This window comes from the organism of the source record quoted next, unplaced genomic scaffold (genome assembly GCF_019419815.1).
Source record: "Pyrus x bretschneideri cultivar Hongxiangsu unplaced genomic scaffold, Pyrus_bretschneideri_v1 Contig5, whole genome shotgun sequence".
In the NCBI taxonomy this organism is placed as follows: Eukaryota; Viridiplantae; Streptophyta; class Magnoliopsida; order Rosales; family Rosaceae; genus Pyrus; species Pyrus x bretschneideri.
In genome coordinates this window covers 5,124,228-5,196,316 of record NW_025999787.1, presented here as the reverse complement: position 1 = coordinate 5,196,316, position 72,089 = coordinate 5,124,228, and the positions used below count along the sequence as shown (strand labels likewise).

At 35.6% G+C, this 72,089-nt stretch overlaps 3 protein-coding genes and 1 long non-coding RNA gene across 4 annotated transcripts; 1 reads left to right on the top strand and 3 right to left on the bottom strand.

Moving 5' to 3' along the window:
- Positions 1-6,247: 6,247 nt before the first annotated feature.
- LOC103930622 (protein transport protein Sec61 subunit beta) lies at positions 6,248-6,809 on the bottom strand. The gene has a single exon (XM_009339981.3). The coding sequence runs from the start codon at positions 6,787-6,789 to the stop codon at positions 6,460-6,462; it is 330 nt and encodes a 109-aa protein (XP_009338256.1). The 5' UTR covers positions 6,790-6,809; the 3' UTR covers positions 6,248-6,459.
- Positions 6,810-8,623: 1,814 nt separating this feature from the next.
- On the bottom strand, positions 8,624-12,033 carry LOC125470350. The gene is made up of 2 exons (XM_048569309.1): positions 11,773-12,033; positions 8,624-9,016 (listed from the first exon to the last, which is right to left on the bottom strand). The coding sequence occupies exons 1-2, from the start codon at positions 12,031-12,033 to the stop codon at positions 8,624-8,626; spliced, it is 654 nt and encodes a 217-aa protein (XP_048425266.1).
- Positions 12,034-19,005: 6,972 nt separating this feature from the next.
- LOC125470302 lies at positions 19,006-20,465 on the top strand. Its single transcript, XR_007252578.1, has 3 exons — positions 19,006-19,202; positions 19,300-19,331; positions 19,422-20,465. It is a non-coding gene; the product is annotated as an uncharacterized LOC125470302 (long non-coding RNA).
- Positions 20,466-27,795: 7,330 nt separating this feature from the next.
- LOC103938728 (MLO-like protein 6) lies at positions 27,796-36,895 on the bottom strand. The gene is given in 16 exon segments (XM_009348763.3): positions 27,796-28,110; positions 28,113-28,359; positions 28,688-28,748; positions 28,849-28,916; positions 29,031-29,066; positions 29,431-29,604; positions 29,716-29,756; positions 30,062-30,111; positions 30,237-30,331; positions 30,556-30,630; positions 34,220-34,308; positions 34,496-34,556; positions 34,665-34,781; positions 35,903-36,159; positions 36,444-36,501; positions 36,627-36,895. Coding segments are annotated over 16 exon segments (1,743 nt in total). The 5' UTR covers positions 36,750-36,895; the 3' UTR covers positions 27,796-27,919.
- Positions 36,896-72,089: the final 35,194 nt, after the last annotated feature.

Sequence of the window (72,089 nt, the reverse complement as noted above, 5' to 3'; positions counted from 1 at the left end):
TGCCACACCACTAGCATTAAAAGCTAGTGTATCTCATTGCATTCAGATTTGGCACAAGAGGCTAGGGCACTTAAACACAAGGAGTTTGCTGCAACTCAGGGAGCAAGAAATGGTTCATGGGCTACCTCACTTGGAAAATTCCAAAAATGTCTGTGAAGGATGTATGCTTGGCAAGCAACATAGAGATGAGTTTCCAAGAGAATCTGCTTGGAGAGCTAAATTCCCACTTGAATTGATACATACTGATATCTGTGGTCCAATGCAAATTGCCTCAAATGCTGGAAACAAGTACTTCATTCTGTTCACTGATGATTGTACGAGAATGACATGGGTCTACTTTCTGAGGTACAAATCTGAGGCATTGGAGTATTTCAAAAGGTTCAAAGCAATGACAGAATTGCAGTGTGGGTACAAAATCAAGTATCTAAGAAGTGATAGAGGTGGTGAGTTCTTGTCTTCTGAATTCAGTGACTATTGCAATGTTTCTGGGATTCAAAGGCAACTAACTATGTCATACACACCACAACAGAATGGTGTGTCAGAAAGAAAGAATAGAACTGTGGTGGAGATGGCAAAAACTATGTTACATGAAAAGGGCATGCCATACCAGTTTTGGGCAGAAGCTGTGCACACTGCAGTGTATCTCCTCAACAGATGTCTCACTAAGGCTTTGGATAAAAAGACTCATTTTGAATCCTATAGTGGAAGAAAACCTAGAATTGCACACTTGAAGATTTTTGGGTCAGTATGCTATGTTCATGTTCCCATGAATTTAAGACACAAACTTGAGTGCAACAGTCACAAATGTGTGTTTGTGGGTTATGGAACCAGTGAGAAAGGATACAGATTATTTGATCCTATCACTAGCAAGATTATATTGTCTAGAGATGTAGTATTTGATGAGAGTGCTAGATGGGATTGGGATGACAGCTCTGGAAAACAGTCCAGTGTATCGATCACTACTGATATGGCAGAATCTGATCTAACTCAAGGGTCAAATGTTCAAGATGGAAGTGTATTCCCTGAGGTTATTTCTGATACTTCACTAGATGATTTGAATACTAATGCTGATGATCCAAGCTCAAACATTGATCTATCACAGAGCTATGATTCTACTCCAAAGAAATGGAGATCCTTAAATGAAGTCATTGCACAGTGTAATGTATGCATTATGGAACCCGAGAATTATGAAGAGGCTGCCCTAGATTTGTCTTGGATGAAAGCTATGCAAGCTGAGCTAGACATGATTGAGAGGAATAATACATGGATGCTGGTAGATAGACCATCTAGCAAACCTGTGATAGGTGTGAAGTAGGTATACAAAACAAAACTGAACCTTGATGGAAGCATTCAGAAAAACAAAGCTAGACTGGTTGCAAAAGGTTATTCACAGAAGCCAGGCATTGACTTTAATGAGACCTTTGCACTAGTTGCAAGGTTTGACACCATAAGGACTTTGATTGCACTTGCAGCTCAGAAAGAATGGCAACTATTCCAGTTAGATGTAAAATCTGCATTCCTTAATGGTGTACTCAAAGAGGAAGTTTATGTTGATCAGCCTCAAGGATTTGTCATACAAGGCAAGGATGATAAAGTGTATAAGTTAAGTAAGGCATTATATGGCCTTAAACAAGCTCCAAGAGCTTGGTATGATGAAATTGATTCTTACTTCACCAAGGCAGGTTTTAAAAGAAGTCCTAATGAAGCCACCTTATATACTAAGGTTGAAAAGTTAGGGATTCTCATAGTTTCTGTCTATGTTGATGATATTGTGTACACTGGAAGTAGTGACACAATGCTTGACAGATTTAAAAACGACATGATGCAGCATTATGAGATGACTGATTTGGGATTGCTATATCATTTTCTTGGTATGGGAATTGTTCAAACCAAGAAAAACATCTTCATACATCAGAAGAAATATGCAATGAAACTGCTGGAGAAATTTGGACTACAAGGTTGTAAGTCTGTGGGAACACCACTGGCAGCAAATGAAAGGTTATGCAAGAATGATGGGAGTGAAGCTGCAGATGAGTCTGAATACAAGAAATTGGTGGGAAGTCTTCTGTATCTTACTGCCACTAGACCAGATATAATGTTTGGTACTAGTCTCTTGGCAAGATTCATGCATGGTCCAACTAAGAAACATATGGGAACAGCAAGAAGAGTACTAAGATACATTCAAGGTACTATGGATTTTAGCATTGAATATGTAAAAGGAAAGTCAGCAGTTCTTATTGGATATTGTGACAGTGACTGGGCTGGGAGTATTGATGACATGAAAAGTACATTAGGGTATGCTTTCAATCTTGGCTCAGGTGTGTTCTCTTGGGCATCAGTTAAACAAAACACAGTGGCATTATCCACTGCAGAGCTGCTGAAGTAACATCTCAGGCCAAATGGTTAAGATTTGTGTTGGAAGACTTCGGGGAAGAACAAGTTGAACCTACTTTGCTAATGTGTGATAACACTTCAGCAATAGCTATTGCCAAGAATCCTGTGTTTCATCAGAAAACAAGACACATTAGCAGGAAATTTCATTTCATTAGAGATGCAATACAAGAGAATGAGATTGAACTTGTTTATTGCAAATCTGAAGAACAAATGGCAGATATCCTGACAAAGGCACTACCAAAGGAGAAGTTCAACTATTTCAGAGAAATGCTAGGAGTAAAGTCAGTTGCCAGCTTAGAGGAGAGTGTTGATGTTTAAGCCTTGTAGCTGCCTTGTGTTTGTTGTGTTCTGTTTCATTGTAATTCAAAGTCTCTTTTCTCTTTGAAATGTAAGGCTGAGATTAAATCAAAGCTAATAGGCTAAATGTATGTGTGTCTCATGGTATAACATCTCACTCATATGTGAGCATGTGAGATACACGTGAGTTTGTGTAATGGGAGAGGTAGTGCGCCTTCAAACGGCTATATCTTCCCCCACTCTATGTTTGTAGCTTCTTAATCATTTCAGTCATAGCTGAATGAAATCAGAGAATTCACAGAGCTCTTCATCTTCTTCGTATCTCCATTTTCGTTTTCGTTCTTGGTTGAAATCAAAATCTTATTGATTTCTTCTTGGTTTTGTGCTCTGCTGTTCCATAGAACTCTAACAGGGGCTTCATTGGGCACGTAGGGGTTACGGCTAAGAATTCGAGCAAAACATGTATAACAATCAGGACAAGGCAAGTTCAGGCCTCTACTGCGTTACAAGCTGATGTTATAACGATTTTGGAGGGTTGTCTCCTTGCCAAACTCTGGAATTTTCCTCGAATCACGATTGAATCTGATTGAAAATAGGTGGTTTATGTTTAAATAATGCCATCAACACTTGCAGCTGGGACATCTTCCCCATCCTTGGCTGTACCTTGAAGCTTGGGAGCTCCTTTCAAGCATGTTCATGGTCTTAGGTCCCAAGTTCGGAAAATGAAACGGCACACTTCGTTGCGATGCACCATGGAGCAAAGATGCGCTACTTAGTCTGGGTCGAAAGGCCCCCATCTTCGTTTGTAAGAATTTTGAACAAAGACTGCCTCCAATGCCCTCCTTTGTAAATGATGGTAGTGTAGGAAAGGAATTGAAGTCGGGACCTTCTATGGCAGCGTCACTATATTTTCCCTGCTCTTGCGGGTTTATGTTTCTATGTTGAACTTTGAAGTGTTTCTCAATCATTTTGCATCATTGGCTTTGCCTTATTTAATGAAATGCTTTTTTTTTCTTATAAAAAATAATTCTAACAATAATTTAAATTGTTAAATGCTCTGGTGTAGAGAGAGGGAGGTGAGTAGATTGGTCAAAAGTTTAAAATCAATAAAGAAAATGCAACATGGGTTGCGGCTAGGGATTTGATAGATAAAGTAGGTGGTGATGGGAGGTGGCGATGGACGAGGGAGAAGGTCGGCAGGGGAGGGGCGGCGAAGGTGGGCCTGAGGTATATAACCCGTTCTTTTTTAATTTCCTTGATTCCACTCTTGTTGAATTCTACTGGCCCATGACCAGATACAAGATTTGGGCCAAGAACAATCAAATCATAATAGCCCGACTCTCATGAAATCTTGATTTTTTTTTTTTTTTTCTTTTTGGAAACAGATGGCAAGTGATTTTTCCGCTCCCAGTTTCTTCTTCAACACTTAGAGATTTCTGTCTTTTGATTCTACTTGGAATTATTCAATCCGAGTTTAATAACAAACTTAGAGATTTTTCTTACAATAATTCTTGACAATCCACAAAAAATAAGATAAAGAAAAGTGCACGATGACTTTTAAAAAAAAAAAATCCGATAACAAGTCTTCATTTGTTTTTTGGCAAAAAATTTGGACTTTGATGCTCCACAGTTATAATTTTCCATTGGTAGTTAAGGTTGGTGGTTTGAAAAACCTTAGTGTCAAAGGGGTAAATGCGTCCGTCGTGAATAGGGTGGATATCTCGTATCCAAAAACTAGCGTCAAACTCGATTTTCTACAATGAACTATTTTTATCAATGGATTAGTTCGAATCAAACTTGAGATAATGGGTGCAATCCAAAAAGATATTCATCCGCTACCAAATTCTGAGGAGTCAGCATCCATTTTAAACGTAACATCATGCAAACAGGAAAGAGTAACAAACAAACAAACAATTGAAGAGCTTGTCTCTGCAACACAATTTCCCAACTTCCTCCACTTCCACATTAGTGAAGTAACCATCCAAACTCCTCACTGGAAAAGCTAGTGGAATAAAGATCTTACAACAAACAGATAGTTGCATAAAGATCGTACAGCTCTAGTGTTTTCTCAACTAGAGCTAATCTTATAGATAAATGCTAACACGTCCCCCCTCAAGTAGGAATCATTATGAATCGAACAAACAAGAATTGGAACACAAACAGGTCCTAATATGCGACTGATACAAACCGACAATATTAAACACAACCAAATAACAAAATGTTGACAACTAAACCATATGAGCCGAAGCTGTTTGTTTTTAAGCTTTTGAAACATCAGAAGGGAAGTACCATTGCTATATTCCATGGGCAAGTAATCCCTATTCAATAAATCGTAACAACCAACCGCGCTTTGCTTTCTACGATGGCAGAATGTAGATTTATGCCAAAAGTCTTGTAAATCAGTAATTAATCTTCCAATTCTCAACTATACGTGAGGTGAGTAGAGCTTAGCTAGCAAACCTTACATAGTCTGCCGCAGATCACAAAACCAACAGAGTTCACAGAACTAGCATAGCATAAAGCTCACCTCATTCTAAAATGAATTAAGAGAACTAGCAGAGCATTTAACGTCACGCTTAACAGAATTTTATCATATAATTAGAAGACATCTTGAAGATTTCTTACTTTTGTGTGGTAACAAGTATTCTATTTGCTCTGTACTCAGCCAGCAAGGTCTGTCTATTGAGATGACGAGGGGATTGACGAGTGTCAGACGGTGAACTCTGTGGATAAACTCTGCCCCAGTCAAAAATTTATGTTTCTGCATTCACTCCCATAACTATAGTAGTAGTCATCAAGAAATCAAATGATTCAAAGATATCAAGAGTAATGGGCACTCATTTTGTAAGAAGTTTAAGTTTATGAACACCCCGGCCCTCGTAAATAACGAACGTTATTCCTTCTAACTATAGTCCCCATCATTCGCAGGGAACAAGCCGACAAACAGTCAGTTATAATCAAGTTCCTTGCATTTGTTCATCATTCATCATATTCTGTATTTCCAATTATTAGATTTCACCCAAAAAGGACCAAGGGCATGGTTTTCTGAGCATACAACAATAGTCAATGTACAAACAATGACAAATGAAGTGCACATCCATTCCTACTTATCTAAGGAAGAAGCAATGATTAGTGGAGATCATACAACAGATACTGACTATCTTTCAGGATAATTTTCATTTAATGAACCAGCAACCAGCAAAGAATGCATGATTTATGCACAAAAGAGATGCAAACAAAAGGGAGATGCAACGATTTATATGATATTATCAACTCCGTCAAGAACAAAGCACAAAACAAGGAACATTTCAGCAAAAGAGGGCTTGTATGCAAATGATTAAACATCTTTCTCTAAAATCTCTATACCCTTTTTTCTTTGGATCCCCTTTTTTCCAACCAGTTCTTATTGGCAAAAGTCTACTTGTTTTCTCTCATCATGAATCTCCCAAGTTAGCACAATTCTGTTTTCCTTTTAATCTTTTAAATTTCTACAAATTCAAAACTATTGGATCCTCAAATTCTCAATCATTCAATGTAATTATGTAACACTTCAACATTAGAGAGCAAAATAACGAAGGGATAAATATTACTCGATTTTGATCCAAACACAATCCAAGAGTCAACAGATCCAAACTTTAAACAAAATTGAAACCCTAACAACATCAACTCTGCGAAAATTTACAGAGCAAAGCGAAAACAAAGCATTCGTGTCATTGAATTACCGATTAAGCTCCGAATCCGAACCCGATCCGAACCAGGACTCAGAACTCAAGCTCCGCCACCAGATCGGTGGAGGTACAGCTTGCCAAACACATGAAGAGCCGTGACGAAGCCTATGAAGCAGAGACTCATGACGAGGACAACAGTCGGGGTGATCTTCAAGCCAGGAGCGTCGTCCGTGTAGAACCTCAGCATGTTGTTTCCGGCACCTGATCCGCCTCCTCCTCCGCCGATGCTTCCGGAGCCGGTGGAGCCTCCCACACGACGGCGACGCATTCCAGCCGTCGCGGCGGCCGAGCCCCGCGGAGCCATGACGCCGGGGCGCGCAGTCGCAGAGGACGACGACGACGCTTGGGACTGAGATGAACCTCGAGCCATTGTTAGGACAACACGAAGAGGGCGTGAGTTACAACGAGAGAGAGAGAGAGAGAGAGAGCAACCGAGCAAATGAAGAAAATTTAGGGAGTGTAATTAATGTGGACGATACTTAATTATTATTTTTGTTTACTTCTTTATAGTTGGGTTAGACACGTCAAATTATAACATTTAAATTATAATGGATGGTTAAACGTGGTAACTTGAAGTTTTATATTAAATTTTGTATTCCTCTAAATAAATTATCAAATGTTATTTTCTTTTAATTATATAGAGTTTTAAATTGTTGTATTTATTATAAAAATTAATTGAAACAAAATTTTTATTGGTTGAAATATTAGTAAAATAAGAAACCTACCATTAAAATTAATAAGTTCTACGAAATTTTCAAATTCAGTCAATAAATAACACTTCGATTGGAAGAATAGAATTTAACATTAATTTTAAAGATGCTCTTGGTTAAATTGTGATGTCAAAAATAAATATGTACCGCCTAAGGAAGGCCAGTGAAGTTAATAAAACAGTTACAGTTGGATCAACAGAACCAGATCAAGTGCCAAAAAATGCTATTATTATTTGGATAAATTATATTTTACTCTTTTAGGTTTGGGTGCGATTACAATCTCATACAACATTTTTAAAATATTTCAATTTCATACATTTACTATTATTTTATTTCAATTTCATGCATCCGTTAAAAAATCTGTTAGTTAAACCGTTAAATAATGAATAATGACATGACAAATGTGGAGTCCTCATTAGTGTTGACGTGACTGTCAAACTTGTGCTACATGGACAAATAACTAATAAAAAACTAAAATTTAATTATGACATTAAAATATTAAAAGAATTGGAAGTATATATAAATAAAAAATATGGTTCATCTTCCCCAACGAACACCCATTTCTCCCATCACCACCCCCTTCCACCATGACTTCTGCACCTCTTTCTCTAACCAGAAATTCCTAACTCCCCATTTTTCGCATCCAATTTTGCGTTTCACCTCTTTCTATAATTGGGATTTGTAAAACTTAAGTACACTCAAGGTTTCACTTCAATTGCACTACCCCTTCAATGATGGGATGCATGTATTTATATTGCATTCCAGATTACATCAGGAAATTGAAATCCCTATTTACAAGGCTATTTGAAATTCAAAGATACAACAGAAAGATTAAACTTCGAATTACATGTAAAGAAATATTTGAAAGAGTCTTAAACTAAACCAACTTTTGTTGGATAACGCTTCGATTTGATCACAAACTCTTGAAGACCCACGCAGACTATGACTTGGTCTAACATTCCCCCGTAAGCTGACAGGCGGATAAACAATTGGAAGCTTGGAGACTAGGAGTTTGAATTGCGTAGAAGACAGTCGTTTAGTGAATAAGTCAACAATCTGATCTTGAGAACAAATATAATTCACCATTAACTGACCACGAACCACCTTCTCACGAACATAATGATAGTGAACTTCCAAATGTTTCGTTCTTGAATGAAACACAGGGTTTGAAGCTAGGGTAATGGACGATATATTGTCGCACCAAATTGTTGGACAGACAAGATGTAAGGCTGGTTTGGTATTGCTGTGCTTTGAAAAAAAAAAACCGTTTCTGCTGTGCTGTGAGAATAAGCTCATTTTTGCTACTTAACGTTTTTCAGCTTTTTTTCACCCAAAATTGTGAAAATAAGCTATTTTTAAGTTTACCAAACACCTTTTTGAGTTCAGCTTTTTTTTATACCCACTTTTTATAAAAACACCTCATTACCAAACCAGTACGTAAATGTAAGTCACGGAAAAGGAACCTTAGCCATAATAGTTCTATAGCTATGTAAGCTAGCTACCTGTACTCAGCTTCTGAACTGGAGCGAGACACAGTTTTTTGTTTCTTAGAGCTCCAGGACACAAGTTAGAGCCTAAGTAAATGCAGAAACCACCAGTGGAATGCCGAGTGTCAGGATTCCCAGCATAATCAGCATCTAAAAATGCCGTGAGATGTGCAGTACCAGGTTTATACAGAAGGCCATGCTTGTACGTGGCCTTAACATAATGAAGTATCCTTTTGACAGCTGTCCAATGTGTATTCTTTGGAAAGTGCATGAACTGACATACCTGATTCACAGCGTAAGAAAGATTGGGTCTCGTGATGGTAAGATACTGAAGTGCTCCAACAACACTTCGATACAAGTCGGGACTGTTATATGGCTCACCATCATACGCACTCAATTTCTGGGCGCAAAGAACTGGAGTTGAAATTGGTTTGGCATCCAAGAATTTGGTATCTTGCAACAAATCCTATGCATACTTAGCTTGACTTAAATGCATCTGATCATCCACATATTTTACCTCAACTCCTAGAAAATAATTAAGTGGACCCAAATCCTTCATGGAAAACAAAGTTCCCAACTTTTTAATTAAGCAAGCCATTTGTCGTGAACTATTTCCTGTCAACAAAATATCGTCCACATATATCAAAAGTATCAAGTAAATACATCTATGATTGTAAACAAATAAAATGTAATCACAAGTGGATGCTTGAAACCCTAATTGGAGCAAAAATTTTTGAAAATCGATGAAACCAAGCGTGATGAGCTTGTTTCAAGCCATATATACTCTTTTGCAATTTGCAAACATAGTTAGGGTACTACTTATCAACAAAACCTGTAGGTTGTCGCATATACACTTCCTCATTCAAAAATCCATGCAAGAACGCATTTTGTACATCCAATTGTTTGATGTGCCACTTTTTTGAAACTACAAGACTGAGAACAAGCTTATGGTGCTGTGCTTCACCACAGGAGTGAATGTTTCTGTATAATCAATACCAGGCTTCTGATGAAACCCATTTGCAACGAGTCTTGCCTTATGCCTTTCAACTGAGCCATCTACATGTTTTTTAATCTTGAATACCCATTTGTTAGGCAACAAGTTCATTCATGGATGATACGAAACAAGTTTTCAGGTACCACATTGCTGCAATACATTGAACTCTTGAACCATAGCATTCCTCCATTACTGTTGCTTGATGGCCTGACTAAAACAGGTTGGTTCAACTTGAGAATGATCAATGTTAACATGCAAAGCATATTTAGGATTACGTTTTTGAACGCCAAATAGTGAGCGAGTAGTCATTCTTTGTGGTTGCACTAGCTGTTGATTTGAGGAGGTAGCACCATGATTATCAACTAACATGGATTGGTGCATATGAGGAGATTGTACCACCTCTTGCTCATTTGAAAATGGGTTGGTAGGCCTAGAGTTTTGTAAAGGCATAATGGGTGGCGTGTCTAAAGGATTGGGTAAGGTAGTGGCTGCGAGTATGTGATTTGAATTAGGATTAGGAATATTGGATGTGATGTTATTTGGTTAAGTTAGGGACTCTAAAGGCTGACTAAGAGGTAACGGATTTGCCTGTGTTGATGGAGATAAAATTGGAAAAGTAAACAATAAGTCAGGGGAAGTAATACTACTTGTGTGTCCAACGCTCTCCAGGGAAGATGTGAGTTCCTTAAATGGAAAAGTATCCTCATCAAATAGGACATGGCGAGACAAATATATTCGTCTCGTGGACAAGTCCAAGCATTTGTACCCTTGATGAGTCAATGAGTAACCTAAAAACACACATGGTTTTGACTTTTGTTGGAATTTATTTTGCGCATAAGGCACTAATCAAGGATAACATTGACAACCAAACACTTTAAGATTTTCATATTTTGGAACTTTGTCAAACAATTTTTCATACGGTGAATTATGGGACAAAGCACGATTTGGCAACCTATTGATTAAATAAGTTGCTGTTAAACAAGCATCCACCCAATATTTATTTGGAATATATCATGAGAAAGCATGACAATACTAGTCTCAACAATGTGACGATGTTTTCTTTCTGCAATACCATTTTGTTTAGGGTGTTTTGGACACAAAAATCTTTGTGAAATGTAGTGAGTTGCATGATAATTTTGAAAGACATGACTTTTACACTCACCTCCTTCATCACATTGAAGAGTTTTGATTGAACTATTAAACATGTTTTTGACTTGTGCTTTAAACCTCACAAATATTTCAAATACTTCAAATTTATTTTTCATTGGAAAAATCCAAGAATATCTAGAATAATCATCCACAAACAACACATGATAACGAAAACCTTCAATTGAATTAATTGGAGAAAACCAAACATCAGAATGCAAAAGTTGCAAAGGAAATTGAGAAACAGACTCCGAAATACTGAAAGGTAATTTAGTACTCTTTCCTAAGGGACATGACTGACAATGCATTACATTGGAAGCACCAAAAATTGGTACTTCCTTATTTGAAATTAAAAACTTAACAATAGACGAGGCAGGATGACCAAGGCATGAATGCCATTTTTGAGCTGAGACTCAAATGCCTACACACACTGAAATAGGGTAATTAAACTGTCCACCGCCACCTAAAAATGGGTATAAGCCATTCTCACATCTCTTGTGGAAAAGAGTCTTTCGGGTCTTGAGGTCCTTCACAATGAAAAAATGAGGAAAAATAAGTATGCAACAGTGATTGTCTAGGGTAAATCTATGGGCATAAATAATATTTGTGGAGGCAGTGGGACATCTTAGGATATCTTTCAATTCAAATAAGCAAGATTTAGTTTGTAATTTATTTGAACCAGGATGCGAAATAGAAATTCCATAATCATTACCTACTCCACCAACATTCTCATTACCGTTATACTCCTTTGGATTAACCAAATTCTAAATGTATGGAGTGACATGTGCATTGACACCAGTATTGAGCAACCACTGCCCATTGTTTTGTCGGTTAAGAGTGATTGGAGATATAGCCATGGCAGTGAGTCTCTTGGCTGGGATCCTTCATTCATATGCATCATGCATTCTCTAGTAGCAATCTAGAGCAGGATGCCCTTATTTTCCACAAATTTGGCATGTAATCCTTTCTCCTACACTATTGAACTTTTCACCATTGCATGCAAAATTAGGTCTCACATTGTTGTTTTTATTATTGTTGTGGGGATTGAAAACTCGCTGGTTTCCAGTAGCACCACCACAACCAAACAGAAACATTCTTCGTCCATTTCCACGACGTTGTCCACCACGACCTCTTGCAGTGACAAACGCATTAACAGGAGCAGCCTCTATAAGTGGAGCAGTGTGCTCAGTTATTCTCCTCTCTATTGTCAGTAAGAGCACCTCAAGTGTAGGGTACATGATTGAAGTATCACGTGCCTGAGCAGCGTTGATTGTCATCTCATAAGTAGGCCCAAGATTGTTCAAGATAATCTAGACAACTTCATCATTATCCATAGGTTTGTCACCTAGGGCAAGGTTATTAGAAATAGCATTCACCTTATCAAGATAATCAGCAATCGACAAATCACCTTTTTTTTTGTTTGCATAAGTTCATTCCACAGAAACAAGATGAGATTCTGGGACGTAGAGGCATAACGTTGCTCGAGAACCTCCCAGGTAGCACGAGAGGTCATCTCGCTGGCCACAATCGAGAGCACAGACGGCGTGAGAGAGCCATTAATCCAGCTTAGTATCATTTGATCGTGTTGCACCCATGTTGTGTATGCATGATTGGTAGTTGCACTTCCAGAAAGCTGGTTGAGAGGGCAAACAATAGTTCCATCGACTCTTGAGAATAAGTAAAATTTGAGCCAACCATAAAGGATAGTTGGTCTAATCCAGCTTAATGTTCACAACAGTAGTTAAGGAAAAGAAGGGGTTCATAGTAGAATTTATGGGGTTGGAGTTGGTGGTTGGGGTTGCAGCACCGTTGCTAGAATTTGCCATGGAAATAAAAAATAAATAAAAAAAGGAACTGTGTCGTTAGACTACTAAGGCTCGTATACCATGTAAAACTTAAGTACACTCAAGGTTTCACTTCAATTGCATTACCCCTTCAATGATGGGCTGCATGTATTTATATTGCATTCTAGATTACATTAGAAAACTGAAATCCCTATTTACAAGGCTATTTGAAATTCAAAGATACAACAAAAAGATTAAACTTTGAATTACACGTAAAGAAATATTTGAAAAAGTCTTAAACTAAACTAACTTTTGTTGGATAACACTTTGACATGATCACAAACTTTTGAAGACGCGCGTAGACTATGACTTGGTCTAACAGGATTGAGCTGGAGTGAAACGCAACTCAATACTTTTACTTTTCCAACTACAGATGGATGTTGTCAAATCTAAAGTAGTTACAAGGACAGGTGGTTCAGACAATGATTTTTCAATGGACGATGCCAAAATTGGCAATGATGACGAGGAGCAAAGGGCGTGATGACCTTGAACGCGTTCGATTTGATTTCGTTCTCGGCCGAGCTGGACCTGTCAGGGTTGTTCGAGCCGTTGAGCAATAGACCGGTGGAAGATGGCGAGCAATTTATCAAAAAACTTACAGAGATAGAGAGAGAAGAGATTGGTTATTGGTGGAGGTGGGTAGATTTTTAGGGTTTATCTTTAATTATTGCGATAAATCCGAGGATTGACGAAGTTTGTAAATGCGGAGAAGCTAAAGGTAAGGCTATCTCCAACCGAAGGGCCCAAAGGGTTAGAGGATCGAAAATTGCCCGAAAACCCACTCCAACCAATGGCTAGGCTAGATAGCTCGTGGGCCCCACAGAATCTGAAAGGCCCAAATGACCAACTGGCTAGCCCAATCTAGCCAGCCCGCCCTGGGCTGAGCCATTGTGATTAATCCTGTCGGATATAACTGACAATAATAATACTTATTCCTATCGGATATAACCGACAGGAAAGGTTGCCAAAATTTGAAATTCAACGGCTAGTTACCATTGGATTCAAATGTTTTTTTTTTATTATTATTGGGCCAAATTTTTGTTTATGAAATTTAAAAATTGCTCTTTTTTTTTTTTTTTCTTCCTAAGCCATTCCTACGTCTTTTAAAATTTTATATTATACCTTGGTTTATGAAATTTAAAAATTCCCTTTTTTTTTTTTTTCAAGCGATACCTAAGCCATTCCTACATCATTTCTCACATAATTTTTACGATTTCATACTATCTCTCTTCATTCTATTTCAATTCTTCACATTATATGTTCTTACCTCTTGCAATAATCTTTCCGTCAATTTTTTCAATAACATTATATAACATTAAACAATATTAAACAACATTAAATAACATTAAATAACATAAAAATTATACAACATAAAAAAAAAAATATTTAACAACATGAAACTTAAACAACATTTTGAAAAACATTTAACAATATAAAACTTAAACTCCTACTCCATGCTATTTTTGGGCCAAAGATGTGCAACAAGATCTTGTTGTAGGTACTTGTTTATGGCACGGGAACGTATCATTCTATAGCCTCATGTACTCATTTATAGAGATACTACAAGTTCATGGATTGAAAGGCAAATTAGGCCCATCATATATTTTTGCAGAAGCCATCTTGACCTATTTAGATCCTCTTGGTCGTCATCAGACTCTCCATCTATATACCCATCTCGCTCATCCTCCACAATCATATTGTGTAATATGATGCAAGACATCATGATGGAGTCTAAATTTTCTCGACTCTACCCTCTTGCCGGTTCGCTGATGATCTTCCACCATACTTGTAGAATACTGAAAACTCTCTCAACATCTTTCTGGTATGCCGCTTGGTGTAAGGTAAACAAATTTTCAGCGTCATTCCTAGGGTTTGGAATTGCTTGGACAAGTGTCACCCACTTTGGGTAGATGCCATCTGCCAAGTAATACCCCATATTGTACTGATGACCGTTGATGTAGTAGTCAAGTTGAGGTGCTTTACCTTTTGTCAAGGTATTGAAGAGAGGTGAATGCCCAAGAACTGTAATGTCATTTTGGGATCTAGGGACTCCAAAGAAAGCAGGCCAGATTCATGTGTCATACGAGACAACCGCCTCTAACACAACAATTGGCTTTCTCGACCTTCCACAGAAGTCTCCTTGCCATTTGGTGGGGCAGTTCTTCTAATCTCAATGCATGCTGTCTAATGACCTTATCATGCCCGAAAACCCACGGTTTTTAGCTATGCGAAGGAGCCGATCTAGATCTTCTTGATTTGGCTCGCGAAGGTACTCATCTTTGTAAACCTGAACAATTATGACACAAAATTGTTGAAGAGTTTCAAGGCATGTAGACTTAAACATACCATGGGTTTTATTCATCGAATCAGTTAGGGAGCCATAGACCATCATTTGAAGTGCAACAATAACCTTTTGATGAGGTGAGAAACCAGGGCGGCCTGCTCTGTCTCATTTCTATCAAAAGTATGGATTGAACTGCTGGACATCGCTAAGTACACGCTCAAAGACATGACGCCTCATCCGGAAAGGATGTCTAAAATCCTCTTCTATGTATACCAGTTGGGGTTGAAGTAGTTGTTCATCAAATTGGTATGCATCATCGCTCTGTTTCGTGGTTTGTAAGAGCGACCAGCAACAGAGCCACCTCATTCAGGTTGTTGCGCAGTTGGCTGACACACCATGGCCATAGCCATGGCTGTTGCTATGTTTTGTTCGTTGCGCTATGCTTTATCTTCTTCATCAGACTCCTCATCTTCTCGTCTCATTTATGCCCATTTTTCTTCCAATTTGGAATTGGATGAGGACTCCCAATTAGAATCCGAAGAGGATCCAAAGTTGGAATTCATTGCAAACTTGAATTGAAAGAGATTGAATTGAAATAGATTGAATTTAAAGTTGTGTGAATTATAGCCCAATATCCACCCTATTTATAGCCCAAAAAAAAAAATCAAATCCAACGGCTAGCTGACGTTATTTAGCCATTGGATTTTAATTTAAGAAGTAGTTTTTAAATAATAAATTATGTTTGGCCCTATGGCCATTTGATCTTCGGTTAGAGACGGTTTTTTGTGATAGGGCTAAAATGAGATTTATGGCCCTTTGGCCCTCAGTTGGAGATGGAGGCAAATATGGCATTGTACTGTTCATTAAAATATTAATATCTTACAGGGGCCGGATGGCTAAAACGAGCCCTCTGGCTAACTTCAGTTAGAGATGGCCTAAGGAGGAAGAAGAATAGGGTCTGGATATGGAAGGGCAGAATGAGATTTATCAATTGAGGTCGAGGTTTGCAGATTGACAGATAATTTGGTGGTGATGGAAAAAGGGTGCTTGGGGTGGGAAGATGAACCATTTTTGTTTTTTTTTTTTAAATTAATTATTTTAATATTTTAATGTCCTAATTAAATTTTAATTTTTTTATTAGTTATTTGTCTACGTGACATAAGTTTGGCAGCTACGTCAACATTAATGAGGACCTCACATTTGTCATGTTATTACTTAACGTTTACTTAACAAAATTTTATACAGATATGAAATTGAAATGAAATAATAAAAAATGTATTAGATTAAAATATTTTTAAAATATTGTATACGGTTGCAATTACACTGAAACTTGAAAGATTAAAATGTAATTTATCCTTATTATTTTATTGAATATGGATTCAATTAAATTACGATCAGTGGAACCAAATAAAAGTATGTAGGAATGAGGTTTAATTAGTTTTTAAATTCGAACGCATGGTTTATAATTAAGAAAAAATTAAACAGATTTTGATCTGAGTTTTACACGATTATTTGTTGGGTTGGGCCGATGCCTTGTCAATCATGCCAATTTAATCCGTATTTGATTTATAGTCCAAGGTTAATTCGTGCTCAACAACACTTGTGCGAGAGGGGGTGTCAAGAGACGACACACTCACTACAAAGGTGTTCACTTAACTTGGCATGTTAGAAACCTTTTTACCTTTTTATGGATGGATTAAACTCTCAACTTTGAAGACTTCGTTCTCCCCTTTAAATTAAGCTATCCACGTGACTCTCAATCTATTCTGACCTCTTGATACGCAATATTTCACTTCCTTTTTTGTACGCACGAAGGACCTTTTGAATTAGAGTCATGATTGACAAAAACTAAATGTCGAACTCACGACAAATGTTTAACGTTCTCGGATTGGTGAGCGAGACGCTAAGACACCTCTACTTTCATCTCCCCTCTCACTGCAGAGTTACCCACGACTTCTTCCCCTTTCAGGCTCGTCCCCCATCACCCGATGGATGGTAGATGGATTTGGGTTGCACGCATGTGGGAGTTGAGGATCCTTTTGGATCCATCGTTTGACCAAATGTGTATGTTGGGCTTTCGCCCCTATCCTTGCCTATTGGTCTCTCCGAGTCTCTTTCCATCCTGGTGTTCTGGTGGCGGAGACTGGATAATATTTTGCTGGAGAGATGTAGGTTTTCTTTTGGTTTGGGTTTTTTATTTTTTTTATTTTTATTTTTTAATCTTTATGGGCCTGAGTTAGATTGTAATTATTGTTATTGAGCTTTGACTAATTAGGTGCTTCTGTATTTTCTTTGGGCTTATGTAATATTTTGTTTCTTGTAATGAAACTTCTCTGGACCAAAAAAGAACTTCAACTACCTTGGGACTGAGTACAGTAACAGGTAACTGCATAAAAAGAGCTTCAATGATGATTTTATCATAACCAAATCAATACTTAAACCGGAATATTACAAACTCTGTTAACAAAAACTTACTCATAGGACCCAATAATTATAGTTACACTACCACCAACGAAAAAGTTAAAACTATACAGACTTGTTCCTACAAAATTACAAGAACAAAAAGCCATCATATATTTTATATATATAACATATATATACCTATGAAGATCTGATTCAGTGATTCACTGCTTGATTTGCCGAAAAAAATACCCCTAAGTAAGCTATATATGCAGGTTGCCGGGACGAAAAAATGGACCGTGAGCGGCACGAAGACGCCGCCTGGTGCGCTCTTTCGGGTCCTTCGGTTCCTCCTCAGCGCCAACGTAGTGAAACACCGTGACCATCACAAGTACAACTCCCAAACACAAGACTGCATAGCACTGCCTGCCCAACCTTCCCAAAAGTCCCTCAGCTACCTCCATATTCCTAACTCAATATTTACTCTTTTTTTTTTTTTTTTTTAAACTCAAAAGTTCACTGGATGTAGCTTATATAAGGAGAGAGGAAAGAAACAAGGGGCAGAGAGGTGTGGAATAAGCAGCAGCTAGCCGCTGGAAACAATGAAAAACCAGGGGTTGTTTGGTTTAAAACGTTTTAAGGCAACTGTGACTGTCGTTTTGCGGCAGACTTTGTTTTGGATGTCACCACGACGGCAAAATTGGTGTCTTGGGGTGTGCACACAAACTGACACTAGGGTTATTGAGGATTAGCCTGTGCTAGTTTCCAAATGTAGTGGTCTTTGAGGTGGAATTCAGGCATTGGTATTGGTGGGATGTAATATTCAGCACGACAAACAAAAAAATATAAAACTACATATAATACTTTACTAATTAAAATAATTTCACTATAAATTTGATGAGATAACTACATAATCCGTCTACTACAATGTGATTGACTTATAAAATAACCTGGAGAAAAAGAGAGAGAGAGAAAAATAAAAAAAACTAATCCCTAGCGAACAATAAATCTTATACTTGATGAGCAAAAAATCATAATCCTTAGCCCATAAGGTTTTTTCCGTTTACCGACATATGATTATTTTACTTTCGTATCTTCGCACGCTTCTTTACTATGATGAATTTTTAAGCCAAACATGTTACAAATTAGGTAACGTGAATCACGTATGATCGTTTGACTTCTCACATAAGTCAACTTGCTCTAATATCATATTAACTTTTAGTATTTGATGTTGTTTTCTTACTAAGAAAAGCTGAAAGAATGAAGAACAAAAGTTTTATATTATTTGTGTAAAGAAAGTTGCGGTTCAATCCATTGCACAATTCACATAAAAAACAAGAGAGTTTTAACGAAAAATCCACGGTACTGTTTACTTTAACGAAAAATTATATTTTTACACTAAAAAGTCAAACCTGATACTATTCACTTTACCCTTTATTTTGTCCTTATCGTTAAAACTCAAAGTTTTCAAAACATTTTCGTTAGTTTTTGTAAAAAAACAATCTCTTACACTTTTGCACTAAATTATATATACTTAAACTCAGTTTCTTAACACTGTTCATTAACAGTGAAATATCGAAATTGCCCTTAAAAATTTTCTTTTTGTTAGTTATCTTTCCTGCTTTCCACAGTTAAAGGACGGTTGTGCCCTTCACTTCCACGCGTCTTTGATCGCGGCTTTTTGCTTTCTCTTTGTTTTTCAGTTCCTTTTGACTGCTTTTAATCGAATTTTTACCCCATTACGTTTGGTTCTCTTCTTTTCCCCGTCTGCTCTCTCTTCCTCTCTTTTCTAGATTTAGCTTTTTTCCCCTATTATCTGCTCTCTCTCTCTCTCTCTCTCTCTCTCTCTCTCAGATTTAGCTTTGTTCCCTATTTTGTATCTTTTGGCTGATTTTGTGGGTTAGTGCTGTGGATCTTGGTGAGTTATTTGGTTTTCTTGCCACATGGGATTTCTTTTTTTTTTTTTTTCGTGGTTTATGTGTGATTCTCTGATGTGTTTTGATTTTTTATTTCAGAAAAAGTTAAGGATACAATCAAACGTTTACTGGTGAGTTTCTATTTTTTTTATTGTGTGTGATTTAATTTTTTTTTAAGCTTTGGTTGTACTTTTCTGATCTACTTTGATTTTTAGTTGCAGCAAAAGTTGTTGCTCGAATTTCCAGTTTTTCTCTGCGGCTTTGCAAGCTCTTTATCATCAAGGTATATCATTTTTTCCTTTTTCTTGAATCTTTTGTCGGATGGAATCGTTTTTTGTTTTCTTTTTTCGGAGGGACCATGTTTTGTTTGCATATGAGTTTTTTGTGGTTTTTGTTTGGATATTTCAGTTTTGGCCATTTGCAAATAGTTTTTCTCAATAAATAATGAAAAATGGGTCTCTGCTGTGAGTGATTGAATAATATTTACATTGCAATTAATAAAGTTAGCATTAATTGTGGTAAAATCAATTGTAAATTATCCAAAATGACAATATGATTGGAAACGCTATGGCGACGACAACCAGCAATCTTTGATATTGTGAAGATAACAATTTTAGTCTTTTTGGATTGAAAGCCTAATTGAGAATGCCAAACTAATAAATTTATTGAAAAATTACAAGATCTTAAAAATATGCAGATTTGAAAATGTGTAAAATTGTATACATATTTTTTAAAAGAAAAGCAAAACAACAATTATATATTTTTTAAAATAGTTGTCGGCATCGAATTTGTTTATTTGCAGAGTAAGGAGAACGTGACCCGATTCGCTGTAAGCTTGCAGTAAACTTTTATATTTGTTCAGGGTTATGAGAATTCTTACAAAAAGAAAACAACTCAGATTATAATTTTCCGTTTAAAACTGTTTTTAAAGCAACTGATGGTAAGACAAACAAAATGTTAAAAAATGTGAGGTACACCCGGCATCACCTGCTCTGCTTTTATGGAAGAGGATCCTCTCCTGAGCTGAGGAGGAGGATCCTCTTGACCACGAAATCCAGGCTGTTCAATTTTAGTTCAACGGTTCTAAACAGGGAGGTCTTCTAAAAGTTATAATAATTGTAATCGTTGAATTAAGATTGAACGGTTCGAATTTTGTGGTCAAGAGGATCCTCATCTTATGCTCAGGAGAGGATCCTCTTCCTGCTTTTATGAGAATTCTTACAAAAAAATATTAAAAAAATGTGATAAAGCAACTGATGGTAAGGTAAAAAAATCTAAAAAAATGTGAGTTATGAAAGAATTTAAGCTAGGGTTGTAAACATAGATTGCATAAACTCAACTCAATTAATTATGAGTGAGGTATGGACTTCATTATATAGAGATTACAAGATGAGGTTGGTTACATATCATCTGATTACATTTGAAAATCAAAACTAAGTTACACATGAGTTTTAGATAAGGAAGGAGTGTGATTCCTTGCTATCTGTTGAAGAGGTTGAAGAGTATCCAACTTGTGTGGCTGACTTGGAGATACGTTTACCATGCATTTCGGACTTGGAGAGATATCTTGAATATTTGGTTTATCACGCCCCCGCAAGCTGAGTGGACGTTGACAAACAGGAAGCTTGGAGATGAGATAACTAAAACGAGCTGTGGACAAACCCTTGGTTAAGAGATCCGCGAGTTGGTCAACAGATGAAACATATCCCACAACTAGTTCTTTGCGAATTACTTTTTCTCGAACATAATGATAATCAACTTCCACATGACGCATACGAGCCTGATAGACTGGATTGGAAGCTACTGCCAATGCACTGATATTGTCACACCACAATTGTGGTGGATTTAGAGGGAGATGAAGATCACGGAATATGTGGCGGAACCAAGACAAGGTGGCAGAGGTATAGGCCATTTGGCGATACTCAGCCTCTGTACTTGAGCGAGACACACCTCTTTGTTTTTTAGAACTCCAAGAGATCAAGTTATCCCCTAGAAAAATGCAATGGCCACCAGTGGAGCGACGATCATCGGGGTCACCAGCATAGTCGGCATCTGCAAAGGCTGTTAGGGACAACGAACTGGGTTTGTAAACGATACCGTGATTATGAGTGGCTTTCAAATAGCGAAGAATGCGCTTGACTGCAGCCCAATGTGTAGTTGTGGGTGAATGCATATATTGACAGACTTGATTTACAGCGAAAGCAATGTCAGGCCGTGTGAATAAGAGATATTGGAGAGCCCCAACAACACTGCGAAAATTTGTACCATCATCCAAGGGCTCACCCTCATACAAACTAAGCTTGCGGCCAGGTATGGCTGGAGTAGACAATGGTTTGGCGTCAGCCATGTTAGTTCGTTTGAGGAGGTCCAGGATATATTTTGACTGGGTTAAATACATGGCCGTCGGTGTTCTCGTAATTTCCATTCCCAAAAAATAATGCAAGGCCCCAAGGTCCTTCATTGAAAATTTGTTGCCCAATTGTTGAATCAATGTGGAGATGTGAGATTGATTATTACCTGTAACAAGGATGTCATCAACGTATATGAGTAAATAAATAACAGTAGTTCCATTGAAGTAAATGAACAGTGAAGAATCTGCCATTGATGCATGAAACCCGAGCTCTTCCAAATGTTGAGAGAAACACTGAAACCAGGCACGTGGAGCCTGTTTTAAGCCGTATAAGGACCGTCGAAGACGACATACATGTGCTGGAAACTGTGGATCGACAAAGCCAGAAGGTTGGCGCATGTATACTTCCTCAGTTAAGGAACCATGGAGGAATGCGTTTTTGACATCAAGCTGGCGTATGTGCCAGTTAAAATGAAGAGCCACGGAGAGAATAAGTCTGATGGTTGCATGAGTGACGACAGGACTAAACGTCTCGCTGTAATCGAGTCCTTCCTGTTGACGAAAACCATTGGCAACAAGACGTGCTTTAAACCTTTCAATGGAGCCGTCAGATTTACGTTTAATACGGTACACCCATTTATTTGGGAGAACATTCATTGTGGAATGAAAAGGAACCAGGGACCACGTTCCTGTTTGTTGCAGAGCATTGAACTCTTCTGCCATTGCCATACGCCATTCAGGGTACTTATTTGCCTGTGTAAAACAAGTAGGCTCAACGAGGTCATTAGTCACATCAGAAATAAGCGCATATTTGGGATTGGGTTTGTGAATGCCATCCTTTGAACGGGTGACCATGGAGTGAACAGGTTGACTGTGGCGTGGAGAGGAAGATGAGACAGGAGCAACACCTACTGCATTCGTAGAGGATAGAGGTGGGGAAAGGGCAGGTATAGAGTGGACAGGTGAGAAAGGTGATGGGGATGGAATAGGATTGTTTAATATAGGTGAATAGGTAAGATGTGGTGGTGTTGATGATGGAGTGAAAGTGATGGGGGGGTCCGGATGTAGTGGGAAAGTGGATGAGGGAGTGGAAGGGATGGGGGGGTCCGGTTGTAGTGGAAAAGTAAGTGGAGTAGGGTTAGGTTGTGTAGATGTTATGGCATGATGCACGGGATGGTGCGGATTTTGGGGAAAAGTAGGAGAAAAAGTGTTAGGTTGGGTGGAAAGTAAGGTGGGATGCGGATTTGGTGGGAAAGTAGTGGAGCTAGGATTCCTAGGGGGATTTATTAAAGGATGGGAATCAATGGGCAGTATCGTAGATGACTGGGAGGAGGAAGGCTTTGTAGAAATGGATTCTTTGTAGGGGAAAATGGTTTCATCAAATAAGACATGACGTGACAAAAATATGCGACCTGTGGACATATCTAAACACCTATAACCATGTTGATTTAATGAATATCCTAAGAAAATGCAACGTTTGGAACGAAATTGTAACTTATTAGTATTATAGGGACGAAGATAGGGAAAACATGCACACCCAAAAACTTTAAGAAAAGCATAATTAGGAGATTTGTGAAACAACTTTTGAAATGGAGACTCATCATGGAGAACTCTAGTTGGTAAACGATTGATCAAATAAGTTGCTGTATGAAAAGCATCATCCCAAAATGAAGTAGGTAAGGATGAATGAGCAAGGAGTGTGAGGCCAGTTTCAACTATATGACGATGTTTTCGTTCAGAAATGCCGTTTTGTTCGGGATGATGTGGACATGTAAAGCGATGGAAAACTCCATGTTGAGATAAAAAAGTTTTAAAAGTATTGTTGACGTACTCTCCTCCTCCATCGGTTTGGAGTGTTTTGAGTTTAGTATTAAACAAGTTTTCAACCAGTTTCTTGAATGACACAAAAGTAGAAAAAACATCGGATTTTAATTTTAATGGATATAGCCAAGAGTAGCGGGAATAATCATCAATGAATACTACATAATATTTAAAACCATTGATAGAAAATGAAGGTGAAGTCCATACATCGGAATGAACCAATTCTAATGGAGACAAAGACCTAGAAGTTGACAATTGAAAAGGTAACTTGTGACTCTTACCCATGGGACATGAGTGACAGAACTCACGAGTGACAACGCCTTTAATGGGCAATTTATTCCTAGAAACCAAACTTTGCAAAACATGAGAAGATGGGTGACCTAACCTAGAGTGCCAAATTGAATTGGACACTCTAGTACCTAAAAATGCAGACACGCCTTTATTTGTTGATGAAACACCAGAGAAGGGGTAGAATCCATTTCTACTCGGGCCTTGTAAAAGTATCCTCCCCGTGTGAAGATCCTGAACAGAATACGAATTAGGATATAGGGTTAGAGAGCAATTATTTTCTTTGGTAAAGCGATGGATGGATATAATATTGGTGGATGCATTTGGGCAAAGTAGTGTATTAGGTAAGCTAAAAGTGGAGTGAGGTGTACGAATGCAAGTGGTCCCTATGTGTGAAATTGGCAAACCTGTTCCACCAACAACTCCATTGATTTGGTCCATGCCATTATAAGGATGAGGATTCGAAAGACTGGCAGAATTATTTGTGATGTGAGCATTAGCCCCTGAGTCAAACAACCACTCCTGGATGGCAGGTGCTGTGGCAGAGGCAGAAGGTACCGTAGCAGCAAACGCTTGCAAGCGAGGGGCAGGAACGCGGCCCTCATAAGACATGTTTAGGCGGTTGAAGCAGTCGATCGCAGAATGGCCATGACGACTGCATATTTGACATTGAATGCGTCCATTAGTGAAAGGACTTTGAGAAGGAGCGGTGCCGAGAATCCCATCATTTTGGCGAGAGTGGGAGCCTGGGTGAGGGTTGGACCCATGTTGAGAGTGGGATCCTTGATTAGAGTGAGACCCTTGGTGAAAGTGAGGAGAGTTGCAGTGGCGATTTGAAGAGCCACGACCACTAGGAAAATGACTACGACCGCGAAACCCAGGAGAGGATCCTCGTCCCCGAAAAGATGCAGGTGCACGGTTGCCATTGCGGCCTGCTACAAGGGCAGTGAGGCCGTTGTCAGTACCAAATGCAGAATGCATTTTCTGTCGTCTTTCAGCGCCAAGGAGAAGTGCTTCCAAAGCACTGTAGGTAATGGCCTCATCACGAGCTTGGGCGGAGACAACGGTGCTTTCATAGGCAGGGCCTACGTTGTTGAGAATAATGGCAACAACATCGGAGTCTGAAACAGGAGCACCAGAGAGAGAGAGAGTATCTGCGAGACAATTAACTTTATCCAAGAATTCAGAGATGGAAGAATCACCTCTGTGGGTATTCATTAACTCACTGCGGAGTTGGAGAAGGCGACCGGTTGACTGAGAAGCATATCGATCACGTAGGGTTGTCCATGCAGAATGGGAGCTAGTTTTCCCAATTAAAGCAGCAAGTACAGTAGGGTGAACAGAAGAGTTGATCCAGGACAGAACAGTGGCATCCTGTTGCATCCAAGTGTCGAAGTCGGGATTGACTTTGTCAGTGATGTTGCCATTATCATCTTGCAGGAAAGCGGGAGGACACTTACTGGTTCCTTCAACAAAGGAAACAAGATTACGACTACGGAGGAGAGGTAGCATTTGGGCGTGCCAGAGGGGGTAGTTGGTACGATCAAGTTTGATCGTGAGAAAGTTGGAGACATTTGGGAGGGGAATGGGAGAGGAAGAATAAGAAGCCATGTGAGGAGAGAAAAAAAAAAATCTGTCGTTAGACTTTTAGCTCAGAGATACCATGAAAGAATTTAAGCTAGGGTTGTAAACATAGATTGCATAAACTCAACTCAATTAATTATGAGTGAGGTATGGACTTCATTATATAGAGATTACAAGATGAGGTTGGTTACATATCATCTGATTACATTTGAAAATCAAAACTAAGTTACACATGAGTTTTAGATAAGGAAGGAGTGTGATTCCTTGCTATCTGTTGAAGAGGTTGAAGAGTATCCAACTTGTGTGGCTGACTTGGAGATACGTTTACCATGCATTTCGGACTTGGAGAGATATCTTGAATATTTGGTTTATCAAGTTAAACCCGGTGTGGCACGACAAGTCGTTCTTTTGGTCCAGAAAAAGATAAAAAAATTGGTGGCAGGACAAAAAAATATGATAAAGCAACTTATGGCAGGAAAAATTAATGGCAGGACAAAAGAAATATTAAAAAAATGTGATAAGCAATGTATGTTTGTAAGCTCTGTTCTCTTTTATTTCTCTTTTCTTTCCTGCACGTTTGCTGTCTTATTTTCTTTTCTTTTTGCTTTTGGCTTCTGCTTTTTCTCCTCTTTTTCTTTCATTTGTAGCATTTTTTTTTTCTTTTTCTGATGATCAATACTGTTTTTTCTGGAGTGAATGCTTCAACCAAAAAACTATTGCTCATGTGTTAAAAGGATGTTAGCATGTGTTATCCAAAACAAATAAGTATTGATTCACATTTTTTTTGTGTGTAAATAGTTGATCTTTACATGAATTCTCCGTTCTTTTTGTGTGTATAAACAATGGGATCTTTAGGATCACTGTTAAGGGGAAATAGTAGGTTAACCATTTTTGTATACTGATGATAAGGCATTTGATAATTTCTTTTCTGTAAATTATATAAACTTAGACATCTTTGTAAAAATATTTGTTCCATTTTCTGTTTAGTATTTATCACACTCTTTGCATATTTATATGTTAAAAACATAATCTATAATTATATTTTCGCTCCTGCAACAACGTGCGGGTAAAATTTACTAGTTCGATCTAAACCATACACACTAGGTCATCAACAATGGCATCACACTTGACTACAATCTAAGACATATAAGTCAAAGATGGATTGGATCTAGGCTCTACATTTGATCTATTGACTTAAGTAGAACATTGTAACTTAAAAATCAAATAACCAAAAACAATTTATATTCCAACGTTAATTCCATTTAGTACGAAAAATGATTGTCGCTTCAAAAGTGTACATCGGGTGTGAAACTACGGTCAGACGTCCGGCCCAACTTAGATGCTCTTTCTTTTGATCCCACTCTCATTGGGAAGGTCCATTCGTTCGCAATGTGACCAACGTTCCCAGGTCGGTCCCAAGACCGATCCTATTGTGGTCAACCTCGACGAGAAAATCTATGTTCCAGAGAGTAGTGGATGAGCGGAATAAAAAAAATTCAGCCAACCGAGCGGAACCATTTTGAAGTTTTTGATCGGTATATCCAATGGTGGAAACATATCCCTAATCCACCCTGCTAAGGAGGTACCGAGGTAGTACTACTTATCACGTCTTAAACTACTTTGCTAGGGGCCGTAGGCTCGTTATTTGTACCAAGTCTGGGAGGATGCAAGGGACATCCTGAAGGCCTTTGAGATCAAATTCCCATGGTATTTTTCCTCTGGTATTCTTATAGATGTTGGGGGATTTTTAATTGCATGGATTAAGGGGAGCCAAGAGCTTGTTGCTTATCATTTGGATTCAAATGGGATCCCAAAGTCGTGTCAAATGCTACGCGAGCTTAAGGAGATGTTCAATAATTATTTACTAACCGATAACTGTTTCTTGTTGGGTGAATGCGGTGAAGGTGATCGCAAGTGCTTCGTGTTTTTCGGAAGGGATTGTATGCCTACTGCGTACATACATGTATTAGTTTTACGAGTTAAAATATCAAATAGCGTCGCTGGGAAGCCAGTCCATGCAGATCTTGAGGCTGTGGAGATATATTGTGGCATCTTGTTTGGTGGTACAAAAATTGAATCAGATTTCATCATGTATCGCGATTTAAACAATCACGATATAGAGTAAACACATGCTCAATTTTAGTTTTCTAAAATAATAATACCCCTGCAGTATCATGACTTCGCGCTTTATGTTCATGATGCTTGATTCTTGACGATCAAACATCATGTGAGACTGAAGAATACCAAAGTACTCACCAAAGAAACATAATGTTTGCTATTTAATATATCCTGCATCCCCTGTATTCGTGATTTTGTTCTCTTCCCTTTCATTTACTCATTACATGTGTGAAAAGTTTCCTTACTTTATTTTTGCTATTTTACAGAAAACATGCTACAACATAGTACAGTAACAACAGTTGAAACAATGTACTATATGTGTATCTCTATCCCTGCCAAATATGAAGCAAATCAAAGAAGATAGACGAAGTAGTAATATATATATATATATATATATATATGTAACATTATTATAAAAAGTAGGATGCAAAATCTATGGCTTCAAGTATCTCCATTCTCTCCAATCAGTGCGCCATCGTCCTTGCTGTCATCATATATTGTCACCAATCAATGTCGATCTCTAATGACAATACACAATGCATTAAAATTTGCGACCTATTATATACTTTCCCTTTTGTCAAATGAGAAGTCTTTCGACCGTCCCATGTTAATTACATGTGTTTGAGCAGGTTCCATGGTAGTAGTAGCTTCCCCATGAACCGAGATTTTTTCATTGACATCAACGCTCTCATGGTGGTGGTAAGAGGATGAAGCGTCATCTACATGGAGGTGGTGTGAGGGGGAGGGCAATCGTTGGCCCAACGTTCACCGTCCAAATTTGATTTTCTTGGTGATGTATGGAAACTATCCACTTCGCTCCGATAGTTCCGGAGGAGGTGGACGGGGGACATGTGGTGGGATGGAGTGGCTGGTCTGCTAGACATTGGGGTTACGGAGCCTTTGTTCTGCTTTATGTGCTTCCTGGCCGTGTGATGCCAGTTCCGTAATGCTGCGGCTACTCTTTCATTGAATATGGTTGGTTTCATGGTTGAGCCCATCTGCACAAATCAACATATAGAGTCAATATTAATTTCAAGATTTATTTAATTCAGTCATTGATATAGGGAAAACAGGTTTATATGTGCGATTCAGATTCAATCGGGCAATAATACATAAGAACGAGTGTCATATATTGACAAATCATTCATGATCATACGACTAGAATTCAGGACTGCTCTAATGAAGTGAAGTTGACTGTCATTACGACTAAATAGTCATTTTATCATGCAAATTCACAGATTACATTAATTAGGTTCTCATTAAAACTACAGGGTTGCTCAATTAAATCTATGAATTGATGTTCATGTCATGTAATTAGATCATTACCTGTGTGACAAGGGCATAGAGGGGGAGAGTGACATAACTGCAGAGAATTTGTATGAGGACCCTGAAAATCACCACCATTGGTTGTGTGTTAGAACAATTTAAACGGTTAGGAAACTAAGAATTAATTAAGAGTTAAGGCCAAGGAAGAAGTGGACACTCACCCCATTGAAACTCTGATGATCACGTCCTCAGTGTGCTCGTGAAAACAAGATTTCAAGCTAAATTCATACTGAAATGACAAAAAGTACGAGATTCATCAAATAATTAGTATACTACTTCACTTCTTTTATTTACTTATCTAATAAATCTCAAATTAATTAAGAATTTGGAAGATGTAGCTTACCCAACTCCATGCAAAGAAAGCAAGCTGGAAGGCATTCTGAGATTGACAAAAAGATGATGCAAAAGGGTCAGTACATGTTAGCGAGATTCTCTCATCTCCACAAATCTCTAGATTGAGTTAAATTTAGTAAGTTGAAATCGGAAAATGGATCAATTGTAATTACTCTACAATTCTCTACAGTCGAGTTAAGTTTAGTAAGTAGTATAGGGAAATGAATCAATTACAAGTAATAACGTCATCAAATGTATTCAATATATCATGTAACCTTGGAAATGAATTAAGTTCATGTTAATATAAATTTGAGTACTTAAAACTCTGATAAAATTGCAGATGGAAACTCACTAACGCTATCATTAGTTCAAAAAAGAAAACACTCTGTTAAAATTGTTAAGGTACGTACCTGAAAGAGAACAAAGTTGATGAGATAGAGAATGAGACGGGGGCGGTTAAACCAAAAGAGATCGTCACCAGGTTGAACCACAAGAAGCCCCTTCACAACCTCTCCTCTTTCTTGAATTCGAAGACCCATTTTTGTGATGATCACCTGTAGCTTGGTCCCCACCAAAAGAATGATCTGAAAGTTCAAGTGCATTTTAAACCGTTAGATCTATCTATCCATCTTGTGGTCCCACTATTATATTACAATTACTTGGTAGATTAAGATGAGGGAAGAGATTTTACTTACAATCAACGGGACAAACGGTAGCCAAAGATAAGAATACCAGCCTGTCCAAAAGAAATTCAAGAAAGCTTAATCAAATAATGTAATTAATTAATTTTTTTTAACAAACTATATTATCGGTGGGAGAGTGGACTAGTAATTAAGTGGTTTAAATTCGTCTTGGCAAGAATCGAACTTAAAACTTCTTACTTACAAGTGAACAAGTAATGAGGAATACTACTAGACCGTTAAGTGACAAATAATGTAATTAATTTGAAACATTAATTTAGAATTTAAAGTGAACATATGCATTTTAGTAGGTGAAGACGTGATGAAATATATGAGAAAAATATTATATATGTTTCCTCACCGTGAGTATTAAAGAGTAGGAATATCACAGCAAAGAACCAAATTGGGGGACTGCAATTTGAAACAAATTAAGAAAATTAAAGTTTACTTCAACAAATCCCAATCTGAAACATGATCAAGTCTATCACAGTGAAATAAAAAGGATAAAAACTAGAAGAAAACACCAAATCACTAACCTGATTCCCACAACCACCTTGAAATCCTCTTCAAGTGATCTGTTTATGTACTTTTGGAAATTGAACTTCTTATGGCTCTGGGGTGCCAGATGTGCCTGAAATATTGTTTTACAATGTTATTGGTTGCGCCTTACAATTTATCCAAACTAATGTATGTCGTGTTTTATTATTATCTGTCACAACTTTATATTATCCCATGGCAAAACGTAGCACCATCATTTTTCTATGTACCATACAATATAGTTGCTTTTCAATTTGTGTAGAACTTTTGGAATTTCATCACTATTATTCTGTCTAATAACATTAATAAAGCACTTACCATGATAAACCCATGCCGCAAGGTTAAGTAATCCACTTTCGGAACCGACCTAACAAATTGTCTGAAAAAACAAACCTGCAATAGTATAAAATAAATGGAGGGTAAGGCAAAATAACGTGTGAAAAATATTTAAATACCCTAAGACCATCTCTAACCCTTGGGTTAAAACCTAAATTTTTTAACCTAATTACCCGGAAATATTTTTTCTCCTCCAACCCTTCTGAGTTAAACTTTTAACCCGAAATTATTAAAGAATGTATTTAGGATAGTTTTTTTTTCTTCTTAAAGTAACCTTTTAATATATATATATATATATATATATATATATATATATAGACTATCATAATTTAATTTTATGAACATTTTAACCTCAAAATATTTAGATTCCGATAAATATTGAAAAATCACTAAACCGACACCATAAAACTCCTGGAACAGTACTATGAAAAGATTATGAAACACATAAAAGAACTTTTTTTGTAATTAGTTTAGCTATTGGATTTAAATTTGGACTGTTAGATTTTTTTTTTTTTTTTTATCGTTGAATTTGATCATATTAGATTTTAACGCTTGGATTCAATAAATTTATAAATATAAAACTAAAAAAAAATACACATATATGGTAGGCCAACTCCACTAACCCATGAGAAATCCTGAGCTAAATTTGCCCTAGAAATAAGTTATGAGTTAAAACTCATATTTGCCCCAAGGGTTAGAGCAAGTTTGATAAGTTAAGAATCTACCATTTAAGTTTTACTCCCACGGTTAGAGTTAGTCTAAGGTCAATACTTAAATAAACCCATTTCAAAATAAAAATCCCTTTAATAAACTAAATATATATTTAACAAAAAAGAAGATGATCTTCTGTAGCTCACAATTTCGTGAAATATGAACAAAATCAAATTAGGTGTCCCTTGTAAAAGTCAAACTATTAGAAAAAAGAAGCCAATTTGTATAGCCAAAGGTTTCTTATAGAATCTCATTATTAAAAGAAAAATAATATTATTATGGATTTCGTAATAGGATGATCTATTATCAAATATTTGGCATCTAATTAAAATGCTAATCTATTCTAAACCCTAGTGGATTATCTTAGTGTAGCGATTTTGAAAGTGTTTGAGAGTTTTAACTTTAGAAGTAAACAATTTATTTATAAAATACTCGATTCATAATGTATTTGAAGTACGCTCGATTCCAAGTGCAAGAAAAAAATATTGAATCAGAGTACCAACATGACTATACCCATATATCTTATAAGAAAAAAAAACTGTACAATTTTATTCTTTTTATTTAAGTACGCCTTAAATTCTCAGGTTAGGAAAACCCTATGTCCTCATATTCATAGGGCATGCCCCGCCGCCAACACGCGGGTAGACAGGTAGCAAATCACATGCACCTTGTGAAATTTACAACCTTGAAGGGTCTGAAGTTTTTTTTTGCCTTTTGACTGATATATAATGCAGGATTTTACGGGGGAGGTTGTATCCAGAAACACTTATTAAGATCTTAGTTTCCGTTACTTTCGAATATCTAGAAGGGTCTGCATCCTTATATTGAATTCAAAAGCCAAAATGATATTGACATTTGAAATGATCTCTCACATTCGTGGCACCCCACAAAAGCATAAAAAGCGCCTTCACACCACTCATTTATATAAAACCACTTCAAGAGACGGCTAATCTTGGTGTTTGTCTTTTGTGAATGTCTCTTGCATGTTAAAATAATTTTAGAAGAGATCTTCTGCACGCTAGGACACTACTACACAGGTACTCCTACAATATTTTTATACTTTTGTATGTTTGATAACATACCAAATGTGAAAAGTATTGCCTATTAATAGCGTACATGAGAAAGAGAATTAGTGTATACACCCGTTGCACCTAAATTTATTTTACTAGTACTTAATTACAAAGATGTTATCTTACTTTTATAACTCAGTTAGTTAAAAATATTATCTATGTATAAGAGTTTCCTAATTTAACTTTCTCATTTTACTTGTTATCGCTTATATAATTATATATATAATGGCACGCCTTTACTCTCGTAAGTACAAGTGGCTTGAACAAAATTTCCATAAAAGATTATTGAAGGGGTAGGGTCACGACTCACCTAATTTCGTCAACAATCAAACTTCTATTAATTTCCAATGGCCATGCCACGGTCACTTTCATTGGCAGCTTTAATTTCCTTATTAAATGACATGTTATTTATAAGAGAAAACATTTGTATAGTGACGTTCCCATCTCCAAATCACTTGATCAAAATTAGGCAGGCAGCGTGAATTCTTTTCTTAAAATTTAAATTTAGAAAAGAGAAGTATTATAGTGAATTAGGGTTTGTATGGTTGAAGATGTACTGAAACAATCAGGCAAAATCAAAAGCAGGAAAGTAGAACAAATAATCGACATCCTATATACTCTTAACCACTCTTTAAAAATGTGTTAAAATTCTGACGTGCATTACATATTACTACGTTTATTTTATAGAAATGCACATTATCAAAGTTAAATTTGAAGAGGTGTACAGTACTATATTTTGTATATCTTGAGAGCGAGATCAGTTGACCTTTCGTTGTTGCAATTTTTTATTACTAAACTGAAAACCTCCGTGTCAATTTAGGACTTGTTTTGAAGTGTTTTTAAAATGACTAAAATTATTTTTGGTGAAAATAGTTTTGGAGTCCAAAATCAATTTCACTAAAAGCGTTTTTAGTCATTTTATAAGCACTTTCAAATGAGCCACTTGTACATTCACATGCCTTCGATGATAAATCTTTTCTTTTGTAATTTATTAAATAAGCCTATTTGTGATACTAGAGACTCAAATTATAGGCTAGTAATGTCTTAGGTTCGATTTTCGTCAAATATGAAGTTGAACCATGTTATTATGACAAGACCATATTAAGGCTTAGCCCACTCCCCCCACTCTCTTAATGTAGATATTATTTTTTGTTAAAAAAAAAAAAAAACTCGGATTATTATATTATTATCTTGTGCACATATGAAAATTGAAATAGGATTGTTTTTATTTTTATGTCGTGTGAAAAGGATTGTTCAATTGACTAACACTGATCAAATCATAAGATTAACATAAGTTTCCACGTATCTAACAATTATTAAGTATTTGGATTCTGTAGTGTTTGATGAGAAAATGAATAAAGATATGTCAATGTCGAAGTCAAGCTGGTGGCGAATGCTAACTTTTTCACCACAAAAAAAAAAAGAAAAAAAAAAGAAAAAAAGAAAAAAAGAGGAGGATTCTCTACCCTTCCATGCCCTCCTATTTGAACAGTCATGGTTAAGTCACGTCAAAATCTTATATTGATTTTTTGTATAGAGATAATAAGACAAAAAACAATATGTGAGAGGAGAGGATGATGATAGGATGGTAGAGAATCTTCCTCCATAAACAAAAAGGATAAGTACGTAAGCCACTAGGGTTAGTCTAGTTGTGAAGGTGGACAAAATAAAAGTTAGGACTAGATAGGTTCATGATTTGAAACACTTCAACGTAACATTTTTTTGTAAGTACATAAAAATATGTTCGTAATATCATTTCGCAGACAAATTTGATATGGAAAAAATAATGCATTTCATGCATGCAAAAAATGCAAAGTGTTAAGTGCTATACTTCATAAAGGAAAAAGGAATTAGAGAGCTCTTACCATCCACATAAGGAGAGGTGTTTTAGTCCAGTAACTCATATGCCTCCTCCCAAAAGATGTGTCCCTTGCAAACCTGAATCTCTCTGGGTCTGTCATACACGCAACAAACGAAACAAATATCAAATAATTAAATGACTCATTGACTCTAAATGATTATGTATTGTAGTTAAAAGTCCCCCTTAGAGAACTACAAGAATTAAATAATCAATTATTTTATTTAATTAATTTGCTGTTTAGAATTTGGCTCTCAAATATTATTATTTTGCAGGTACTAACCATGCGAAAATTGATATTCATCTGTCCTTGTTTCCTTTTCCCACCGCTTCCAACTTCTCATCTGAACTCACAAATAGTCATCATCAATTGATTAACCATTAAATAATTATTAAAAAGAGAAAGAGCAATAGTTAATTATTCGTGAATGAATTGATGAGAAATTACGTACCTTGGCTCTTCCTAAAGCCATGGTGAGGATGCAATAAAGGACATGGAAAACAGCCAACACAAAGATAAAAATGTGCAGTTGATGAATACCATCCGCAGATATAAAAGATACTTTACCCTGCAAAATTTGAGTTGACATTCTATGAGCCTTAATTCCTATATTATAAACCAATATCAATATTTAAACTATAAAAAACAATATTAATGTGTTTACTTCATTCCTAATTAGTTTCTAATCTGCATTAGAAACTGTTATTGACATTCCGAAAATCTTAGAGGGATGTATTCAATTAAGAATTTGAGAGACTTTAATGAATTTATAAATTCATTGATTTTTATGTAAGTTTAGGGGGGGGTTGTATTCAATTGAGATTTTGAGGGACTTTAATTCTTTTAATTAATCTAGGGGTATTCAATCAGGATTTTAAGTGATTCTCTAAAATTTAAGGTGTATCCAATTAGAATTTTAAGATAGTTTATTAAAATCCTTTGAAATCCGGGTGTATTTCAATTAGCGTTTTAAAGAAGTTTATAATATTCTAGGTGTATTCAATTAGAACTTGATTTTAAAGAATTTGAGAAAGTTGAGGAATTAGAGGGAATTGGAGAGATTTCGTAGTGTATTTTAAGCATCTACAAATTTTACCTCTTTCCATGAGATTTCGAGGAAATTGAATCAAAATTTTATATGGAATCTCTACAAATCAATTAAACTCCATAACAATTCATGGATTTATAAATCTATTAAAGTCTCTCAAATTCTCAATTGAATACACCTCCCTTAATTGATTTGTAGAGATTTCATATAAAATTTAGATTCAATTCCCTCGAAATCTTATGGAGAGAGGTGAGATTTGTGGATGCTTAAAATACACTATGAAAATTTTCCAATTCCCTCTAATTCTTCAACTTTCTCAAATTCTTTAAAATCAATTTCTAATTGAATACACCTAGAATGTTATAAACTTCTTTAAAATCTTAATTGAATACATCCGGATTTTTAAGAATTGTAATAAACTATTTTATATATTCTAATTGAATACACATTGAATTTCAGAGAATCACTTAAAATCCTGATTCAATACCCCTAGATTCATTAAAAAAATTAAAATTTCTCAAAATCTCAATTGAATACACCCCTCCTCTTGGTTTGCAATCCTCATAATTGTATTTTCTTTGTAAACATAGAAAATTTGTAGATTAAAATATGTAAGCGATGGACATTCGTATAGTTCCTACCTTTGCTGCACATTTATCGGTGCTAGCAGCCGCCAGAACACGGCGTGCGCCACCACCAGTCTCGTTAAACAGTGAGAGCAATCTCCTACCCGGGATTTCATCCTCATGCTCCACATTCTCTTCCTTATTCAATTTGTTTTCTTGCTTCTTGCCGCATGGATGCCAAGTGTTGCCAATTTTCTGTGATATGCATATGTTTGATATTGGTCCTTGTCCCACAGTTAAGAGCAAGGATATGAACCCCAATAGCATAAGCTCTATTTACACCACAAACACAACACAAACACAAACAAACATATGTATTAGCTCAATATTCTTAATATTAACTCTCACTAAATTAATGAGCGGGAAATGATTTCAACACCAATTTTCTCCTCTTGGATAACTCGGATTATTTATAGCCTTTTGATGGAAAAAAAAAAAAAAAAAAAAATCAAAGAATCAAGAAACGAAAAATGGACCGCATATGTGCAGAAAGAAAAAAGTGGTGTCCATAAATCATTTTCCGTAATCAGTTAGTCTATGATTCGACATGTGTTACCTGATTTGATCTTTTCCAGTGCTTCATAAAGAGCTCTTTTGTGCTTCTTCTTTAACCACTGCAAAAATGGTGAAAGAATATATGTAATATTGAAATTAAACCCAGGAGAGTTAACTAATTGAAGAACAGAAAGTCTGTCCGAAAACCCGAATTAATGAACTTTCATTTATAGTATGATTTTACCTTTGCTATAAGTTCGATTATATGTTCAATGATTATAGAAATTAAGACCAAAACAAAACAGACTACGGCAACAGCCCATGTTGGCGTTTGCTCTAATGACCTTCCTGACGTTGCCCCTGCCATGCTTCTGAATTAAGCTGCCCAATTGACAATGAACAATGGACTGGAAAAATCCAAGTGATCAAATATCATGAAAGATGAAGGTAATATAGAGGATGCGGGTGCAGTTGAAATGATCCTAAAGAAAGTAAAATAGAAGCGAGTGCAGCGGATAGTTTTGGACTTTTGGACGCGTTAGAGAGAGAGAGAGAGAGAGAGAGTGACTTGAATGAGTCCTTGACCTGATACAAAAATCAAATACAGATTCCTTTGACTGATTAATACTCGCTCCCTTCATTTTTTTTTTCTTCACATGTTTTGTTTTGAAATGTTTGTTTCTTAGCATATAGCTGTATTTGTACACGAAAGAGTATGAGTTTGGGTTCCGTAACGCAATGAGTCATTCCTGATAATTTAGTATCAAATTCATAATAAGAGACGAAACTTAAGATTTCTTACTTACAAATAATGGAAAACGCTACTAAATCATAATACTAAGTAGTATCATACTCTCATTAACTTTAACTTAAAATTTGGCTACAATATGCATGTGGTCCAATATCCTAGGGGATAGAGTGTTAGGTTCTACCTGCGCGTCGTCGGTTCAAAACTTCCCTCCCTTAAATTGTAATAGTTTCGAACTCTCCCTCTTCCTAATAATAGTAAATCTTTTATTTTTTATTTTTATAAAAAACGATTCACACCAAAGATAAATTTGAACCACATTATTGCTAATTCATTATGAGGTTTAACCCACTTTTCTACCCTTTTAATGTAGATAATATCGTTTGTTTAAAAATTTAAAAATAATTAAAAAAAAAAGTTAGTTCCAATATTGACAACCACCGTTAATCACTCCCCCAGTCAACCCCCAGCTTAAATTTCTTTAATATGAGGAATTTGGTAATTCACTTTGTTTCCAAACCTTTGGATCCCAATCCAAGGGTCCAAAACTGACGACATGTAGATGACATTTCTGGCCTCCTGACGAATTAAGATAATATACTATATTTACAGAACAAACGAAATAGAAATGGAAAAAGGATCCGTGATCCTTTTCCTGGAATCTTAGAATTTCGTGATCGTGATCGTTCATCATATATCGTGCGGTTAGTTTTCGTTAGATATTATTTATTCTTAATTTTAAATTTTAAATTTTAAAATAATTTCTGATCGTACGATATACGATGAACGATTACTATTACGGAATCTCTAAGATCTCATGAAATATGATATGGCGAGGATCCTGTAGAAAGGGATCCTCTTTACCGTATAAATGTATGGTTCCTATGTCGTATACGTTAGTTGACCGATTGATGATGCTGACCGGGTTTAACAAATCAAAGAACAAGTGCCAAGTCAATGAAGCATATATATATGTAAATAATTTCAAAGCCGGATCCTTTTCCATAGAAATGTATGGTTCCTATGTCGTATATGTTAATTGACTGATTGATGAGGCTGACGGGGGGGTTAACAAATCAAAGAACAAGTGCCAAGTCAATGAAGCATATATAAGTAAATAATTTCAAAATTATTGTCTACATTTATTGACTTGGTATGTCCTGAATATTTTCTGCATATACCTACAATATTATTTTTCTGTATCCACAGTTCATACACAGTGATTGATTCTACTTCTTGCAGTAAATCAACAATGAAAGTGGAAAATGTAGCTCACTGGTTTTCTCATTGCGCATGCTATGTGCTGTCGGAGATAACCTTAAATTCTTTTAATTTTTTAATCTAAATATGCATCGAGAAGCTCTCTTTCCATATAACGGAAGTCAACAGTTTCCAACGTATGCATGACGAAAACTTTGAGTAAATTTTTAATTTTTTAATCTGAGTAAAAGAAAAATTATTGGATGATACTGGAATACAACGGTGTGGTATAATTAGCTTGGGTATTACTTTTCTAAGATTAATTTTTTAATAAAAACATCGATAACATGTGTACATAAGTCAGACATACTAGACGTACCCAAGAAATCACACAAACCAAAAGACGCATCATAATTTCACCATTACAAACTCTTGTGTGGCCATTTTAACTCACCACACATTTAAAACCTTCCTCCAACAAGGCCCTTTATTTTAGGGCTTATTAGCCAAAATGCTTTATGAAATTGTTATGACCTCTTACTTTGGTCTCTGACATTGAAAACCGATAGAAATGGTCCTTGAATTTATTCATCATGAATTATTTTGGTATTTTCGTGAAAAAATCTGTCAATATCCTCGTTAAATTGTTATGTGAGCGGCCATGTGACTACCTTTTAAAATGTATTTTTGCCAAACCAGCCTCTCCACTTAACGATCAAAGAAAATTGTTTGTTTCACGATCTTGGATTCTCAGATCATTCTAACAAAAGAAATATTTGGAATCGAGCATCGTTTATACATCCAAATGTATAAAACAAATCGATGGTGTGAGTACCAATTAACATATATTTATATGAATTGTTTATTTATTTGATACATTTGGATGACTAAATAATTTTTTCTAGGGATGATCTTCAAATGAAGTTAAGAAATTGAACGGTTCTAACATCTAATCTAATAAATCTATCATTTGACTTAAAAAAACGAAAAAGGTGAGAATGTGTCTTTCATAAGGCATAAAATACGTTGATTCCCTTCCTGGAAGAATGCAGGTATTAATCAGAATTGAATATCGCCATAAATACTAAGTATAACAAATTATAATTGACAACGTTAATAGAAATTTGGAGAGCCTCTCACTCTCGTATCCTATTACAGTACTGATCTCATTGTGCCAATTTGGTTGCCCTTGAAGCTGGTTGGTTTTAGTCTACGAACATATGGATGGAAAGAAGCTCCGACTAACATAATGTTGTAGGAAAGAAACTGAAGTCTCCAACCAAGTTTGTCTATGTTCATTTAGACAAATGATTAGCATTGTCCCATACGTCTGTTACTAGAATTTTAGAAAATGCCATGCAAAATAATGACCGTGTCGAAAGCACACTGATTTAGAATTTTAGCCCATTTGACCATTTGACCGTTTATGCATTAGGCTTCTCCTAAGTGCGACTTGATGATTGCCATGTCTTGTTTTTGAGCTTCCAGGAAGCCAGGCATGATATATAATAACACCAAAAAAATATACAAGCTATATATAAGAACTGTACATAATTGGGTATATGAGGCAACTAAAAGTTAAAATAATTAAACCAGGGAAAAAAGAACCATACAGTTGATGGGAAAAAAAAAATTTACACTTGTACGGGGTAAAAAATAATCCGAAAAATTATGGACTTGCTACGTGGGTTTTTTTTTTCTCGAAGAAGACAAGAATGCTCTCATTAAATTGGCAAGGCTCATTTCCGCTCCACGAGCAGTTCAACCCTCCTGAAAACATGAGTAGCTGACTACAACCTCATCAAGTTCTCCGACCCATGGCAAGGGAGAAAAAGTCAAAGGTATTAAAGATAGAATTAATTACTAAATTTTATTTTTATGCCTCCTAATTGAAGACTTCATCAAACAAGGAATCACAGTCACATCTAATCAAGAATATTTCTAAGATAATCCCGAGAATTATTTATTAAATAATATATTTGATAATTCTTTCCTCATCCATCCTATGGATGACTCATCTTAGTGAATCGGATGTTGGCACATGTGGTAAACCTAACTCTTATAAATACCACATCTCCACCAATTTCTGATAAGCTTTTGCTACACAATTAAATTCTCTATTGTTAGAGAAATTGACTTAGGCATTGGGAATCAATTGGCCAAACCACCCCCACCTCGTGGGCACGCATGACTTTGTCTTGTAGGTACAAATTTGTCAAAATTGAAGATAGCAAATTTTTGCTACCACAACTTACATATATTAAATCATTCTTCTTCAAAATAGGAAATGTAGCAAACTTGTGCATAATCATAGTGGCTAGAATGAATGTGCTATCTCTTATGGATATGAGTTTGAATCTCTTACTCACACGTTGAATTAGCTTAAAATATCCTTGCTGGTATGAAAAAAAAAAAAAAAAAACATTTATATTTCCAAACTGTTTCCTACTTGAATACCTAACTCAGTTCCCCGTAATTTTATTATTATAAGGAGGTTATTACTTTGTAGAGGTGTGGTTTTAAAAATATAATTTTTTGACCTAGTTATCCTGGAAAGTAAACAGATGCAAAAGAAGCATGCAAAATTTTAAATGTAACAATGAAAAAAGATAGACACCTAATCTCTAAAAGCATACAAAAATTTCATGCATAGAAGTTTATAAACATGCTTGAGAAGTTATAAATACTTTGGCTTCAATAGGAAGGTGTCTCAGTCAATCTTGAGAAGGTATTACATACCTGCAAACTTAAAGACGTGACATCAACTCTAATAAAAAAGGCATTGTTCCAAACAACTTTAGAGAAATATTTTAGTTTATGTTAAAATTTTATTTGTGACATTGCATAATTTTTACTTATTAATAATTATTACTATGTGGAGGCAAACTTCTTTAAGATGAGATCTAAAAAATTATGACTTAGTACAATGTGGAGTTTATTTCTATTTATTACTGGCTCAAGTTGGGATCAGAAATTTTGTAACCATAAGTAGCTAATATCAGTACCACCAGTGCCGGAGGGATGAAAGGACTAGGGATAGGCCAAGACCCATCCTGACATTTTTTTACAACCATCCTCCTATTAGTATTATTCTTTCATTATTCTTTCGTTACAACCCTCCGCATGTTGGTCAACAGTACAAAACGAATTGCAAACTATCTTTTTGTTCTGAATATTATCTAATTTGTAATTGTATAAATCCTAAATAAATTTGGTTTCTAGACTATTCATTATTCTAGTGGTTCTTTCTGTATAGCATTGTACTTACTTGGAAGACAAGTTGATCATATCTTCTTGATTTACTATAAATAAAGGCATAGACATAGGAAGAATCACACAATCGCTAAGCATTCTACAATTTATCCTTTCTCTCTCTGTTGCCTCACCCTCTCCATAGGCCACAACGTTATCAGCACGCTCTTTGAAATTATGTCAAACTCAGGGGAGTATTCCAAACTATACTCACTTGTCCTAATGTATTTTGCATTTTTGCCTTTGGGTTTTTGCTATTTGACTAGGTTTTAACAAGGCACCCATCTTGGACTGGTCATACCCTTATATACGTCTCGTAGTCGTTTAAATTGGCCTTGCATTCAACTCACCGTTTTCCTTATACTATGTTTTTGTCCCATATTAGGTTTTACCGTAGCTAGGTTTTGTGAGACTTATGACCATATGCAAGTTCTATGTCTGAGACTAGCATGTTTCTAGATCAATGCGACAAGTTGACTACTTCAACTTTGCTGAACCTGATGTTACATCAACTTGAGTATTTACACATTTTATGGGAAGTGTTATGAAATATTATCTAATATATGATTGTATAAATCCTAGATAGATTTAAGTTTCTAGATTATCCATTATTCTAGTGATTTTTTTTTCATATAGGATTGTACTTGGAGGACAAGTTAATCATATCCTCTTGGTTTACTGTAAATAAAGGCATTAGAATAAGGAGAATCACACAATCCCTACGCATCATACAATTTCTTCTTTCTCTCTCTCCTTCCACACCCTGTCTCCCCCTCATATAACATAAGCCATAACCCTCTTTTCCTATTTTAAGTTTTAACTTCCAGGTCTAATTCCTTCTTGACACTAATTCTAATATTTATTATCTTTATATAACTTAAATTCAAGGGTTTTTATCACAAATGGTCATTGAGATTGACCAAACTCATCAATTTGGTCCCTCACTTTCAAAATCAATCAATGTCGTCCCTGACATTGACTACCTCACATCAATTTGGTCATTCCGTTAAAATTTCATCAACTATTCTGTTAGTTTGTATGTGGAACCCACAAATCCAATCAAATGGTGACATGTAGATTACACAAAATAAGGGTTTTTATCGCAAATGGTCCCTAACATTGATCCAACTCCTCATTTTGGTTCCTAAGTTTCAAAAATTGATAAATTTGATCCCTGACTTTCACTACCGCACATCGATTTATTCCATCCGTTAATGTGGTCCCACTAATCCAATTATATGGCTCAACGTGGATTAACGATAAGAAACTATTTGTTTTAGAGTGAACCAAAAAAAGAGTATTATGTGCTGACATTTTTCTCACATCCCACAACCCCAATTGGAAAAAAAAAAAAATAATTCAATCTAAATTCAAAAAAATCAAATCCAAATTCAATTCAAATTTGATAGGATTTAGGATGATAACCAACTAGAGAGAATGAGGAGTGAGTTCGGGAGGCCAAGTACTTTAGTGGTGTCATGGTGCATTCCTTTTCCTTTTGAGCATGTCCTGATGAAGACGACGATGACTTTTTTTTTTTTTTTTTTTTTCTTTTAGTTTTGGTTTTTAGTTTCTTATTTTACTTTTAGTTTTAAACTTAATAAAAAGTTTCTTATAGTTAATCCATGTGATGCCATATGATTGGATTAGTGGGACAAAAAATATTGACGAAACTTTAATGGAATGATTAAATTGATGTATGGTATTGAAAGTCAGGGACCAGATTTATCGATTTTTGAAACTCAGGGACCAAAATGAGGAGGTTGATCAATGTTAAGGACCATTTGCGATAAAAGCCCTTATTTTGTGTAATCCACGTGTCACCATTTGATTGGATTTGTGGGTCCCACATACAAACTAACAGAATAGTTGACATAATCTTAACGGAATGACCAAATTGATGTGTGGTAGTGAATGTTAGGGACGATATTGATTGACTTGAAAGTGAGGGACCAAAATGATGAGTTTGATCAATCTCAGAGATCATTTGTGATAAAAACCCTAAAATCAATAATCTTTAACAGTATGATTAAAAAAACAATAACATTAAACCAGTTAACATTTTTATTTATTTATTTATTTATGTATTTTTAAACTTCATCATTGATCTTCCTCTTTCACGGTGCAACCTAGGAGCAGAAGTCTGCAAAACTATTCTTCCCATTTCTTGAAATTTCATATATTGTCGTTCCAGAATTCAAACAAATTCAACAAACAACAATATAATTTATAAAATCTATCTTTTTTTTCTATACTTTTTTTATTATTTATCCTCTATCTTACCTCTTACTTACGTTACTTAACTCGTCAGAGGCAATGATGATTATTGTGACTTATGGTGTTTTGGTTACTAGTTTGTAAGGAAATTGTTATTCACACATTTATTTTTATCTCTCAACACTCTTGTTAATTTTTGGTCATTGATTTTCTGTAATTCATTCGATCCGACGATTAAAAATTAAGAGATGTGTATGAAAAGTAAAAATGAGTATGTGGATAACACTATCTGTTTTGTAATTGCTATCCATCATTTTTTTTTTTTTACATTTGTAAAAGGCCCCTCTCCACATAAAATCGTGGCTCTGCCATAGTGTCAATCAGCTATATAACCTCATGTGGGTAAGGATTAGGCCTGATAATTAGGAGCTTAATCAGTGAGCTTTATTAGATTAGTTAGCTTAATATTATATGTATATATACCATTGTAAACAGGTTTTGTAAAACATTCACAAATATAACAAAAGAGTTTCTTCCCTCTCTCAACTTCTCTACCTCGTGAAAAATGGAAGTTGGCTGAGTACCATTGACAGAGTGATGATATTTGATGTATGGCAGTTGGTTGAGTACCATTTGATATATCTTCAATCAAGTTCTCTCATGCTTCGCGGGAATGCAATAGAGTGGCTCGGTGGCTTCTTTTATTAATAAAAATGTTGGTTTACATAGGTGGATAATGGTGTATGAAAAATGAGTTGCTAATTGAATAAAATGCTATCTTTCTGACTAATAAAAAAGAACTATAACAGAAATATCACGGATAATATAGTACCATGGTAGGGTTATTATTCCGTTCCCAACTCAATTACATGCAGGATTTAATCACACAATCTTATATAAGTCATAAGTGAGAACAAGTATACCTCAAAGCATATAGAATGAAAATGTCACCCAGCCTAGAGGGCATGCATACGTGGTACTACTATATTACACTATAATTTCTCGTATGAATGCCGTCTACCCCTGAACCACCATAGGTGGTCCAACTGGACCACCATACAAGCCACTTTTGAACAGCATTTCACGCGTTTTCTTTCACTGTTTTTTTCTTTTCTAGAGCACAGAGCACGTTTTTGGTTGATTTCCCATTAACCCATCAAGTCCTGGTTAGTTAGATTTAGCATTTTGCTTTTTCAAACAAGATAGTATTTCTCTTGGTTTTTCTCAATTCAACTAGTTTCCAATGTATCTTTCCATATGGGGTAGTGGTCTACTATATACATCGGAAAAAAGTGGGATCATAAGATTCAAACTCTGACCATGGAAGAAAGTGCTCCACTAATTAATCAAGTTACACGAAATCTCATCAGTTTATGAAACTATGAATTCTGAGTCCTTTTTGTGTTTTCGGGCGTATCAAACAAGAAAAAAGTCTACGTGTTTGATCTTTCCAAAATTAATACCACGTACCCTATCTCACAAGGCATCTCAATATAATTAAGCCATTGGACCAAGAAATTAAGCAAGCCTACACCCATAAAAGATCCGGTTTAAATGAAAATCCTTTGGGACTGTGGCTTTTCAATGTCAAAGAACCATTTAATGTGTTGAAGCTGATATGTTCAAGTTTAAATCCATCAACAAGAGTATCGCAATCATATGCCGTGCAGCTTGCGAAAAGTTTTGGCTGACACGTTTGTTGCCGGCCCGTTTCGATAACAAAGTTTGTTAACATGTGCAGGTGGTGAACTGTCATGTTGGTTAGAGCATTCTTTTTCTATTTACTGTGTTCCGAGTAAAATCTCCACTTTTTAGTGTCCATTAAAATAGTAATATCGGTTGTATTAAAACAAAAAAATTTGTTAACATGCAAGTTAGATTTTGTCATTGTCAACTATTTAAGAGCGATGTCCCTTACTTAGTAAAACATCGCAAATTTTTTAACCAAAATTTCATTAATTGAGATCTCTAAATATAACAAAATGTGCACTATTGGTCCCTTTGTGAGATTTTTCGTTGATTTAATTACGCGTCAGGGCATAAAATCAACAACTAGTCATGAATTTTCACCCTAATTTTGATTTGGCTCCTAAACTTTCACTTTAATTAGTCTAAATTTAGTCTTTATATACATATTTAGAATTGGATATGTGATATACACACGTGTGCCACATCATCAAACTAGCATTTTTTTAATGCAAATATATATTTACAACACGATAGTGGAAGAATAAATTAGTTGCGAAGTTGTTATTCTCGATATTACTCAATCAATATAAATTAGAGGTTACATTGTTCTAGCAACCAAATATAAATTAGAGTGAAAGTTTAAGACGCAATTCTAAATTTAGTCATTTTAAAAAGGGAATTTTAACGAAAAGCCCACGGTACTGTTCACTTTAACAAAAAACCACATTTTTACACTAAAAAGTCAATCCTGATACTATTCACTTTACCCTTTATTTTGTCCTTATCATTAAAACTCAAAGTTTTCAAGTCTTTTTCATTAGTTTTCCTTTTTTAAAAAAGGGTTAGAAAGGTGAAAAGCAATACATGTTCTTCACAGTGTGTGTATGGTATGAACTTATGAATGATCCATTAAGATTCAAATCATCCATGCAAAATCGTCTCTGCTGCCAAGTTCCAAGTGGGCACAGTCAGGGGATAGGATTTCTTATTCGTAGGCCATGTTCATATACATAGTCCTAACAATGTCACACTATCAATTTCAGATTACTTCCCGGAAAGATACAAGAGGAAAAGAAATCATGTGAAATTTGAAAAACAGCATTCAGTCATTAATAATACATAGGTGGTAGAAATTATGTAAAATCGATGCACATATATGGTCCCATATTGTTGACATGCGAAGTATTTTTATAATTAAATTTGATTGTATCATATAACATTATAGGGTTAACTGTCTTTAATTTCTAATGAACATCTTGATAAGAATGGTCAGCTGGAAAAGAGAAATTAATCTTGGAAAAAAAATATTGAGGGAAATGGATTCGGTCCGATTAATTATGTGGTATAAACCTTTACCGCTTGATATAGAAAAAAAATAAAATAAAACAAGTTTTCATTCAGAACCTCGTTAGTACGAGAGAATTGTATTGATATAAAAAAAGAAGTTACGACTAATCAAGGAGGCATAAACTTACCTTTTATAAAGCAAGAAAATCAAAATACAGAAAAAGCAGAGGGATGGCATAAACCTTACCCTTCTTTCAAAAGGAAATACAAGAAAAAGAGAGGGAGCATAAAACCTTCCCACTCTTACAAAAACCTACAAGAAAAAGGGGGATAAGATGATATAGGACCAACTCCTCTCGATAAAGAAGTGAAGGCTAAAGAAGCCTGAATTGACTAATTTGTCAACAACAACGTTCCCTTCTCAAAATACATGAGAGCAATGGAAAACCATGTGCTACATTTGGGAAACACAATTTTTTTAATGAGTTTAGAGTGACCAAGGAGAGGAAAAATAGCCAGAAGCAAAACAAGATACCACACTAGAAAAGTCACTTTCAAGCCATAAATTTTGCCAACCATGCATGTGAACCAACTTTACAACAAGGGTGACAGCATGAAGCTCTGCCTAGAAAGAAGTATGATGCCCCAAGCTCAACGAGAAACCACTAAGAAAATAACCCGCATAATCTCAGAAAACCCCACCACAGGCTGCATGACCCGGGTTACTTTTCACAAGGCCATCCATCTTCAATTTGACCCAAGGAACTTGAAGGGGATGCCAAAGAACAAGAACTATAAAATAAGCTTTCTAGGATTCAATTGAGATTCCAAAAGAGACGAAAAGTTGCTTACCTAAAATAGCATGTACATGACCACAAGGATTTGACGTAAGAAAGTAGCATGTACGTGACCAGTAAAAGGGAAGTCTCATCATCTCCATCTATCACTCCCACACCAGCCATGACGACACCATCTCTTCCAAATATCAAGCATCCCAGCTAGGCAAATCAACCGCTGACTTTTACATAATCTCTAATTGTTAATTTGTATATATAGCTACTGCTAATTACAAGTTTTCATTTATTACTTTCAGTGTAAAGTCACTCCTAGACTAGTATATCATCTTGTATTATTCCTTGTAAACATATCAATGAAAGCTATTCAGCCAGACTCAAAACATTATATGGTATCATCGAGCCCTAAGCTCTAACGAGCTATTTCTCAATTTTTTTCCATGTGCGATCACATTGTCAAACGAGCAATCAACCAACTCCAGTTCCGTTGCCCACCCATCCAACTCTTTGCTTTCAATTGACAACTCCAAATCGTTGATTATGATTAACGCTGTTGCCCAATTGCCTGTCAAACTCACACCCATGAACTATTCATCTTGGTGTGCTTAATTTATTGGTCTCTTCATAGGGTATGATCTATTGAGATATGTCAATGGAACATATACCTGCCCCGAAAAATCGAACACCTCGTCGTCGACTTTGGCGTATAATTTTTGGCTACACTAAGATCAGCTGCTGCTCCATGCCATCCTTGTATTTGTTTCTGAACAAGTTATCTCTTTTATTGCCTCTGCCCCAACCTCCAAGGTTGCCTGGGACAAACTTAAACAACTCTATGCCAATCGAGCTCAATGCGTGTCATGGGTCTTAAAGAACGCATTACTCTCATGTGTCGTGACTCCAAGCCCGTTTCTAAATATCTCCAGGTCGTCAAAGCCATTGCCGATGAACTCGCTCTTATTAATGCTCCTCGTCATACACTTCTCAAACTGTGTTGGACCTGAGTTCAAAGAACTTACAGCTGCTGTTTGTGCCCGTGATAACCCTATTTCCTTTGAGGACCTCCATGATAAACTTATTGAGTGTAAAATTGCTTGTGAACGCGAATAACATATTGGCTCATCCAGTCCTATCACTGCCAACACTACACAACACTATGCCATTTCCCCTTCTTTCTATTGTGGCTCTCGCAACGGCAACAATTATCAGTCCCGATCATCCTCTATCCACACAACAATAATAAGTTTCAAGATATTTCTGGTTTTAGTTCTTTAAGTCGGGGTTCTTCAAACGGTTCCACTTCTCGTCACCCCAATCCTCCTGGCATAGGGTACCGTGAGGCTTGTTAGTGGTGTGCCCAATAGGGTCATAGATCTAAATTCTGCTCTCAATTGCCTCAATAGTACAAACCGGTTGCCAACTACACTCGTGCCCCTAATTGGATACTTAACTCAAAGGCCTCGCATCATGTTACATCGGACGTCAATAACCTGTCTTTTCATTCACGCTACGAAGGACCTGATGAATTCATAATTGGTACTGGTACAGTTTTCCATATTACCCATGTTGGTTCTACGACCCTTCCCTCCCCTTCGCCCTCAAACTTTTCCTTATCTGATGTTTTGTGCGTTCCTTCAATTCAGAAGGATTTAATTTCTATTTCCAAAATCAATAGACAAAACAAAACCTCTATTAAATTATTTCCTGATTTTTTTCCTTGTGAAGGATCTGAACACGGGGGCAAGCCTTCTTCAAGGCCTGAATAAGGATGATGAATATGTATGGCCACACTCCTCATTCCATTCAACAGTTTAACCTCATGCTATGGTGGGTGTGGCGACCTCTCAACCTCTATGGCATCGTAGTCTCGGTCATCCCAATCATCGCACTCTCTAACACATCATCAGTTCTAATTCCTTAAATGTGTTCTCCAAGTCCCATGTCAAGTCCACTTGTGTTTCTTGTCAATGTAATAAAAGTCATAGGCTTCCATTTGGTATCTCTTCTCTCATTAGTCAGGGTCCTCTCGATATCATTTATAGTGACGTTTGGGGTTATGCTCCCTATTCTTCTATTGATGGGTTTCGTTATTATGTTATTATGTTAGTTTTGTTGATTATTATTCCAAATATATTTGGCTTTATCCAATTAAACTTAAGTCTGATGTCTTTTCTGTTTTTACTAAATTCAAAGTCCTAGTTGAAAATTACTTCAAAACAAAAATTGTATCTTTATATTCTGATGGGGGTGGTGAATTTGTTAAACTCAAAAACTTCCTTGCCGCAAATGATATTACTTATCTTAATACCCCACCTCATACTCCCAAACACAATGGCATGGCTAAACATCGGTATCGCCATGTTGTTGAAATTGGTCTCACACTCCTCCATCATGCCTCCATGCGTCTCTCCTATTGGTCATATGTCTTCCAAACAGATGTGTACCTTATCAATCATATGCCTACACAAACATTCACCAATGTCTCTTTGTACACCACTCTATTTGGACAAAATCTGCATTATCACAAACTTCATGTATTTGGATGCCAATGTTTTCCATGGTTAAGACCCTACAACTTTAATAAACTAGAACCTCGTTCATGCCCTTGTCTCTTTCTCGGCTACTCCACCTCTCAAAGTGCCTATTAGTGCCTCGATTTGTCTACTAATCGTCTGTTTCTATCCCGTCTTGTCAAATTCGATGAGTTCACTTTTCTTTTTTCCTCCCATGATCCAAATTATCTTCGTGTGTCGTCAAAGAGTCATGCCACATGGTCTTCTCTTCTTTCCCGGGTCACCCCAGTTCCTTTCTTTTATGCCATAACACCACCCCACCATGATGCGATCCCATCTCCTACTCAAGCCATTTCTCATTCTAAGTCGTCATCTGCCACCAAGGAGTCTCGCCATCTGCATGCCCCATCCCCATTCCTAGAGTCATCTTCCCCAAATCCACATTCTCCATCTTCTTTCCCACACCTTGCCCCACCTCCCTTACCTATTCCCTTACCAAATCACCTACCTTCTCCTACACCTAACCCTCACAATAATCACCCCATGCCTACCCGTTCCAAAAACCTCATTTTCAAACCCAAACACCTATATGCTACCCCCAAACACCCTATTTTCCCCTCATTGGAACCAACATGTGTTTCTTAAGCTGTACATGACCCTTATTGGCGTGCTACAATGTCGGATGAATTTAATGCATTGATCCAAAATGGCACTTGGGAACTTGTTCCTTCTCACCCTTAGCAAAACCTTATTGGTTGTAAGTGGATATATCATATCAAACGCCACCCTGATGGAAGCATTGAAAATATAAAGCTTGCTTGGTGGCCAAGGGCTTTCATCAACACCCTATCATTGATTTTTCGGACACTTTTAGCCTAGTTATGAAACCTACCATTATCAGGGTAGTCTTACATCTTGCTTTGTTACATGGATGGCCTATTCATTAACTTGATGTCAATAATGCCTTTTTCCATGGTTCACTTTATAAAGATGTGTACATGTCTCAGCCCCCCGACTTCGTCGACTTTAGTTTTCCCTCTCATGTTTGCAAACTTCATAAAGCCCTTTACAGTCTCAAGTAGGCTCCCTACGTGTGGTACAAGGAATTGGGTTCATTTTTGCTTTGTTATGGTTTTACTAATGCTATCTCAGATGTCTACCTTTTTATTTTTCGCAATGGTGGTGATGTTATATATTTTCTTGTCTACGTTGATGATCTCATTGTTATAGGAAACCAAAGTTTGGTTATATCTTAGTTTGTCTATACTTTTGCTAAAAAGTTTTCAATCAAAGACTTAGGGGCCCTTCACTACTTTCTTGGCATTGAGGTTTGCCCTCTAATGGTGGGTTATTTCTCTCCCAACACAAGTATATAAGGAAGCTTCTGATTAAAGTCAATATGGAAGGTGTTAAGAAAGTCAGCACACTGTTGTCTACTTCTGATTCCTTGGTCCTTTATGATGGTTCTCCTCCCACCGATGCCACCATGTTTCGTCGACTTGTTGGTGGTTTCTAGTACCTCAGTCTTACTCGTCCCAACATCTCATTTGCGGTTAACAAGCTCTTATAATTTATGCATCAGCCGTCATCTCTTCATTAGCAAGCTCTCAAACGTCTACTTCGCTATTTGAAAGGTACCCTCTATTGTGGCCTATTTCTTCGATGGTCCATCTCTTCCACTTTAAATGCCTTCTCCGATGAGGATTGGCTTGGCAATCGTGATGACCGCACCTTCACCACAACATATGTTATCTACTTTGGTGGAAATCTAATATCTTAGTGTTCCTAAAAACAACGTTTTGTTGCTCGCTCTTCCACTGAAGTGGAGTACAGCGCCATTGCTTGCACCACCCTTGAACTCGTATGGATTCAATCATTGCTCCATGAACTTAGTGTTTCTCCTTCTACCAAGCCTACGATCTCATGTGACAACATTGGTGCAACTTTCTATTGTGCTAATCCAGTACTCCACTCTTGAATGAAACACATTGATATGCATCCCAGCTAGGCAAATCAACCATTGACTTTTACATAATCTCTAATTGTTAATTTGTATGTATAACTGCTGCTAATTACAAGTTTTCATTTATACTTTATGTGTAAAGTCATTCTTAGACTAGTATATTATCTTGTATTGTTCCTTGTAAACATATCAATGAAAGCTATTCACCAAAATTTTGTTATGTTCCTTTCAAGTGCAAATATAAGGATAGTATAATGGTACAAGTAAGGATGTCGAACCACAAGGACTGGTTAGACCTTTACAAATTACTAGCTTTACAGTGAACCCTAACTAAACAATGAAAATGCAAATTGAATTTAGATTTTTCAATTGAAAATTAAAATAACTTTAAAATGCAAGAAAGATAAAGATAAATGATAGGTTGATTCAGAAATAATGGGAATGGAACTAGGGCTACCGATTTCACAATTACAAGCCAATTCCATGAAAATTAAGTCAAAACGCATTCAACTCTCCAATCTACAATTAGGGTTCATTTTAATCATTTATGATCATCCATTTGATGTGTGGTTGTGATCAAGTACTCTTAATTTACCAAATAAGAATTCATTAAGAACAAGAAAATTTCAAAGAACCAAAGAAATCACATGCCAGGATGTATGCATAACAATTTCTTCATTCATTCACATGTCCACCATGATTAAGCATGATGTGTACTATAACCTTAATCAAATAATCTATAAGAAATGCTAATGGTGATCAAACATTAAGATAAACAAACAAATTAAAATATAAATAAAAAGCGCAACATGAGTGAAATTAAATTCACAAAAGAAACCCCTTAAAGCAATTCTGATGTGGAAATCCTTCAAGAACAGCGTGGCTGCATGGCTTCTTTAGTGGTAGCAGATGGTGAAGGGAAATAGGGTTTTTTTTCTGGAAGAAAGGCCAAAGAAAGAGGAGAGAGAGAGAGCGTTGGGTGTCCCCAAGGGGGGCCTGTGTAAAAGTGATTTGAAACCCTAGTATTTACATGCCAAATAGGGCTATAGCTGATTGCAAGGTGATCCCAACCATTAAGCCAAGGTTTTGAACGTTTTTCCTTATTTGGCTTCTCCAATCAGGCTAGATATTTCAATTCCTTTCCCATTCTGCTCTTGGTCTTCTAACCAGCTAGATTTGCATTGGATTCTTTATTTAGGCTTCAAATCAGGCCACTAAACTTCTTTCCACGTTTGAATAAAGGTCAACCCAAAAAATGACATGTTTTCACTTCTTTTGACTTCAAATTGATCCTAAAACGTAGGAGTGAAAATTCCAACTCGCCTAATCTAGGCCAAAGTAGAACAACAAAGACGTGAAAAGGAAGAAGGCTTATTTTCAAATTTTACTTTGTTATGCATCTAAGGAAAACCCTAATGCTAGTCAGACATTGCGAATTTGTGGAGAAAACCGCTTTGACACAAACTCATAAATTCGAAAAGGAACCTGTAAGCGGAAGAGTAGTGCCATATTGAGTACCAAGCCAAAAACAAGCAATTCACAATTAAAAAAAATAAGTGCTCAATATATTTAGGATTATTGTAACAGAGTTAGCATATTGGAACTAGAGAAATGCCCTGTCGTTGAAGTTGATCCTATCCTCCAAATTAAAATAGAGTAGCAAGGTGGAATGAAAGGACACCATTCAGTTTTGATAACACGTTCGGGACAAGTTTGATGACTTATCTTCGGGATGAGCTTGTGTTTTGTGACGTTTAGATATTGCATTTCTAAGTTGTAACCCCAAGTTGAAGCTAGAATTCTGAGAACTGACCTTTTTAATGTTTAACTATCCTTCCTTCTGGTTTGCTATTGAAAAGTCATCTTTATAAATATGGTTTGTAATTTTTAGTGGATATATTTAGTTATGCATTCATCTTTCTAATATGTTGATAACGCGTAGTGTTGTTTTTACTTTCAATCAATGACATAAAGCATCAGAGTTTCATATTAGTTTGTTCTTCTTTTGCCATTCTATGGGTTGTTAGGTACTATAAAAGCATGTTCGACGTCCTCTAGCGGTTCAACCCGCTCTCGTTTGGTATCGGTTCGATTCTCGTTTCTTCTTCAGTTTTTCACTTAGCCTTCGGGATTTTTTGTTTTTCCTCTAGTCTTCTTTCATGGAAAGTTGATATTTTTATTCTTCGTTTTTGTCTTGATATTGTTTTCCGCGCCATCATTGAACTCACATATCTAGCCAAAAATAACATACAGAAAAAAAAGTGGATACAACAACAACAAAAAAGCCTCTTCTCATTAAGCGGGGTCAGCTGTATGAATCATAGAACGCCATTGCACTCGGTTCTGTGTTACGTCTTCCGTTAGGTCCAAGTACTCTAATTCTTTTCTTAGAGTCTCTTCCAAAGTCTTCCTCTACCCTTCGGTCATGAACCTCGGTCCCATAATCGCATCTTCTAACCGAAGCGTCAGTAGGCCTTCGTTTCACATGTCCAAACCACCATAATCAATTTTCTCTCATCTTTCCTTCAATTTCGGCTACTCCTACTTTACCTCGGATATCCTCATTCCTAATCTTATCATTTCTCATGTGCCACACATCCAATGAAGCATTCTCATCTCCGCTACACCCATTTTATGTACGTATGGATGCTTCACCGCCCAACATTCCGTGCCATAAAGCATTGCTAGTCTTATTGTCATCCTATAAAATTTTCCCTTGAGCTTTAGTGGCATACGACGGTCACACAACACGATGGATGCACTCTTCCACTTCATCCATCTAGCTTGTATTCTATGGTTGAGGTCTCCATCCAATTCTCCGTTCTTTTGCAAGATAGATCCTAGGTAGCGAAAGCAGTCGCTCTTTGGTACTTCATGGTCTCTAATCCTCACATCTAACTCATTTGAGCCTCCGTTTGCACTGAACTTGCATAGAAAAAAAGTGGATATGTGGGAAAAATCAATCTCCACCTTTCAATTACTCGTAATAGCAGACAAGAGTCGCGTAATAGCGAATGAGAGTAGTCATCACACATGATTAGCCTAAAGCACATGAATAAGTCGCAAAGAAGTGCTTCGAATCGGGAGGTAGATATAAAGTTAAAAAGAGCGAAAAAATTTATAAATAAAAAAGGTTTGGGGGAAAGGATTAGGATGATGAGGATCGAGCAAAGAAAGGTGATTGGATGGTAAAATCTGAGCATGACTAGTCTCACAATGGACTTGTTATTCACTAACACGAAAATCAAATGCCAGGAGAAAGAGGAAGAAACTTGCTCTGTCCTTCCCTCTTGCAGCTGTAGTTTTTCTCTATGTCTTAGACTAAGTCACTAGTAAGCATCTTTAACAAGCAAGTAATGAAAGAGTTCAAATTTTCGTTATGAAGTACTTTGAACGACCTTTCCTTGCTTGAAATGATTTATGTGGACTTTATAGGGAAGTGTTATTGGCACTTCAAAATTTTTATTTTGCACTCACCACAAGTGTATTTTTTTTCTAAATATAGAAAGTTAGGAGTATAGAATAAAAATTTTGGAGTGCTAATAACAATTCCCACTTTATAATGCTAAAAATACCTAGTCTATAAAAGATAAATGCTAAGGAGACTCTCTCAAAGTGAGACTCTCATGGATTCTCTACCACCTTACAATTTAACGTTAATTCTTACACCAAAATTATAAAAATTGTGCAAAAAAAATGAGGTGGTAGAGAGTCTATGGAGAGTCCCACTTTTGAGAAATTGTTCTTAGTATTTCTCTCTATAAAATACCAAACAATCTTCTTATAAAATTTAATCTCATAACGTGGATGTTTTTTGAGGTCTTGATTACACTGCTAATCTTTCGTTTGGACCCACTACACAATTTAATCTCATAAGGTGAATCGTTTGTTTTCTAGGTCTTCATGCAGATATTGTTTTTGCATAAATTCACCTAATTTAGAAATAGTTTCATTGTTTGATTATTGTTTTAACATTTCATTGTTTATCAACAATAATGAGTTCATTTTGTTCATTTGGTTATATTAGATAACTAAAATGTTTTGATTAAAGTGAATTTTAGTAGATATAATCTTTGAAAGACGGCCTAAAACATAACCGGCTCATATAATCAACACATGGTGGAGTATGTCAAAACAAATGACTAACTTTATATTAACTTGCTAACAAGTTACCAACTCTCAAACAGTATTTGACCAAAGCAAAGAGGCAAAAAAAGGAAGGGCTTGTGTTTTCGTGACAAAAAACAAGGCCATAGGTTAAGGCCCAGTACAATGATGCCACCGCGGCATTGCCGCCCAACTAACTGACTAAACTTTGGTGGAGTCATTGCCGTAAAACCAATGGAATACAAAAAAATTAGAGATTTCAGATTTGCAGAGCAAATATGAATATGTGGTAATGTGAGGGGGAAAAAAAAGAAAAATTGAAGATGCCATTCGGAGAATTGAACTCAGGACCTCTTGCACCTTAAGCGAGAATTATACCACTAGACCAAATGCCCTTGATAATTTTTCTGCCAAAGTAAAAATATTTTTAGTAATTCAGTTTTACGGTTACCATTTACCATGTGGGGGCTAATGGCATGTTATTATTTTATCGAACTGGTGAAAATTTATAGTGCGTGAATTATCGAGAGTCAAAAACGAATAATGCAAAGAGTTAGAGTCGACGTGTTAGAATGTTGTCGTTCAACTTTCAAGTAACTATTTTTTTATGGTACATGATAAGTTGTTATCCAACTTATAAGTGGTGATTCTGGTGAATTATTCTGTTGATTAGATCTTTTTCTACAACACATTGCATCTCGGTTTGAATCATCTTCTAACTTTTTTTATTTTATTATTTTTAATTAATTTGAAAAAGAAGATTCGAACATTATTCAAAGTTAGTTGTTAGAAAGCCAACATAAAGATCCAAAAGCATTGATCATAAATATATTCATCAACGTACAACATTCGATTGGGGTTGATTGAGTTTAACTATCATCTTGTGTTTATGCATTCAAAATTTCGAACATGCATCTATGGAAAATAACACTAACATTACAGGGAGGTTATCGAACCTCCGATGCATTTTTAATTTAATTAAGTCAATCATCACATGTATTTTCAGTAGTAGCCATAACAAGAATCAAGGAGAATGTCACCGGAGTTGGAGGACATCACTGTGAGTAATCAAATTAGTTCTCAGTACCATTAGGTCTGACTAAACATAAGGGTTATGTTCAAGAATTGGTTGGAATATGATTGTGATAACATGGTTTTTACAATATGTGTAATCATATGTGAAGGTACACCATAACATTGGTGTACTAATATACATATGATTGTAGTAAAATAAGTTAATTAATTAATAAAGAAAATAACATAATTAATTAATTAATTAATTAATTAATTCTAAAAGGATAAACAATTGTATTTCAACATGAAAAGTTATAACTTCTCCTGAAGAATACAACTTCTCCAGAAAAGTTACTTCCATCTCTATATATTTGTCAAATTCCTTTATGTCAGATTCATTCAATTCAATATTCACTCTATGTTCATATCTTTCATACCATATTGTGATCGATAGTCTAAGCGACATCAGTTTCTGATGTTTAAGGGATCGTCTTTGGAAAAATTCAAAGAGTATGTGACTACAATGGGTTTGCAAAACATCTAGATGTGTTGTAGTGTGAGACGTGTGGCGGGCATCATTGTATAGTTTTAGGGACGCCTGAAACATGGACAAGTAGATGTGACTCTATCTGGTTCTTTAGTACTTGGTCGGTTAAAGATAGATGGCACTATAGAGGTAACCAGGATATAATAAATCGTCTTGAAAGTAAAATCCGTAATAAGCTTCAAGAAATAATTTATATAACACTGTGGCATATAGTGCAGAACTAAGTCATCATTTGCAACCGTGTATGGATTGTTTTTCCTAGTTACTTGGATATGATGTCATTTTACTAAAGAGGAAAATGTTATCAGATAAAATGAAATGGTGCGCACCAGGTAAAGAAGTCACATATCTGATGTTACATTCAATTTGTTTATGAGTAATACTCTTAAGAAACAAATCAAAATAGGAAACCATTTATGTTATCATAATCAAGTGGGAGATGTTGGAATAAGATTGTGATAACATGGTTTTCACAATATGTGTAATCATACGTGAAGGTACACCATAACATTGGTGTACTAATATACATATGATTGTAGTGAAATAAGTTAATTAATTAATTAATAAAGAAAATAATATAATATAATAAATTAATTAATTCTAAAAGGATATGAATAGTTGTATTTCAACGTAAAAAGTTATAACTTCTCCTGAAGAATACAACTCCTCCAGAAAGATTACTTCCATCTCTATATATTTGTCAAATCCCTTTCTGTTAGATTTATTTAATTCAATATTCACTCTCTGTTAATATCCTTCATACTATATTGTGATCGATAGTCTAAGCAATATCAATTTTTGATCCTATGAATTACCCGATTTCTATCAGAATTAATACACGATAATGGATCATGAAACCCTATAACTCATTTCTGTAAAATACAAGAGGACTCTGCAGACTCTAACATAAGCAATAGCTGCATTACAACTCTCTACTCCCTATATATTGAGTCATTGCATTAGGGTTATTAGTGTGTAGAAGGCTTTTTTTGGAGATTTAGACCATCTCCAAAGGAGATGTTAAATATGTCAAATAGGATTGAAAGACATTCAAGTGTTCTCCAATAGATATATATGTCATATATGACTGTGGCATGTGAGTCATTTGACTCCTTGCTTTCTAGCTGCCTTTTTTTATAGCAAACAAAGAAGGAGTCAAATATATTTAATTTAATTTTTTAATGCATGGGTCCCATTAACAACTAATAGAATACAAACTAAAACTAATTTTGATTATTTTTTAATAGTTAATATAGCTCTAGGCCTAATAAAATAAATAAATAAATATTTGACAAATTCATTGAAAAAAAAGAAGATTTAACACTTAGTATTCAATTTGCCACATCAGCCATCAAATAAAATTTTGATAGACTATATATTTGACATACTATAAAATTATAACAACCGTGCACAAGAATAATGGATGCGCCACGTATGGTATAGGTTGTGCTTTATTTGGTACAGTCTCCTTATATTGAGAAATCCCGTAAATAAGCTTATTTAAGGGATCTATTGCAGGACCAATTCTCAATGTATTTCAATGATCTAATTGTTTATTTTTAAGGTCTTTCTTCAAAAGTCATCTCTATCAAAAGTCACTGAAATTTGAAAGCCATATATGACCATTGGATAATTAAATGGTAGCCATTTTAGTGTTTCTTTGAAAAATTGTATTTGTCTATTTCCTTCACTACAATTTGGATATCTTAATGGTTTTAAATTTTTCTAAGTTTTTGCAAGGACGATCTATATGAATGATGAATTAAAATATAGACGGTTCAAATCATTGAAAAAAAAGTTACAAAATGAGCATCATAAGGTATTCCTCAACATAAGGGGAGAATACATATAGAGGAAGTTCTCAAATAAGGTTATTTGAGGGATACATTGTGAAGCACACTTCATAGAAAAAATTCAACGATCCAAATCATATGCATATATTGTTCTTACAAAAAAAAACTAGACAAATGAAAAACCATTAAGATATCCAATTGTAGTGAAAAAAAAAGGCGAATATGATACTTCTAAGAAATACTAAAATAAACACTATTTAACCCAACATTCGTATAGTTTCCAATTTGAGTGATTTTTGCTAAATATGATATTTGAGGTTAAATACATAAAAGATGGACGATTGTGTTGTTAAAATACATTATGGATATTTATCTCTACAAGAGTCTCCCTCATATAAGCTTATATTTGAGAGATATTTTGTAGGATCAAGTCCATGTATTTCAATGATCCATTTGTTTGTCTTCAATGCCTTTCTTAAAAGATCATCTCTATAAAAAATACTCAAATCCGAAACAATATGATCGTTAAATAATTAAATGATATTCACTACAATTGGATGCCATAATGGTTTTGAATTTTTTTAATTTTTTACAAGAATAATCTATGAATGATGAATTAACATGTAGACAGTTATTGTGACATCCCACATCGCTCAGGAAAGTGATCCTTATATGTATATTCTTATCTCTACCTAGCACGAGGCCTTTTGGAGCTCACTGGCTTTGGGTTTCATAGGAACTCCGAAGTTAAGCGAGTAGTGCACGAGAGCACTCCCAGGATGGGTGACCCATTGGGAAGTTCTCGTGTGAGTTCCCAGAAACAAAACCGTGAGGGTGTGGTCAGGGCCCAAAGTGAACAATATCGTGCTATGGTGGTGGAACGGACCCAGGAAGTGGTCCCTCACGGACCAGGATGTGACAGTTATCATTGAAAAAGTTACAAAACGAGCATCATAAGGTGTTCATCAAGGGAAAAGGAGAATATATACAAAAGGGATCCCTCAAATAAGACTATCTGAGGCACACCTTGTGGAGCTTGCTTCGGAAAAATTCAACAATCCAAATGGTTCGAATATATCGTTTTTACAAAAAAGTTAGATAAATACAAAATTATTTAGACATCCAATTGTAGTGAAGAAACAAGACATACATGGTACTTCAAAGAAATACTAAAATGACAACCATTTAATCCAACCATCATATTATTTCCAAATTGGGTGATTTTTGCTAAATATGATATGTGAGGTTAAATACCTAAAAGATAGACAGTTGTATCATTAAAATATAATGTGGATATCTTTTTTTTCTTTTAACAAACAATATTATCTATATTAATAGGGTGAGGGAGTGGGTTAAGCCTCACAATGGGCTGACAATAATTTGGTTGATATTCATTATTGACAAGTTTCGAACCTAAGACCTCTCACTTATAAGTGAAAAGGATATTGATCTCTACAAGAATATAATACCTCAACTGAACTCTCTATATAACAAAAACATATCGATGGAGACGGGGATTCAATCAAATATTTGGCTTTAAAGAAGACGACTTATTAGTTACCGTGTTATGTTATTTTGACGAACCTCTTGTCTGGTCTTCACTAAGACATAGTATCCAGCCTCTCTGTGGATGTAAAACTTGATGATTATATTTTTCAAATTAAAATAATTTGGTTCAAAATCATTTTTGGTAGGCTTCGAAATAACTTTAATCAGAAGTGAAGTGTAAAACCACTAAATCGTAGTATTAAATGACAACTTGATGATGATATTTAAACATTTGTAAGTTACAGAAAAGAAAAAGTATGTGGTGACATTTAGCCTTTTCGTACATGGTTTAAATTTACTACTTAGAAAAATATAATACGATATGTAATACTATACCAAAATTACCCATGGAAATGGAATTATTCAAGTGTGACTTTTAATTGGTCTTCACAATTATAATAAGAGGTTCAAAAAGTTTAAGCAGGACTCGCCTCCATTTGCGGAATAGCTTTGCTTGCACATAATAATAATGCGATTAATTAGTAGATAAATATTTGGTATATTAAATGGAGCTATATACAATTTCATGCTTTAGTACTAAAATCCCCTAAGTAGAAATTTATCTCCCAAACTTGTCTTTCGGTTCAATATTATGGCCGCTCTATATAAATATATGATTTCCTTTCCTTTGTGGGATTTTTTAAATAATTTTATTTAAGGGACACATTTTGGTGCTCATTCCCTGACTTTCATCAATGATCCAGATTGTCTATATTTTAATACATCATTCTGTTTGGACCCAATTTTACACTATCAGTCCGAGTAATCTAGACTGTTGAATGAGCATAGTCCTTAAAATGGATATTGTTTGGGCCCAAAGCTTTTCCAAATGTATTATGGGCTGCTTGGTAGCCCTAGGCCGTTTAGTGAAGGTGGCCGAGTCTTAATGCAATTTGGATTCTCGGCCGGAAATGAATACGGCTTGAAAAGGGGGTGGGTTCAAAGTCCTAATAAAAGTAGGATTGGTCGAGATAAAGTTGGATCAGAACAAGAAGCCCTAATCTGAATGTAGTTTCAACTCGATCTCGAGGAGGATTTGTTGCTATAAATAAAGAGTAGAGTGCATCATTTAGAGGACCTTCAATTCAACACACAATTACCCTGCGCAAAACCTCTCAAACAACTTGAGATTTTTATTTTCTTTTTCTCGCCAACACACCATCAATTTGGATAAATAGCACTGTGAAGGCAACCGGCAAACACCTTCAGTTTGGATAAACAGCACTGTTGCCGTAGAATCAGCCGACCGAGGAGCACCTTCAGTTTGGATAAACAGCACTACGTCAAGGCCGACTGGTTACCTATCCAAGTCTCGGCCGAGAAGGGTTTTCGAATCCTTGTTGGCAGAGGTCATCTTATTAGCCTTCTCGGCGAAGTAAGGTGTTACTAGCTACGACATTCAGCGTACTGAACGCCGAGTGATTTTATGATTGGATACTCACAAGTGAGTTTCAGAGTTCGACATTCTGACGGCCGAACCACATTCACCATCAAGACATACATCACTTTTAAAAATTTGTGTCCGTATAGTCTGGTGTCGATTCGATGTCAATATTTGTGTCCGTATAGTCTGGTGTCGATTCGATGTTTTTATACTCTTACAAATATAATGACGGTGACCAAATCGAGCGCCAACGATTTGTGAACTTTGTAGAACTAGCAGCCTTGTCTTCAGGCTCTAGAACCCGAAGACCGAAATGGTTCCTTCCTTAGTCGCAGTCGCAAGGTAAGTCAGCAACGTACTCAACGCAACATCTTTTACTCCTCGGCCGAGCTTGGTCGACGAGTTGGCACGCCCCGCATTCAACCGAATGACTTAGTTAGCTTATTATTTGCTCGGCCTGCGCGCCGCGTAGGTTTTGTAATTTTTAGGGTCAACACATTCATAGATTATTCTTGAAGAAAACAGGACAATTATCCAAAACCACTTAAGACATCCAATTGTAGTCAAATGATTTCGAATTTGAGTGATTTTTGGTGTGCGCACACACACACATACGAATATGAACCCCCTTCATTGAGGGATCCCTTAAATAGCTTTATTTGAGAGACCTATTTTAGTGTCCAGTCCTCAATGTATTTCACGATCCAACCGTTTATCTTTAAGGTCTTAATTTCAATATCATCTTTTACATCTTTTAGTGTCCAATCCTCAATGTATTTCACGATCCAACCGTTTATATTTAAGGTCTTCTTTCAAGATCATCTTTAGAAAAAATTATTCAAATCTGAACCATAGGACCGTTGGATTAAATGGTAGCTATTTTAGTGTTTCTTTGAAGAATGGCATGTTAGATATTCAGATAGACGGGCTACTAGCCCACTCCTAACCACACAATATTGTCTCAACTTAACCACATATTGCTAGATATTAAGTTTTGTCACAAAAGACCTCATTGTTATTAGGGGTGAAACTATACATTTACTATTCTATTTTATTTTCTCAATTCCTTAATGTGGGAATTATATTCAACACGGTATTTTTCTACTTTCTACACAACTACATATCTTATTAATGATTTTGGATTTGTCTAATTTTTTGCAAAAATAATCTACGACTGATAAATGAAACTATTGATGGTTTGAATCGTTGAAAACAGTTACGAAATGGGCATCACAATGGATATCTTAATAGGAGACTCTATATTATGTATTATGTACGTACGTGCGTATGTATGTATGCAACACGTATATACTAGTCAAGGCCATCAAGCATAAAATTTAAAAACCTAATCTTGTATGTGGAATTCTGATTTGGATCTTTTCGTTTCTTTTGACAAATAAATGACTAATAGATCATGTCACTCTCTCCATTTCAACTTCATGATTTGATATCATTAAAGAAGCAAATTAATTATCGAAAAGAACATTAGTTTCGCCATTTGACTAACTAGCTAGGGATGTCAATTCCTTTTTTCAAGGGGAATTTTTGACATCTCAAACTGTTATATTAATTAATATTCAAATCATTAAATCGTGGATGGTCCGTTGCATAATATCTATAATTCTATTGGGAAATGGTAGACAATATACAACACCTACACGACAATTAAGAAATGAATTATCGTGGTGTCTTTCCCGAAAATAATCATGTAATGGGGGAATGTGCACCTAAATTTTGCACCTCTAACACTTCCAAAAGAAATGTCATTTGGACTGTGAAACATACATATTTGGTGATTGGACTGAAATCTTGACTTAGATCAAAATATATATATATATATATATATGGGATGGGCCTAATATTTTTGGTAGAGAGGGCAAGTATTAGAAAAATATTTGGCGTGCCTTCTGAGTTTGGGAGCTGGAGCTCTCTCCCAAAGCCGGCCATGTGCATCTAAATTATCTATTAACAAAAAATTTGTTGTAAATTAGAAGATGATTAAAAGATAATTTAGTCTTTTATCACAAATTAAATTATAAACAGTAACGTAATTTCTCACAAATTAAATCTGCTGTTTTTTTTATTTTTTATTCTTTATTCTTTACCTATATGTGATTAAAGCATAACCTTTCACTTTCTATTTTCTATCCTAACTTCCTTCCATTTCCTAAACCCTTTTTTTTATTCACACATATAGTATTTGTTCTACATTCTAGTAACTAAAAAGAAATCAACTAACTGCGATGGCTCGACAACGCCAACTCGATGGTGTGGTCGAACAAACTTCTTAATTTTAATCACTATATCTTAATCCCTAAGTATAGAGTATTAATTTCATAAGCAAAATTTAGGAAACATTAGGAAATTTGCTCCAACCATTTTGAAATAAACCTTGTCTGTGTGGGTAGCTAAAATGGCATCGAGCAATGTTTGCTAAACTATAATAAGGAGGATATTTGGAAATTCTCATTAATTAGGGATAATAATTGAGCATGACTCTTTTCTATGGACTTTGAGGGGTTAAGAATTTTTTTGTTTTAAACAAACGATAATATTTACACTAATGGGTGGGTTAAATCTCACAATGGGCTAACAATTAGCAATAATGTAGTTCAAATTCGCCTTTGACGAGAATTGAACCTAAGACCTCTCACTTACAAGTGAAAAGGAATACCACTAGACCGTAGTACTTAAGAACTTATATTGGAAAGAAACTATGGGACTTTTACCTTTTGTTTTATAAGTAACTATATAACTTATTTTGAAGGAACTATAATTAGCACAGGGCACTCCAAAAATCTTATTTTACACTTCTCACAAGTGTTTTTTTTTTTTTTCTAAATATACACGGTTTGGAGTGAAAAATGAGAATCTTAGAGTGCTAATAACAATTCCCTATTTTATTCAATATAATTTTGTAGACACTAACACTACAATTTAATGATATTTTATTTACTTATAAATGAGAGATCTCGTATTCAAATTGCTTGAATGGTGTATATGATATCTTATTATTATGATTGTGCTATTATGTAACTTAACCCAAATGATGACAATGAACATCTTCTTAATTTAGTGCATGTTGTGTAACTTAGTCCAAATGATGAGTCGCCTTTGTCTTTCTACTTTAGCCTGAATTAGGCAGGTTCGAGTTTTCTCTCCTGGTCATCTCCCTGGTGTTTTGGATACGCAACTTAGGTCTCGTTTGACAGTTCGGACTGTACTGACTATTTCAATCAAACATAATAAATAGTCGTCAGATAGCACTGACTAAATTAGTCGAGCATTTGGTGCAGCATCGGACTAATGACCGTATTAAGAGGTCGGCCTACATATATATATATTTATTTATTTATTTAATTACTTGTTAATAGTATTTTTGAATGAGTCAAATTAAAAATAAAAAAAAAAGCACGAATGTGTTTCTAAAATAAAAATTCACAAAAATAAAAAATCAAAAGCAAAAGAAATCAGAGAAAGATGAACGGGAAGAAGAAATGCTCAAAGATTTGGGATCCTTTTGAAACCCATACTAACACGGAGTGCTCAGAGATTTGGAAATTAAAATAGAAGAGAAATGTTCTCGTAAATTATTGAGAATAGCAGATCCATCAAATAGAAAAATTATAGACTGAAGGATACAAGACATGGAGGGAAAAAGAGAAAAATAAAAGAAAAAATCGAAAATTTCAGGTGGAGGAACATGATGAAGATGAAACGCATCAAATCCCACCCTCTTCCCACTAATTGCAAATGCGTGTTAAGCAATCCAACAAGGGCTTTGAACTTCCCAAAAAATTGAAAGAAAACCAAAAACGAGAACTGGGCAACGTATGGGGAAGATCTGAAATGAAAAGAGAGAGATAGGAGAGCAGGGTTGGCGACGATTGGCTTTGGAATGCTTGCCGGAATTTGCTCCGATTGTTGACATGGTTGGTCTAGTCAGAGGAGAGATTTTGGGTTCATGGAAGAAGAACGAACAACGAAGCAAGATAAATCGACTAATTATCGTTGCCTTTTGGGGTGTTTAGTTAGTAGGCGTGTACTGGATAAAACAAGTGGGTCTGGACTATTAGTCATGTGGCTATTTAATACAAAGGTGGGCCAAACATCGTACTATTTATTATATCTGATATTTTATACAACCTGCCAAACGAAACCTTAATCTCATTTAGGTATCAGACGAGTCACTGAAATCTCATTCAATAATTCTCGTTCTTTGGCATCCTCCTTTGTTCATGGGGTCAAAATGAATATGGATGATCTTGCTAAGGATAAATCGGGTCATGTGGCTTATGATGTGGGGCCTTTTTTTTTTTTTTTTTTTTTTTTTTTGAGATTTTGGAGGTTAATTTCTTTGTGGCTTCTCTAAGTTTAGGGTATCTCACTTCTTTCTATGCAGAGTTTCATGCTATCATCTTGATATGGAGTTGACTCATACACGAAGATCAAAAAAAAAAAAAAATTATGGCTTGAAAGTAATTCTTACTGTGATCTCTTACTTTACTTCCAAATCCCTTTATTTTTACCAACCCCTAAACTTTTATACTTTGTAAAATCCTCCTATCTTTAGATTTTCAAAATTTTCATCCAACATCTTGTCTATCTTTGCATGCGTTGTCCAAGTGAGAGACTTCGGAGAAAAATGTTATTTTGTCCCTCACCCATTCCTTCAACAATTTCTACCTTTCTTCTTTTCCATCTAATTCTTAGTTGGGCACAAAATGACTTGCTCACTCTCAGAAGTTTCTCACGTGAACATACGTGACAAAAATAGATGGAATGTTGGATTGGAAAATTCAAACATCTAATTGTAACGGGAGATTGGGCTGATTATAAAAGTTTAGGCGGGTAATTGACTTAAATAAATGTGTAGAGGGAAAATTGGCAGTGTCTTACAAGTTGAGGGGACAAATTGACAAAATATAATAACGAGGTAGACGATAATTACCATTTTATAAATATTGAAAATATATAAATCAAAATTGAAAGTGTTTTAATTAGCTAAAAAGAGTATGTGAACAATTTTCTTTTTGGATAAATTTGTAGCCAATTTTCTAAAGAATTTGGTGGTGGCTAAGCTGACCACGTACTGTGAAGAATGGGCAATACTTAGGTCCAGTGTCTCTTCTAATATGAACAATATGAAAAATCGCTTGTTGGAAAAGCTTCCAATTGACAGAATAAGGCGTGTTGTAATATTGGGGGTCCTAAGTTCTAACCAGTCAAATTCAGAGAATTATATGCAAGCAATCTCAAGTTGAGACATGAGAATTTGCCCGGCGTTTAAGTTGTGGACTTCTAGAGGAAGAGGAGAGTACGAATTAATATGCAGCAAGGTGTGCATGGAAGTCATGGAACGGAAACAAAATCAAGCAGAAGCTTCCAAAAAAAAACGAAAGCCAAAAGATAGAAAAATCGTAGAGTGAAGGTCGCGTTCTTTAATACGAGTTTTTTCTTTCCTTAATATGAATTATTTTGTTTTTTGGTTAATGAAAGTATATGGGGGCACCGACGACTATGGTGACTGCAGATTTGGGTTTCTAGAAGAGGAGGGAGGGAGCGCGGGAGAGAGGCTATAAGATACGTTATTTGCAAGTGGCATAATGAGTATACCTCTTTAACGGGGGAATGCAATTATAATTCTTCCAAGAACAATATAAAAAAATTCCTAATTTTTTGGATGTGTTTTGATCTTATTCTGATAAAAGAATTTCAAGTTATTTGCTAAAATTATGTATTTCATAATCAACTTTTGTATTTTATAGTAAATTTCGTATGTACTTTATTCAAGGAGCTCTACTTAATTATAGTGACAAAAAAATAATCACAAAATACGTTTCATAGGATTCAACTAGTTTTGAATCATTTTAAGGAGAGACAAAAGCTTAATTTCCAACAAACCTAGCCCAAAAACAAGCAAACTAAAATTTTAAAATCCTAATCATGCCGCCAATGAACTTGTTACTTAACCAAACCAAAATTACAATATCTATAAAAACTTCAAACTGATTTTGGATCCATAAAAATTAATTTCTATAAGATCAGTTTCACAATTCACGCACTTTTGCAAGATCAGTTTCAAATTTTTTTGCACTTCTGCAAAATCAGTTTCAAGATTCATGCACTTTTGCAAGAGGGAGAAAGAGAGTTCAAAAGAAGGAGGATAGAAGTACCAAGAAAGAAAGAGAGAGAAAGAGATAAGGACATAGAAAGACATCTTCAAATATAGACAGGTAAGTTATAAATGCAAAGACAATTAAAAAAACAACCATTATATCATTTTTATATATAGGAGTGGTTCAGATCAGGATCTCAATCCGAAAATGTTAACCCGAATCTTGAAAATTTCATTTTCGGGAGGGGATTTCGAAAACCAAAACCGAATTGAAATTTCGATATTCCTAAATTTCGAGATTTCGTTACGGTTTGGGTATAATTTTCAATATATGAAACTACAACATCTTGCTCAGAAATTCAACATCTAAATCCAACATGCATGCTCCAAAATCCAACCAAATCGATTGCAGAAATCAAACACGCATTCTCAGAAATTCAAATTACTCAAATTGAGAAATCCAAATACAATTGCAGAAATTCAAAAACAAATAAAATAAAATAAAAATTAATCTGACCTGAAAGTTATGAAATGGAAATTGAAAATATTATTTCCGACCCGATGTGTCCAAATATAGACGGTTTGGAGTGAAAAATGAGAATCTTAGAGTGCTAATAACAATTCCCTATTTTATTCAATATAATTTTGTAGACACTAACACTACAATTTAATGATATTTTATTTACTTATAAATGAGAGATCTCGTATTCAAATTGCTTGAATGGTGTATATGATATCTTATTATTATGATTGTGCTATTATGTAACTTAACCCAAATGATGACAATGAACATCTTCTTAATTTAGTGCATGTTGTGTAACTTAGTCCAAATGATGAGTCGCCTTTGTCTTTCTACTTTAGCCTGAATTAGGCAGGTTCGAGTTTTTTCTCCTGGTCATCTCCCTGGTGTTTTGGATACGCAACTTAGGTCTCGTGTGACAGTTCGGACTGTACTGACTATTTCAGTCAAACATGATAAATAGTCGTCAGATAGCACTGACTAAATTAGTCGAGCATTTGGTGCAACATCGGACTAATGACCGTATTAAGAGGTCGGCCTATATATATATATATATTTATTTATTTATTTATTTATTTAATTACTTGTTAATAGTATTTTTGAATGAGTCAAATTAAAAATAAATAAAATAAAAAAAAGCACAAATGTGTTTCTAAAATAAAAATTCACAAAAATAAAAACCAAAAGCAAAAGAAATCAGAGAAAGACGAACGGAAGAAGAAATGCTCAAAGATTTGGGATCCTTTTGAAACCCATACTAACACGGAGTGCTCAGAGATTTGGAAATTAAAATAAAAGAGAAATATTCTCGTAAATTATTGAGAATAACAGATCCATCAAATAGAAAAATTATAGACTGAAGGATACAAGACATGGAGGGAAAAAGAGAAAAATAAAAGAAAAAATCGAAAATTTCAGGAGGAGGAACATGATGAAGATGAAACGCATCAAATCCCACCCTCTTCCCACTAATTGCAAATGCGTGTTATGCAATCCAACAAGGGTTTTGAACTTCCCAAAAAATTGAAAGAAAACCAAAAAAGAGAACTGGGCAACGCATGGGGAAGATCTGAAATGAAAAGAGAGAGATAGGAGAGCAGGGTTAGCGACGATTGGCTTTGGAATGCTTGCCGGAATTTGCTCCGATTGTTGACATGGTTGGTCTAGTCAAAGGAAAGATTTTGGGTTCATGGAAGAAGAACGAACAACGAAGGAAGATAAACCGACTAATTATCCTTGCCTTTTGGGGTGTTTAGTTAGTAGGCGTGTACTGGATAAAACAAGTGGGTCTGGACTATTAGTCATGTGGCTATTTAATACAAAGGTGGGCCAAACATCGTACTATTTATTATATCTGATATTTTATACAACCTGCCAAACGAAACCTTAATCTCATTTGGGTATCGGACAAGTCACCGAAATCTCATTCAATAATTCTCGTTCTTTGGCATCCTCCTTTGTTCATGGGGTCAAAATGAATATGGATGATCTTGCTAAGGATAACTCGGGTCATGTGGCTTATGATGTGGGGCTTTTTTTTTTTTTTTTTTTGTTGAGATTTTGGAGTTTAATTTCTTTGTGGCTTCTCTAAGTTTAGGGTATCTCACTTCTTTCTGTGCAGAGTTTCATGCTATCATCTTGATATGGAGTTGACTCATACACGAAGATCGAAAAAAAAAATTATGGCTTGAAAGTAATTCTTACTGTGATCTCTAAATTTGCTTCCAGATCCCTTTATTTTTACCAACTATCCCCTAAACTTTTATACTTTGTAAAATCCCCCTATCTTTAGATTTTCAAAATTTTCATCCAACATCTTGTCTATCTTTGCATGCGTTGTCCAAGGGAGAGACTTCGGAGAAAAATGTTATTTTGTCCCTCACCCATTCCTTCAACAATTTCTACCTTTCTTCTTTTCCATCTAATTCTTAGTTGGGCACAAAATGACTTGCTCACTCTCAGAAGTTTCTCACGTGAACATATGTGACAAAAATAGATGGAATGTTGGATTGGAAAATTCAAACATCTAATTGTAACGGGAGATTGGGCTGATTATAAAAGTTTAGGCGGGTAATTGACTTAAATAAATGTGTAGAGGGAAAATTGGCAGTGTCTTACAAGTTGAGGAGACAAATTGACAAAATTTAATAACGAGTTAGATGATAATTACCATTTATAAATATTGAAAATATATAAATCAAAATTGAAAATGTTTTAATTAGCTAAAAAGAGTATGTGAACGATTTTCTTTTTGGATAAAATTTGTAGCCAATTTTCTAAAGAATTTGGTGGTGGCTAAGCTGACTACGTACTGTGAAGAATGGGCAATACTTGGGTCCAGTATCTCTTCTATTATGAACAATATGAAAAACCGCTTGTTGGAAAAGCTTCCAATTGACAGAATAAGGCGTGTTGTAATATTGGGGTCCTAAGTTCTAACCAGTCAAATTCAGAGATTTATATGCAAGCAATCTGAAGTTGAGACATGAGAATTTGCCCGGCGTTTAAGTTGTGGACTTCTAGAGGAAGAGGAGAGTACGAATTAATATGCAGCAAGGTGTGCATGGAAGTCATGGAACGGAAACAAAATCAAGCAGAAGCTTCCGAAAAAATACGAAAGCCAAAAGATAGAAAATCGTAGAGTGAAGGTCGCATTCTTTAATATGAGTTTTTTCTTTCCTTAATATGAGTTATTTTGTTTTTTGGTTAATGAAAGTATAGGGGGGCACCGACGACTATGGTGACTGCAGATTTGGGTTTCTAGAAAAGAAGGGAGGGAGCACGGGAGAGAGGCTATAAGATACGTTATTTGCAAGTGGCATAATGAGTATACCTCTTTAACGGGGAAATGCAATTATAATTCTTCCAAGAACAATATAAAAAAATTCCTAATTTTTTGGATGTGTTTTGAACTTATTCTAATAAAAGAATTTCAAGTTATTTGCTAAAATTATGTATTTCGTAATCAGCTTTTGTATTTTATAGTAAATTTGGTATGTACTTTATTCAGGGA

Bases quoted from the DNA above. Each gene is read 5' to 3' on its own strand.
- LOC125470350 (XM_048569309.1), bottom strand. From the start codon at position 12,033: ATGACAATCAACGCTGCTCAGGCACGTGATACTTCAATCATGTACCCT. The intron at 9,017-11,772 runs GTGAGACCTAAT...CTTTGCGCCCAG, and splicing joins ACAATAATAAAAACAACAAT to AAATTGAGTGCGTATGATGG.
- LOC103930622 (XM_009339981.3), bottom strand. From the start codon at position 6,789: ATGGCTCGAGGTTCATCTCAGTCCCAAGCGTCGTCGTCGTCCTCTGCG.